This window comes from Miniopterus natalensis, chromosome 7 (assembly GCF_054644295.1).
Source record: "Miniopterus natalensis isolate mMinNat1 chromosome 7, mMinNat1.hap1, whole genome shotgun sequence".
Lineage (NCBI taxonomy): Eukaryota > Metazoa > Chordata > Mammalia > Chiroptera > Miniopteridae > Miniopterus > Miniopterus natalensis.
In genome coordinates this window covers 84,629,924-84,702,012 of record NC_142087.1, presented here as the reverse complement: position 1 = coordinate 84,702,012, position 72,089 = coordinate 84,629,924, and positions in this window count along the sequence as shown.

Below are 72,089 nucleotides of genomic sequence, written 5' to 3'. Positions count from 1 at the left end.
AATCATAACCCTAACCGGATCTGTATCCCTAGCCCTAAACCTAACCCTAACCCTAGGTCCAATCGTAATACTAACCTGATCTCTAACCCTAGCCCTCAACATAACCCTAACCCTAGGTCCAATCTAACCCTAACCAGATCTCAAACCCTGGGCCTCAACATAACCCTAACCCTAGGTCCAATCGTAACCCTAACCGGATCTCTAACCCTAGCCCTCAACATAACCCTAACCCTAGGTCCAATTGTAACCCTAACCATATCTCTAACCCTAGCCCTCAACATAACCCTAACCCTAGGTCCAAAAGTAACCCTAACCTTCTCTCTAACCCTAGCCCTCAACATAACCCTAACCCTATGTCCAATCGTAATACTAACATAATCTCTAATCCTAGCCCTCAACATAACCCTAACCCTAGGTCCAATCGTAACCCTAAACGGATCTCTAACCCTAGCCCTCAACATAACCCTAACCCTATGTCCAATCGTAATACTAACATGATCTCTAATCCTAGCCCGCAACATAACCCTAACCCTAGGTCCAATCGTAACCCTAACCGGATCTCTAAGCCTAGCCCTCAACATAACCCTAACCCTAGGTTCAAGTGTAACCCTAACCGGAACTCTAACCCTAGCCCTCAACATAACCCTAACCCTAGGTCCAATCGTAACCCTAACCGGATCTCTAACCCTAGCCCTCAACATAACCCTAACCCTAGGTCCAAAAGTAACCCTAACCTTCCCTCTAACACTAGCCCTCAACATAACCCTAACCCTATGTCCAATCGTAATACTAACATGATCTTTAATCCTAGCCCTCAACATCACTATAACCCTAGGTCCAATCTTAACCCTAACCTGATCTCTAACCCTAGCCCTCAACATAACCCTAACCCTAGGTCCAACCGTAACCCTAACCGGATCTCTAACCCTAGCCCGAAACATAACCCTAACCCTAGGTCAAATCGTAACCCCAACCGGATCTGTAACTCTAGCCCTCAACATAACCCTAACCCTAGGTCCAATCATAATACTAACCGGATCTCTAACCCTAGCCCTCAACATAACCCTAACCCTAGGTCCAATCGTAACCCTAACCGAATCTAAACCCTAGCCCTCAACATAACGTTAACCTTAGGTCCAATCGTAATACTAACCTGATCACTAACCCTAGCCCTCAACATAACCCTAACCCTAGGTCAATCGTAAGCCTAAAAGGATCTGTATCCCTAGCCCTAAACCTAACCCTATCCCTAGGTCCTATCGTAATATTAACCTGATCTCTAACCCTAGCCCTCAACATAACCCTAACCCTAGGTCCAATCTAACCCTAACCAGATCTCAAACCCTGGGCCTCAACATAACCCTAACCCTAGGTCCAATCGTAACCCTAACCGGATGCCTAACCCTAGCCCTCAACATAACCCTAACCCTAGGTCCAATCGTAACCCTAACCGGATCTCTAACCCTAGCCCTCAACATAACCGTAACCCTAGGTCCAATCGTAACCCTAACCATATCTCTAACCCTAGCCCTCAACATAACCCTAACCCTAGGTCCAAAAGTAACCCTAACCTTCTCTCTAACCCTAGCCCTCAACATAACCCTAACCCTATGTCCAATCGTAATACTAACATGATCTCTAATCCTAGCCCTCAACATAACCCTAACCCTAGGTCCAATCGTAACCCTAACCGGATCTCTAACCCAAGCCCTCAACATAACCCTAACCCTAGGTCCAATTGTAACCCTAACCTTCTCTCTAAGCCTAGCCATCAACATAACCCTAACCCTAGGTCCAATCGTAACCCTAACCGGATCTCTAACCCTAGCCCTCAACATAACCCTAACCCTAGGTCCAATCGTAATTCTAACCATATCTCTAACCCTAGCCCTCAACATAACCCTAACCCTAGGTCCAAAAGTAACCCTAACCTTCTCTCTAACCCTAGCCCTCAACATAACCCTAACCCTAGGTCCAATCGTAACCCTAACCGTCTCTCTAACCCTAGCCCTCAACATAACCCTACCCTAGGTCCAATCGTAACACTAACCGTCTCTACAGAAGGATGAAATACGTGTGTTTCTCTCTGAAAGAACTCTCAGCCACTATTCTTTTGCTTCCTCCTTCCAAGTCTTTGTAGAAACGTGTGTTTTCACTGCAGGCATAAGTTTTAGGATGCATTTTTTCAATCTCTTGCAAGCCTCATGTTGTTTCTTAGACAATGTGGAAAAACAAGGAGTATGTATCCCGAATCACTTGAAATCCAGGAAAACGCACACTGCATCAGTCTTCTTCAAACACGTTCTATTTCCTAAAGTGTTTTGAACTTTCAACAAACCAGAAAAGAAGGGCATTTTGCAGTGAAATTCAGAATGGCATGTACAAAAAGCCATTTCTTTTGGTTGCAGAGTTCAAAAGCATGATTGTCTTCATGTTTTCGATGAAACCCTTACATTTCCAATTTACCTGAGTTAGGACTTTCCCAAAATGACGTGTTTGCGTGTCTGTGTTGAAAGGAGCTCTAAGTTGTGTATTCAGTGCTGTAGAGTGACACACTCTACCCAGGATACACAGCGTTTTGAGAGCACCAACATGCTTCAAACTGAAACTGCTACAAGCTGTGTGTAGCATGCTGAATGAAGACTTGTCATTTCAAAGAAAGAAGAGGAAACCAAAATCCAGGTAGTGAAACGAGCACACCAGTATGGGAGATGTGCATGTGGACACTTTCAAGCAGCAGCTCTTTGTGGACACTTGGAAACAGGGCTGTGAAAAACTTTCGTACAAAGCGGATTTGGCCAAAGTTGAAAGACCTTCCAAAACCAACCCTAAATAACTTAGCCAAACAATGAAAGTTCCAATAAGCTCCTACAGGAAAGGTGCATCTATGACACAACCCCCGAGCAGGTAGCTACATTCTGCACAGTACAAAATGCATATGAATTCCAGCAAGAAAACTCACTCCAGAAGGATGAAATGCATGTGTTTCTCTCTGAAAGGACACTCAGCCACTATTCTTTTGCTTGCTCCTTCCAAGTCTTTGTAGAACCGTGTGTTTTCACTGCTGGAATAAGTTTTAGGATGCATTGTTTCAATCTCTTGCAAGCCTCATGTTGTTTCTTAGACAATGTGGAAAATCACGGATTATGTTTCCCAAATCACAAGAAATAAAGGAAAACGCACACTGCATCAGTCTTCTTCAAACACGCTCTATCTCCTAATGTGTTGTGAACTTTCAACAAACCAGAAAAGAAGGGCATTTTGCACTGAAATTCAGACGGGTATGTACAAGAGTTCATTCCTATTGGTTGCAGAGTGCAAAAGCATGATTGACTTCAAGTTCTCGATGAAACCCTTACATTTCCAAGAGTAAAGAAGTAGGACTTTTACAAAAAGATGTGTTTGCGTGTCTGTGGTGAAAGGAGCTCTAAGTTGTGTATTCAGTGCTGGAGATTGACACACTCTACACAGGTTACTCAGCGTTTTAAGAGCACCAATATGCTGCAAACTGAAACTGCTACAAGGTGTGTGTAGCATGCAGAAAGAGGGCTTGTAATTTCAAAGAAAGAAGAGGAAACCAAAATCCAGGTAGTGAAACGAGCACACCAGTATGGGAGATGTGCATGTGGAGAGTTTTAAGCAGCAGTTCTTTGTGGGCTCTTGGAAACAGGGCTGTGAAAAAATTTCGTAAGAAAGCGGATTTGGCTAAAGTTGAAAGACCTTCCAAAACCAACCCAAAGAAGTTAGCCAAACAATGAATGTTCCAATAAGCTCCTGCAGGAAAGTTGCTTCTATGACACAACCCCCGAGCAGGTACTTACATTCTGCACGGTACAAATGCATATGAATTCCAGGCTGAAAATTCACTCCAGAAGGATGAAATGTGTATGTTTCTCTCTGAAAGAACACTCAGCCATTGGCTTTTGCTTGCTCCTTCCAAGTCTTTGAAGAAACGTGTGCTTTCACCGCTGGAGTACGTTTTGGGATGCATTTTTTCAATCTCTTGCAAGCCTCATGTTTCTTTCACAATGTGGAAAAATAAGGATTATATTTCCCAAATCACTTGAAATCTAGGGAAACGCACACTGCATCGATCTTGCTCAAACACGCTCTTTCTCCTAATGTGTTGAGAACATTCAAGAAACCAGAAAACAAGGGCATTTTGCAGTGAAACTCAGTCAGGCATGTACAAGAGGTCATTTCTATTGGTAGTAGAGTGCAAAAGCATGATTGACGTCATGTTCTCCATGAAACCCTTACATTTCCAAGGGACCTGAAGTAGGACTTTCACAAAAAGATGTGTTTGCGTGTCTGTGGTGAAAGGAGCTCTAAGTTGTGTATTCAGTGCTGGAGAGTAACACACTCTACATAGGTTACACAGCGTTTTGAGAGCACCAACATGCTTCAAACTGAAGCTGGTACAAGGTGTGTGTAGAATGCTGAATGAAGACTTGTCATTTCAAAGAAAGAAGAGGAAACCAAAATCCAGGTAGTGAAACGAGCACCCAGTATACGAGATGTGCATGTGGACAGTTTCAAGCAGCAGCTGTTTCTGGACACTTGGAAACAGCGGTATTAAAAACTTGCGTACGAAGCGGGATTTGGCCAAGGTTGAAAGACCTTCCAAAACCAACCCTAAATAACTTAGCCAAACAAAGAATGTTCCAATAAGCTCCTGCAGAAAAGGTGCTTCTATGACACAACCCCCAGCAGGTAGCTACATTCTGCACAGTATAAAATGCATATGAACTCCAGCATGAAAATTCACTCCAGAAGGATGAAATGCATGTTTCTCTATGAAAGAACACTCACCCACAAGGCTTCAGCTTGCTGCTTCAAAGTCCTTATAGAAATGTGTGTTTTCACTGCTGGAATACCCTAGCCCTCAACATCAGTATAACCCTAGGTCCAATCTTAACCCTAACCTGATCTCTAACCCTAGCCCTCAACATAACCCTAACCCTAGGTCCAATCGTAACCCTAACCATCTCTCTAACCCTAGCCCTCAACGTTACGCTAACCCTAGGTCCAATCGTAACCCTAACCGGATCTGAACCCTAGCCCTCAACATAACCTTAACCTTAGGTCCAATCGTAATACTAACCTGATCACTAACCCTAGCACTCAACATAACCCTAACCCTAGGTCCAATCGTAACCCTAACCGGATCTGTATCCCTAGCCCTAAACCTAACCCTAACCCTAGGTCCAATCGGAATACTAACCTGATCTCTAACCCTAGCCCTCAACATAACCCTAACCCTAGGTCCAATCTAACCCTAACCAGAGCTCAAACCCTGGGCCTAAACATAACCCTAACCCTAGGTCCAATCGTAACCCTAACCATATCTCTAACCCTAGCCCTCAACATAACCCTAACCCTAGGTCCAAAAGTAACCCTAACCTTCTCTCTAACCTTAGCCCTCAACATAACCCTAACCCTATGTCCAATTGTAATACTAACATGATCTCTAATCCTAGCCCTCAACATAACCCTAACCTTAGGTCCAATCGTAACCCTAACCGGATCTCTAACCCTAGCCCTCAACATAACCCTAACCCTAGGTCCAATTGTAACCCTAACTTTCTCTCTAAGCCTAGCCCTCAACATAACCCTAACCCTAGGTTCAAGTGTAACCCTAACCGGAACTCTAACCCTAGCCCTCAACATAACCCTAACCCTAGGTCCAATCGTAACCCTAACCATATCTCTAACCCTAGCCCTCAACATAACCCTAACCCTAGGTCCAAAAGTAACCCTAACCTTCTCTCTAACCCTAGCCCTCAACATAACCCTAACCCTAGGTCCAATCGTAACCCTAACCGTCTCTCTAACCCTAGCCCTCAACATAACCCTACCCTAGGTCCAATCGTAACCCTAACCGTCTCTCTAACCCTAGCCCTCAACATAACCCTACCCTAGGTCCAATCGTAACCCTAACTGTCTCTACAGAAGGATGAAATACGTGTGTTTCTCTCTGAAAGAACTCTCAGCCACTATTTTTTTGCTTGCTCCTTCCAAGTCTTTGTAGAAACGTGTGTTTTCACTGCAGGCATAAGTTTTAGGATGCATTTTTTCAATCTCTTGCAAGCCTCATGTTGTTCCCTAGACAATGTGGAAAAACAAGGAGTATGTATCCCGAATCACTTGAAATCCAGGAAAACGCACACTGCATCAGTCTTCTTCAAACACGTTCTATTTCCTAAAGTGTTTTGAACTTTCAACAAACCAGAAAAGAAGGGCATTTTGCAGTGAAATTCAGAATGGCATGTACAAAAAGCCATTTCTTTCGGTTGCAGAGTTCAAAAGCATGATTGTCTTCATGTTTTCGATGAAACCCTTACATTTCCAATTTACCTGAGTTAGGACTTTCCCAAAAAGACGTGTTTGCGTGTCTGTGTTGAAAGGAGCTCTAAGTTGTGTATTCAGTGCTGTAGAGTGACACACTCTACCCAGGATACACAGCGTTTTGAGAGCACCAACATGCTTCAAACTGAAACTGCTACAAGCTGTGTGTAGCATGCTGAATGAAGACTTGTCATTTCAAAGAAAGAAGAGGAAACCAAAATCCAGGTAGTGAAACGAGCACACCAGTATGGGAGATGTGCATGTGGACACTTTCAAGCAGCAGCTCTTTGTGGACACTTGGAAACAGGGCTGTGAAAAACTTTCGTACAAAGCGGATTTGGCCAAAGTTGAAAGACCTTCCAAAACCAACCCTAAATAACTTAGCCAAACAATGAAAGTTCCAATAAGCTCCTACAGGAAAGGTGCATCTATGACACAACCCCCGAGCAGGTAGCTACATTCTGCACAGTACAAAATGCATATGAATTCCAGCAAGAAAACTCACTCCAGAAGGATGAAATGCATGTGTTTCTCTCTGAAAGGACACTCAGCCACTATTCTTTTGCTTGCTCCTTCCAAGTCTTTGTAGAACCGTGTGTTTTCACTGCTGGAATAAGTTTTAGGATGCATTGTTTCAATCTCTTGCAAGCCTCATGTTGTTTCTTAGACAATGTGGAAAATCACGGATTATGTTTCCCAAATCACAAGAAATAAAGGAAAACGCACACTGCATCAGTCTTCTTCAAACACGCTCTATCTCCTAATGTGTTGTGAACTTTCAACAAACCAGAAAAGAAGGGCATTTTGCACTGAAATTCAGACGGGTATGTACAAGAGTTCATTCCTATTGGTTGCAGAGTGCAAAAGCATGATTGACTTCAAGTTCTCGATGAAACCCTTACATTTCCAAGAGTAAAGAAGTAGGACTTTTACAAAAAGATGTGTTTGCGTGTCTGTGGTGAAAGGAGCTCTAAGTTGTGTATTCAGTGCTGGAGATTGACACACTCTACACAGGTTACTCAGCGTTTTAAGAGCACCAATATGCTGCAAACTGAAACTGCTACAAGGTGTGTGTAGCATGCAGAAAGAGGGCTTGTAATTTCAAAGAAAGAAGAGGAAACCAAAATCCAGGTAGTGAAACGAGCACACCAGTATGGGAGATGTGCATGTGGAGAGTTTTAAGCAGCAGTTCTTTGTGGGCTCTTGGAAACAGGGCTGTGAAAAAATTTCGTAAGAAAGCGGATTTGGCTAAAGTTGAAAGACCTTCCAAAACCAACCCAAAGAAGTTAGCCAAACAATGAATATTCCAATAAGCTCCTGCAGGAAAGTTGCTTCTATGACACAACCCCCGAGCAGGTAGTTACATTCTGCACGGTACAAATGCACATGAATTCCAGGCTGAAAATTCACTCCAGAAGGATGAAATGTGTATGTTTCTCTCTGAAAGAACACTCAGCCATTGGCTTTTACTTGCTACTTCAAAGTCTTTGTAGAAACGTGTGCTTTCACCGCTGGAGTACGTGTTGGGATGCATTTTTTCAATCTCTTGCAAGCCTCATGTTTCTTTCACAATGTGGAAAAATAAGGATTATATTTCCCAAATCACTTGAAATCTAGGGAAACGCACACTGCATCGATCTTGCTCAAACACGCTCTTTCTCCTAATGTGTTGAGAACATTCAAGAAACCAGAAAACAAGGGCATTTTGCAGTGAAACTCAGTCAGGCATGTACAAGAGGTCATTTCTATTGGTAGTAGAGTGCAAAAGCATGATTGACGTCATGTTCTCCATGAAACCCTTACATTTCCAAGGGACCTGACGTAGGACTTTCACAAAAAGATGTGTTTGCGTGTCTGTGGTGAAAGGAGCTCTAAGTTGTGTATTCAGTGCTGGAGAGTAACACACTCTACATAGGTTACACAGCGTTTTGAGAGCACCAACATGCTTCAAACTGAAGCTGGTACAAGGTGTGTGTAGAATGCTGAATGAAGACTTGTCATTTCAAAGAAAGAAGAGGAAACCAAAATCCAGGTAGTGAAACGAGCACACCAGTATACGAGATGTGCATGTGGACAGTTTCAAGCAGCAGCTCTTTGTGGACACTTGGAAACAGCGGTATTAAAAACTTGCGTACGAAGCGGGATTTGGCCAAGGTTGAAAGACCTTCCAAAACCAACCCTAAATAACTTAGCCAAACAATGAATGTTCCAATAAGCTCCTGCAGAAAAGGTGCTTCTATGACACAACCCCCAGCAGGTAGCTACATTCTGCACAGTATAAAATGCATATGAACTCCAGCATGAAAATTCACTCCAGAAGGATGAAATGCATGTTTCTCTATGAAAGAACACTCACCCACAAGGCTTCAGCTTGCTGCTTCAAAGTCCTTATAGAAATGTGTGTTTTCACTGCTGGAATACCCTAGCCCTCAACATCACTATAACCCTAGGTCCAATCTTAACCCTAACCTGATCTCTAACCCTAGCCCTCAACATAACCCTAACCCTACGTCCAATAGTAACCCTAACCGGATCTCTAACCCTAGCCCTAAACATAACCCTAACCCTAGGTCAAATCGTAACCCTAACCGGATCTGTAACTCTAGCCCTCAACATAACCCTAACCCTAGGTCCAATCGTAATACTAACCGGATCTCTAACCCTAGCCCTCAACATAACCCTAACCCTACGTCCAATAGTAACCCTAACCGGATCTCTAACCCTAGCCCTAAACATAACCCTAACCCTAGGTCCAATCGTAACCCTAACCGGATCTGTACCCTAGCCCTCAACATAACCCTAACCCTAGGTCCAATTGAAACCCTAACCTTCTCTCTAACCCTAGCCCTCAACATAACCCTAACCCTAGGTCCAATCGTAACCCTAACCTGATCTCTAACCCTAGCCCTATACATAACCCTAACCCTAGGTCCAATCATAACCCTAACCATATCTCTAACCCTAGCCCTCAACATAACCCTAACCCTAGGTCCAATCGTAACCCTAACCGTCTCTTTAACCCTAGCCCTAAACGTTACGCTAATCCTAGGTCCAATCGTAACCCTAACCGGATCTGAACCCTAGCCCTCAACATAACCTTAACCTTAGGTCCAATCGTAATACTAACCTGATCACTAACCCTAGCCCTCAACATAACCCTAACCCTAGGTCCAATCGTAACCCTAACCGGATCTGTATCCCTAGCCCTAAACCTAACCCTAACCCTAGGTCCAATCGTAATACTAACCTGATCTCTAACCCTAGCCCTCAACATAACCCTAACCCTAGGTCCAATCTAACCCTAACCAGATCTCAAACCCTGGGCCTCAACATAACCCTAACCCTAGGTCCAATCGTAACCCTAACCGGATCTCTAACCCTAGCCCTCAACATAACCCTAACCCTAGGTCCAATTGTAACCCTAACCATATCTCTAACCCTAGCCCTCAACATAACCCTAACCCTAGGTCCAAAAGTAACCCTAACCTTCTCTCTAACCCTAGCCCTCAACATAACCCTAACCCTATGTCCAATCGTAATACTAACATGATCTCTAATCCTAGCCCTCAACATAACCCTAACCCTAGGTCCAATCGTAACCCTAAACGGATCTCTAACCCTAGCCCTCAACATAACCCTAACCCTAGGTCGAAAAGTAACCCTAACCTTCCCTCTAACACTAGCCCTCAACATAACCCTAACCCTATGTCCAATCGTAATACTAACATGATCTCTAATCCTAGCCCTCAACATCACTATAACCCTAGGTCCAATCTTAACCCTAACCTGATCTCTAACCCTAGCCCTCAACATAACCCTAACCCTAGGTCCAACCGTAACCCTAACCGGATCTCTAACCCTAGCCCGAAACATAACCCTAACCCTAGGTCAAATCGTAACCCCAACCGGATCTGTAACTCTAGCCCTCAACATAACCCTAACCCTAGGTCAATCGTAAGCCTAAAAGGATCTGTATCCCTAGCCCTAAACCTAACCCTATCCCTAGGTCCTATCGTAATACTAACCTGATCTCTAACCCTAGCCCTCAACATAACCCTAACCCTAGGTCCAATCTAACCCTAACCAGATCTCAAACCCTGGGCCTCAACATAACCCTAACCCTAGGTCCAATCGTAACCCTAAACGGATCTCTAACCCTAGCCCTCAACATAACCCTAACCCTATGTCCAATCGTAATACTAACATGATCTCCAATCCTAGCCCTCAACATAACCCTAACCCTAGGTCCAATCGTAACCCTAACCATATCTCTAACCCTAGCCCTCAACATAACCCTAACCCTAGGTCCAATCGTAACCCTAACCGGATCTCTAACCCTAGCCCTCAACATAAACCTAACCCTAGGTCCAATCGTAACCCTAACCATATCTCTAACCCTAGCCCTCAACATAACCCTAACCCTAGGTCCAAAAGTAACCCTAACCTTCTCTCTAACCCTAGCCCTCAACATAACCCTAACCCTATGTCCAATCGTAATACTAACATGATCTCTAATCCTAGCCCTCAACATAACCCTAACACTAGGTCCAATCGTAACCCTAACCGGATCTCTAACCCTAGCCCTCAACATAACCCTAACCCTAGGTCCAATTGTAACCCTAACCTTCTCTCTAAGCCTAGCCATCAACATAACCCTAACCCTAGGTCCAATCGTAACCCTAACCGGATCTCTAACCCTAGCCCTCAACATAACCCTAACCCTAGGTCCAATCGTAATTCTAACCATATCTCTAACCCTAGCCCTCAACATAACCCTAACCCTAGGTCCAAAAGTAACCCTAACCTTCTCTCTAACCCTAGCCCTCAACATAACCCTAACCCTAGGTCCAATCGTAACCCTAACCGTCTCTCTAACCCTAGCCCTCAACATAACCCTACCCTAGGTCCAATCGTAACACTAACCGTCTCTACAGAAGGATGAAATACGTGTGTTTCTCTCTGCAAGAACTCTCAGCCACTATTCTTTTGCTTGCTCCTTCCAAGTCTTTGTAGAAACGTGTGTTTTCACTGCAGGCATAAGTTTTAGGATGCATTTTTTCAATCTCTTGCAAGCCTCATGTTGTTTCTTAGACAATGTGGAAAAACAAGGAGTATGTATCCCGAATCACTTGAAATCCAGGAAAACGCACACTGCATCAGTCTTCTTCAAACACGTTCTATTTCCTAAAGTGTTTTGAACTTTCAACAAACCAGAAAAGAAGGGCATTTTGCAGTGAAATTCAGAATGGCATGTACAAAAAGCCATTTCTTTCGGTTGCAGAGTTCAAAAGCATGATTGTCTTCATGTTTTCGATGAAACCCTTACATTTCCAATTTACCTGAGTTAGGACTTTCCCAAAATGACGTGTTTGCGTGTCTGTGTTGAAAGGAGCTCTAAGTTGTGTATTCAGTGCTGTAGAGTGACACACTCTACCCAGGATACACAGCGTTTTGAGAGCACCAACATGCTTCAAACTGAAACTGCTACAAGCTGTGTGTAGCATGCTGAATGAAGACTTGTCATTTCAAAGAAAGAAGAGGAAACCAAAATCCAGGTAGTGAAACGAGCACACCAGTATGGGAGATGTGCATGTGGACACTTTCAAGCAGCAGCTCTTTGTGGACACTTGGAAACAGGGCTGTGAAAAACTTTCGTACAAAGCGGATTTGGCCAAAGTTGAAAGACCTTCCAAAACCAACCCTAAATAACTTAGCCAAACAATGAAAGTTCCAATAAGCTCCTACAGGAAAGGTGCATCTATGACACAACCCCCGAGCAGGTAGCTACATTCTGCACAGTACAAAATGCATATGAATTCCAGCAAGAAAACTCACTCCAGAAGGATGAAATGCATGTGTTTCTCTCTGAAAGGACACTCAGCCACTATTCTTTTGCTTGCTCCTTCCAAGTCTTTGTAGAACCGTGTGTTTTCACTGCTGGAATAAGTTTTAGGATGCATTGTTTCAATCTCTTGCAAGCCTCATGTTGTTTCTTAGACAATGTGGAAAATCACGGATTATGTTTCCCAAATCACAAGAAATAAAGGAAAACGCACACTGCATCAGTCTTCTTCAAACACGCTCTATCTCCTAATGTGTTGTGAACTTTCAACAAACCAGAAAAGAAGGACATTTTGCACTGAAATTCAGACGGGTATGTACAAGAGTTCATTCCTATTGGTTGCAGAGTGCAAAAGCATGATTGACTTCAAGTTCTCGATGAAACCCTTACATTTCCAAGAGTAAAGAAGTAGGACTTTTACAAAAAGATGTGTTTGCGTGTCTGTGGTGAAAGGAGCTCTAAGTTGTGTATTCAGTGCTGGAGATTGACACACTCTACACAGGTTACTCAGCGTTTTAAGAGCACCAATATGCTGCAAACTGAAACTGCTACAAGGTGTGTGTAGCATGCAGAAAGAGGGCTTGTAATTTCAAAGAAAGAAGAGGAAACCAAAATCCAGGTAGTGAAACGAGCACACCAGTATGGGAGATGTGCATGTGGAGAGTTTTAAGCAGCAGTTCTTTGTGGGCTCTTGGAAACAGGGCTGTGAAAAAATTTCGTAAGAAAGCGGATTTGGCTAAAGTTGAAAGACCTTCCAAAACCAACCCAAAGAAGTTAGCCAAACAATGAATATTCCAATAAGCTCCTGCAGGAAAGTTGCTTCTATGACACAACCCCCGAGCAGGTAGTTACATTCTGCACGGTACAAATGCACATGAATTCCAGGCTGAAAATTCACTCCAGAAGGATGAAATGTGTATGTTTCTCTCTGAAAGAACACTCAGCCATTGGCTTTTACTTGCTACTTCAAAGTCTTTGTAGAAACGTGTGCTTTCACCGCTGGAGTACGTGTTGGGATGCATTTTTTCAATCTCTTGCAAGCCTCATGTTTCTTTCACAATGTGGAAAAATAAGGATTATATTTCCCAAATCACTTGAAATCTAGGGAAACGCACACTGCATCGATCTTGCTCAAACACGCTCTTTCTCCTAATGTGTTGAGAACATTCAAGAAACCAGAAAACAAGGGCATTTTGCAGTGAAACTCAGTCAGGCATGTACAAGAGGTCATTTCTATTGGTAGTAGAGTGCAAAAGCATGATTGACGTCATGTTCTCCATGAAACCCTTACATTTCCAAGGGACCTGAAGTAGGACTTTCACAAAAAGATGTGTTTGCGTGTCTGTGGTGAAAGGAGCTCTAAGTTGTGTATTCAGTGCTGGAGAGTAACACACTCTACATAGGTTACACAGCGTTTTGAGAGCACCAACATGCTTCAAACTGAAGCTGGTACAAGGTGTGTGTAGAATGCTGAATGAAGACTTGTCATTTCAAAGAAAGAAGAGGAAACCAAAATCCAGGTAGTGAAACGAGCACACCAGTATACGAGATGTGCATGTGGACAGTTTCAAGCAGCAGCTCTTTGTGGACACTTGGAAACAGCGGTATTAAAAACTTGCGTACGAAGCGGGATTTGGCCAAGGTTGAAAGACCTTCCAAAACCAACCCTAAATAACTTAGCCAAACAATGAATGTTCCAATAAGCTCCTGCAGAAAAGGTGCTTCTATGACACAACCCCCAGCAGGTAGCTACATTCTGCACAGTATAAAATGCATATGAACTCCAGCATGAAAATTCACTCCAGAAGGATGAAATGCATGTTTCTCTATGAAAGAACACTCACCCACAAGGCTTCAGCTTGCTGCTTCAAAGTCCTTATAGAAATGTGTGTTTTCACTGCTGGAATACCCTAGCCCTCAACATCACTATAACCCTAGGTCCAATCTTAACCCTAACCTGATCTCTAACCCTAGCCCTCAACATAACCCTAACCCTACGTCCAATAGTAACCCTAACCGGATCTCTAACCCTAGCCCTAAACATAACCCTAACCCTAGGTCAAATCGTAACCCTAACCGGATCTGTAACTCTAGCCCTCAACATAACCCTAACCCTAGGTCCAATCGTAATACTAACCGGATCTCTAACCCTAGCCCTCAACATAACCCTAACCCTAGGTCCAATCGTAACCCTAACCGGATCTCTAACCCTAGCCCTCAACATAAACCTAACCCTAGGTCCAATCGTAACCCTAACCATATCTCTAACCCTAGCCCTCAACATAACCCTAACCCTAGGTCCAAAAGTAACCCTAACCTTCTCTCTAACCCTAGCCCTCAACATAACCCTAACCCTATGTCCAATCGTAATACTAACATGATCTCTAATCCTAGCCCTCAACATAACCCTAACACTAGGTCCAATCGTAACCCTAACCGGATCTCTAACCCTAGCCCTCAACATAACCCTAACCCTAGGTCCAATTGTAACCCTAACCTTCTCTCTAAGCCTAGCCATCAACATAACCCTAACCCTAGGTCCAATCGTAACCCTAACCGGATCTCTAACCCTAGCCCTCAACATAACCCTAACCCTAGGTCCAATCGTAATTCTAACCATATCTCTAACCCTAGCCCTCAACATAACCCTAACCCTAGGTCCAAAAGTAACCCTAACCTTCTCTCTAACCCTAGCCCTCAACATAACCCTAACCCTAGGTCCAATCGTAACCCTAACCGTCTCTCTAACCCTAGCCCTCAACATAACCCTACCCTAGGTCCAATCGTAACACTAACCGTCTCTACAGAAGGATGAAATACGTGTGTTTCTCTCTGCAAGAACTCTCAGCCACTATTCTTTTGCTTGCTCCTTCCAAGTCTTTGTAGAAACGTGTGTTTTCACTGCAGGCATAAGTTTTAGGATGCATTTTTTCAATCTCTTGCAAGCCTCATGTTGTTTCTTAGACAATGTGGAAAAACAAGGAGTATGTATCCCGAATCACTTGAAATCCAGGAAAACGCACACTGCATCAGTCTTCTTCAAACACGTTCTATTTCCTAAAGTGTTTTGAACTTTCAACAAACCAGAAAAGAAGGGCATTTTGCAGTGAAATTCAGAATGGCATGTACAAAAAGCCATTTCTTTCGGTTGCAGAGTTCAAAAGCATGATTGTCTTCATGTTTTCGATGAAACCCTTACATTTCCAATTTACCTGAGTTAGGACTTTCCCAAAATGACGTGTTTGCGTGTCTGTGTTGAAAGGAGCTCTAAGTTGTGTATTCAGTGCTGTAGAGTGACACACTCTACCCAGGATACACAGCGTTTTGAGAGCACCAACATGCTTCAAACTGAAACTGCTACAAGCTGTGTGTAGCATGCTGAATGAAGACTTGTCATTTCAAAGAAAGAAGAGGAAACCAAAATCCAGGTAGTGAAACGAGCACACCAGTATGGGAGATGTGCATGTGGACACTTTCAAGCAGCAGCTCTTTGTGGACACTTGGAAACAGGGCTGTGAAAAACTTTCGTACAAAGCGGATTTGGCCAAAGTTGAAAGACCTTCCAAAACCAACCCTAAATAACTTAGCCAAACAATGAAAGTTCCAATAAGCTCCTACAGGAAAGGTGCATCTATGACACAACCCCCGAGCAGGTAGCTACATTCTGCACAGTACAAAATGCATATGAATTCCAGCAAGAAAACTCACTCCAGAAGGATGAAATGCATGTGTTTCTCTCTGAAAGGACACTCAGCCACTATTCTTTTGCTTGCTCCTTCCAAGTCTTTGTAGAACCGTGTGTTTTCACTGCTGGAATAAGTTTTAGGATGCATTGTTTCAATCTCTTGCAAGCCTCATGTTGTTTCTTAGACAATGTGGAAAATCACGGATTATGTTTCCCAAATCACAAGAAATAAAGGAAAACGCACACTGCATCAGTCTTCTTCAAACACGCTCTATCTCCTAATGTGTTGTGAACTTTCAACAAACCAGAAAAGAAGGGCATTTTGCACTGAAATTCAGACGGGTATGTACAAGAGTTCATTCCTATTGGTTGCAGAGTGCAAAAGCATGATTGACTTCAAGTTCTCGATGAAACCCTTACATTTCCAAGAGTAAAGAAGTAGGACTTTTACAAAAAGATGTGTTTGCGTGTCTGTGGTGAAAGGAGCTCTAAGTTGTGTATTCAGTGCTGGAGATTGACACACTCTACACAGGTTACTCAGCGTTTTAAGAGCACCAATATGCTGCAAACTGAAACTGCTACAAGGTGTGTGTAGCATGCAGAAAGAGGGCTTGTAATTTCAAAGAAAGAAGAGGAAACCAAAATCCAGGTAGTGAAACGAGCACACCAGTATGGGAGATGTGCATGTGGAGAGTTTTAAGCAGCAGTTCTTTGTGGGCTCTTGGAAACAGGGCTGTGAAAAAATTTCGTAAGAAAGCGGATTTGGCTAAAGTTGAAAGACCTTCCAAAACCAACCCAAAGAAGTTAGCCAAACAATGAATATTCCAATAAGCTCCTGCAGGAAAGTTGCTTCTATGACACAACCCCCGAGCAGGTAGTTACATTCTGCACGGTACAAATGCACATGAATTCCAGGCTGAAAATTCACTCCAGAAGGATGAAATGTGTATGTTTCTCTCTGAAAGAACACTCAGCCATTGGCTTTTACTTGCTACTTCAAAGTCTTTGTAGAAACGTGTGCTTTCACCGCTGGAGTACGTGTTGGGATGCATTTTTTCAATCTCTTGCAAGCCTCATGTTTCTTTCACAATGTGGAAAAATAAGGATTATATTTCCCAAATCACTTGAAATCTAGGGAAACGCACACTGCATCGATCTTGCTCAAACACGCTCTTTCTCCTAATGTGTTGAGAACATTCAAGAAACCAGAAAACAAGGGCATTTTGCAGTGAAACTCAGTCAGGCATGTACAAGAGGTCATTTCTATTGGTAGTAGAGTGCAAAAGCATGATTGACGTCATGTTCTCCATGAAACCCTTACATTTCCAAGGGACCTGACGTAGGACTTTCACAAAAAGATGTGTTTGCGTGTCTGTGGTGAAAGGAGCTCTAAGTTGTGTATTCAGTGCTGGAGAGTAACACACTCTACATAGGTTACACAGCGTTTTGAGAGCACCAACATGCTTCAAACTGAAGCTGGTACAAGGTGTGTGTAGAATGCTGAATGAAGACTTGTCATTTCAAAGAAAGAAGAGGAAACCAAAATCCAGGTAGTGAAACGAGCACACCAGTATACGAGATGTGCATGTGGACAGTTTCAAGCAGCAGCTCTTTGTGGACACTTGGAAACAGCGGTATTAAAAACTTGCGTACGAAGCGGGATTTGGCCAAGGTTGAAAGACCTTCCAAAACCAACCCTAAATAACTTAGCCAAACAATGAATGTTCCAATAAGCTCCTGCAGAAAAGGTGCTTCTATGACACAACCCCCAGCAGGTAGCTACATTCTGCACAGTATAAAATGCATATGAACTCCAGCATGAAAATTCACTCCAGAAGGATGAAATGCATGTTTCTCTATGAAAGAACACTCACCCACAAGGCTTCAGCTTGCTGCTTCAAAGTCCTTATAGAAATGTGTGTTTTCACTGCTGGAATACCCTAGCCCTCAACATCACTATAACCCTAGGTCCAATCTTAACCCTAACCTGATCTCTAACCCTAGCCCTCAACATAACCCTAACCCTACGTCCAATAGTAACCCTAACCGGATCTCTAACCCTAGCCCTAAACATAACCCTAACCCTAGGTCAAATCGTAACCCTAACCGGATCTGTAACTCTAGCCCTCAACATAACCCTAACCCTAGGTCCAATCGTAATACTAACCGGATCTCTAACCCTAGCCCTCAACATAACCCTAACCCTACGTCCAATAGTAACCCTAACCGGATCTCTAACCCTAGCCCTAAACATAACCCTAACCCTAGGTCCAATCGTAACCCTAACCGGATCTGTACCCTAGCCCTCAACATAACCCTAACCCTAGGTCCAATTGAAACCCTAACCTTCTCTCTAACCCTAGCCCTCAACATAACCCTAACCCTAGGTCCAATCGTAACCCTAACCTGATCTCTAACCCTAGCCCTATACATAACCCTAACCCTAGGTCCAATCATAACCCTAACCATATCTCTAACCCTAGCCCTCAACATAACCCTAACCCTAGGTCCAATCGTAACCCTAACCGTCTCTTTAACCCTAGCCCTCAACGTTACGCTAATCCTAGGTCCAATCGTAACCCTAACCGGATCTGAACCCTAGCCCTCAACATAACCTTAACCTTAGGTCCAATCGTAATACTAACCTGATCACTAACCCTAGCCCTCAACATAACCCTAACCCTAGGTCCAATCGTAACCCTAACCGGATCTGTATCCCTAGCCCTAAACCTAACCCTAACCCTAGGTCCAATCGTAATACTAACCTGATCTCTAACCCTAGCCCTCAACATAACCCTAACCCTAGGTCCAATCTAACCCTAACCAGATCTCAAACCCTGGGCCTCAACATAACCCTAACCCTAGGTCCAATCGTAACCCTAACCGGATCTCTAACCCTAGCCCTCAACATAACCCTAACCCTAGGTCCAATTGTAACCCTAACCATATCTCTAACCCTAGCCCTCAACATAACCCTAACCCTAGGTCCAAAAGTAACCCTAACCTTCTCTCTAACCCTAGCCCTCAACATAACCCTAACCCTATGTCCAATCGTAATACTAACATGATCTCTAATCCTAGCCCTCAACATAACCCTAACCCTAGGTCCAATCGTAACCCTAAACGGATCTCTAACCCTAGCCCTCAACATAACCCTAACCCTAGGTCGAAAAGTAACCCTAACCTTCCCTCTAACACTAGCCCTCAACATAACCCTAACCCTATGTCCAATCGTAATACTAACATGATCTCTAATCCTAGCCCTCAACATCACTATAACCCTAGGTCCAATCTTAACCCTAACCTGATCTCTAACCCTAGCCCTCAACATAACCCTAACCCTAGGTCCAACCGTAACCCTAACCGGATCTCTAACCCTAGCCCGAAACATAACCCTAACCCTAGGTCAAATCGTAACCCCAACCGGATCTGTAACTCTAGCCCTCAACATAACCCTAACCCTAGGTCAATCGTAAGCCTAAAAGGATCTGTATCCCTTGCCCTAAACCTAACCCTATCCCTAGGTCCTATCGTAATACTAACCTGATCTCTAACCCTAGCCCTCAACATAACCCTAACCCTAGGTCCAATCTAACCCTAACCAGATCTCAAACCCTGGGCCTCAACATAACCCTAACCCTAGGTCCAATCGTAACCCTAAACGGATCTCTAACCCTAGCCCTCAACATAACCCTAACCCTATGTCCAATCGTAATACTAACATGATCTCCAATCCTAGCCCTCAACATAACCCTAACCCTAGGTCCAATCGTAACCCTAACCATATCTCTAACCCTAGCCCTCAACATAACCCTAACCCTAGGTCCAATCGTAACCCTAACCGGATCTCTAACCCTAGCCCTCAACATAAACCTAACCCTAGGTCCAATCGTAACCCTAACCATATCTCTAACCCTAGCCCTCAACATAACCCTAACCCTAGGTCCAAAAGTAACCCTAACCTTCTCTCTAACCCTAGCCCTCAACATAACCCTAACCCTATGTCCAATCGTAATACTAACATGATCTCTAATCCTAGCCCTCAACATAACCCTAACACTAGGTCCAATCGTAACCCTAACCGGATCTCTAACCCTAGCCCTCAACATAACCCTAACCCTAGGTCCAATTGTAACCCTAACCTTCTCTCTAAGCCTAGCCATCAACATAACCCTAACCCTAGGTCCAATCGTAACCCTAACCGGATCTCTAACCCTAGCCCTCAACATAACCCTAACCCTAGGTCCAATCGTAATTCTAACCATATCTCTAACCCTAGCCCTCAACATAACCCTAACCCTAGGTCCAAAAGTAACCCTAACCTTCTCTCTAACCCTAGCCCTCAACATAACCCTAACCCTAGGTCCAATCGTAACCCTAACCGTCTCTCTAACCCTAGCCCTCAACATAACCCTACCCTAGGTCCAATCGTAACACTAACCGTCTCTACAGAAGGATGAAATACGTGTGTTTCTCTCTGCAAGAACTCTCAGCCACTATTCTTTTGCTTGCTCCTTCCAAGTCTTTGTAGAAACGTGTGTTTTCACTGCAGGCATAAGTTTTAGGATGCATTTTTTCAATCTCTTGCAAGCCTCATGTTGTTTCTTAGACAATGTGGAAAAACAAGGAGTATGTATCCCGAATCACTTGAAATCCAGGAAAACGCACACTGCATCAGTCTTCTTCAAACACGTTCTATTTCCTAAAGTGTTTTGAACTTTCAACAAACCAGAAAAGAAGGGCATTTTGCAGTGAAATTCAGAATGGCATGTACAAAAAGCCATTTCTTTCGGTTGCAGAGTTCAAAAGCATGATTGTCTTCATGTTTTCGATGAAACCCTTACATTTCCAATTTACCTGAGTTAGGACTTTCCCAAAATGACGTGTTTGCGTGTCTGTGTTGAAAGGAGCTCTAAGTTGTGTATTCAGTGCTGTAGAGTGACACACTCTACCCAGGATACACAGCGTTTTGAGAGCACCAACATGCTTCAAACTGAAACTGCTACAAGCTGTGTGTAGCATGCTGAATGAAGACTTGTCATTTCAAAGAAAGAAGAGGAAACCAAAATCCAGGTAGTGAAACGAGCACACCAGTATGGGAGATGTGCATGTGGACACTTTCAAGCAGCAGCTCTTTGTGGACACTTGGAAACAGGGCTGTGAAAAACTTTCGTACAAAGCGGATTTGGCCAAAGTTGAAAGACCTTCCAAAACCAACCCTAAATAACTTAGCCAAACAATGAAAGTTCCAATAAGCTCCTACAGGAAAGGTGCATCTATGACACAACCCCCGAGCAGGTAGCTACATTCTGCACAGTACAAAATGCATATGAATTCCAGCAAGAAAACTCACTCCAGAAGGATGAAATGCATGTGTTTCTCTCTGAAAGGACACTCAGCCACTATTCTTTTGCTTGCTCCTTCCAAGTCTTTGTAGAACCGTGTGTTTTCACTGCTGGAATAAGTTTTAGGATGCATTGTTTCAATCTCTTGCAAGCCTCATGTTGTTTCTTAGACAATGTGGAAAATCACGGATTATGTTTCCCAAATCACAAGAAATAAAGGAAAACGCACACTGCATCAGTCTTCTTCAAACACGCTCTATCTCCTAATGTGTTGTGAACTTTCAACAAACCAGAAAAGAAGGGCATTTTGCACTGAAATTCAGACGGGTATGTACAAGAGTTCATTCCTATTGGTTGCAGAGTGCAAAAGCATGATTGACTTCAAGTTCTCGATGAAACCCTTACATTTCCAAGAGTAAAGAAGTAGGACTTTTACAAAAAGATGTGTTTGCGTGTCTGTGGTGAAAGGAGCTCTAAGTTGTGTATTCAGTGCTGGAGATTGACACACTCTACACAGGTTACTCAGCGTTTTAAGAGCACCAATATGCTGCAAACTGAAACTGCTACAAGGTGTGTGTAGCATGCAGAAAGAGGGCTTGTAATTTCAAAGAAAGAAGAGGAAACCAAAATCCAGGTAGTGAAACGAGCACACCAGTATGGGAGATGTGCATGTGGAGAGTTTTAAGCAGCAGTTCTTTGTGGGCTCTTGGAAACAGGGCTGTGAAAAAATTTCGTAAGAAAGCGGATTTGGCTAAAGTTGAAAGACCTTCCAAAACCAACCCAAAGAAGTTAGCCAAACAATGAATATTCCAATAAGCTCCTGCAGGAAAGTTGCTTCTATGACACAACCCCCGAGCAGGTAGTTACATTCTGCACGGTACAAATGCACATGAATTCCAGGCTGAAAATTCACTCCAGAAGGATGAAATGTGTATGTTTCTCTCTGAAAGAACACTCAGCCATTGGCTTTTACTTGCTACTTCAAAGTCTTTGTAGAAACGTGTGCTTTCACCGCTGGAGTACGTGTTGGGATGCATTTTTTCAATCTCTTGCAAGCCTCATGTTTCTTTCACAATGTGGAAAAATAAGGATTATATTTCCCAAATCACTTGAAATCTAGGGAAACGCACACTGCATCGATCTTGCTCAAACACGCTCTTTCTCCTAATGTGTTGAGAACATTCAAGAAACCAGAAAACAAGGGCATTTTGCAGTGAAACTCAGTCAGGCATGTACAAGAGGTCATTTCTATTGGTAGTAGAGTGCAAAAGCATGATTGACGTCATGTTCTCCATGAAACCCTTACATTTCCAAGGGACCTGAAGTAGGACTTTCACAAAAAGATGTGTTTGCGTGTCTGTGGTGAAAGGAGCTCTAAGTTGTGTATTCAGTGCTGGAGAGTAACACACTCTACATAGGTTACACAGCGTTTTGAGAGCACCAACATGCTTCAAACTGAAGCTGGTACAAGGTGTGTGTAGAATGCTGAATGAAGACTTGTCATTTCAAAGAAAGAAGAGGAAACCAAAATCCAGGTAGTGAAACGAGCACACCAGTATACGAGATGTGCATGTGGACAGTTTCAAGCAGCAGCTCTTTGTGGACACTTGGAAACAGCGGTATTAAAAACTTGCGTACGAAGCGGGATTTGGCCAAGGTTGAAAGACCTTCCAAAACCAACCCTAAATAACTTAGCCAAACAATGAATGTTCCAATAAGCTCCTGCAGAAAAGGTGCTTCTATGACACAACCCCCAGCAGGTAGCTACATTCTGCACAGTATAAAATGCATATGAACTCCAGCATGAAAATTCACTCCAGAAGGATGAAATGCATGTTTCTCTATGAAAGAACACTCACCCACAAGGCTTCAGCTTGCTGCTTCAAAGTCCTTATAGAAATGTGTGTTTTCACTGCTGGAATACCCTAGCCCTCAACATCACTATAACCCTAGGTCCAATCTTAACCCTAACCTGATCTCTAACCCTAGCCCTCAACATAACCCTAACCCTACGTCCAATAGTAACCCTAACCGGATCTCTAACCCTAGCCCTAAACATAACCCTAACCCTAGGTCAAATCGTAACCCTAACCGGATCTGTAACTCTAGCCCTCAACATAACCCTAACCCTAGGTCCAATCGTAATACTAACCGGATCTCTAACCCTAGCCCTCAACATAACCCTAACCCTACGTCCAATAGTAACCCTAACCGGATCTCTAACCCTAGCCCTAAACATAACAGTAACCCTAGGTCCAATCGTAACCCTAACCGGATCTGTACCCTAGCCCTCAACATAACCCTAACCCTAGGTCCAATTGAAACCCTAACCTTCTCTCTAACCCTAGCCCTCAACATAACCCTAACCCTAGGTCCAATCGTAACCCTAACCTGATCTCTAACCCTAGCCCTATACATAACCCTAACCCTAGGTCCAATCATAACCCTAACCATATCTCTAACCCTAGCCCTCAACATAACCCTAACCCTAGGTCCAATCGTAACCCTAACCGTCTCTTTAACCCTAGCCCTAAACGTTACGCTAATCCTAGGTCCAATCGTAACCCTAACCGGATCTGAACCCTAGCCCTCAACATAACCTTAACCTTAGGTCCAATCGTAATACTAACCTGATCACTAACCCTAGCCCTCAACATAACCCTAACCCTAGGTCCAATCGTAACCCTAACCGGATCTGTATCCCTAGCCCTAAACCTAACCCTAACCCTAGGTCCAATCGTAATACTAACCTGATCTCTAACCCTAGCCCTCAACATAACCCTAACCCTAGGTCCAATCTAACCCTAACCAGATCTCAAACCCTGGGCCTCAACATAACCCTAACCCTAGGTCCAATCGTAACCCTAACCGGATCTCTAACCCTAGCCCTCAACATAACCCTAACCCTAGGTCCAATTGTAACCCTAACCATATCTCTAACCCTAGCCCTCAACATAACCCTAACCCTAGGTCCAAAAGTAACCCTAACCTTCTCTCTAACCCTAGCCCTCAACATAACCCTAACCCTATGTCCAATCGTAATACTAACATGATCTCTAATCCTAGCCCTCAACATAACCCTAACCCTAGGTCCAATCGTAACCCTAAACGGATCTCTAACCCTAGCCCTCAACATAACCCTAACCCTAGGTCGAAAAGTAACCCTAACCTTCCCTCTAACACTAGCCCTCAACATAACCCTAACCCTATGTCCAATCGTAATACTAACATGATCTCTAATCCTAGCCCTCAACATCACTATAACCCTAGGTCCAATCTTAACCCTAACCTGATCTCTAACCCTAGCCCTCAACATAACCCTAACCCTAGGTCCAACCGTAACCCTAACCGGATCTCTAACCCTAGCCCGAAACATAACCCTAACCCTAGGTCAAATCGTAACCCCAACCGGATCTGTAACTCTAGCCCTCAACATAACCCTAACCCTAGGTCAATCGTAAGCCTAAAAGGATCTGTATCCCTAGCCCTAAACCTAACCCTATCCCTAGGTCCTATCGTAATACTAACCTGATCTCTAACCCTAGCCCTCAACATAACCCTAACCCTAGGTCCAATCTAACCCTAACCAGATCTCAAACCCTGGGCCTCAACATAACCCTAACCCTAGGTCCAATCGTAACCCTAAACGGATCTCTAACCCTAGCCCTCAACATAACCCTAACCCTATGTCCAATCGTAATACTAACATGATCTCCAATCCTAGCCCTCAACATAACCCTAACCCTAGGTCCAATCGTAACCCTAACCATATCTCTAACCCTAGCCCTCAACATAACCCTAACCCTAGGTCCAATCGTAACCCTAACCGGATCTCTAACCCTAGCCCTCAACATAAACCTAACCCTAGGTCCAATCGTAACCCTAACCATATCTCTAACCCTAGCCCTCAACATAACCCTAACCCTAGGTCCAAAAGTAACCCTAACCTTCTCTCTAACCCTAGCCCTCAACATAACCCTAACCCTATGTCCAATCGTAATACTAACATGATCTCTAATCCTAGCCCTCAACATAACCCTAACACTAGGTCCAATCGTAACCCTAACCGGATCTCTAACCCTAGCCCTCAACATAACCCTAACCCTAGGTCCAATTGTAACCCTAACCTTCTCTCTAAGCCTAGCCATCAACATAACCCTAACCCTAGGTCCAATCGTAACCCTAACCGGATCTCTAACCCTAGCCCTCAACATAACCCTAACCCTAGGTCCAATCGTAATTCTAACCATATCTCTAACCCTAGCCCTCAACATAACCCTAACCCTAGGTCCAAAAGTAACCCTAACCTTCTCTCTAACCCTAGCCCTCAACATAACCCTAACCCTAGGTCCAATCGTAACCCTAACCGTCTCTCTAACCCTAGCCCTCAACATAACCCTACCCTAGGTCCAATCGTAACACTAACCGTCTCTACAGAAGGATGAAATACGTGTGTTTCTCTCTGCAAGAACTCTCAGCCACTATTCTTTTGCTTGCTCCTTCCAAGTCTTTGTAGAAACGTGTGTTTTCACTGCAGGCATAAGTTTTAGGATGCATTTTTTCAATCTCTTGCAAGCCTCATGTTGTTTCTTAGACAATGTGGAAAAACAAGGAGTATGTATCCCGAATCACTTGAAATCCAGGAAAACGCACACTGCATCAGTCTTCTTCAAACACGTTCTATTTCCTAAAGTGTTTTGAACTTTCAACAAACCAGAAAAGAAGGGCATTTTGCAGTGAAATTCAGAATGGCATGTACAAAAAGCCATTTCTTTCGGTTGCAGAGTTCAAAAGCATGATTGTCTTCATGTTTTCGATGAAACCCTTACATTTCCAATTTACCTGAGTTAGGACTTTCCCAAAATGACGTGTTTGCGTGTCTGTGTTGAAAGGAGCTCTAAGTTGTGTATTCAGTGCTGTAGAGTGACACACTCTACCCAGGATACACAGCGTTTTGAGAGCACCAACATGCTTCAAACTGAAACTGCTACAAGCTGTGTGTAGCATGCTGAATGAAGACTTGTCATTTCAAAGAAAGAAGAGGAAACCAAAATCCAGGTAGTGAAACGAGCACACCAGTATGGGAGATGTGCATGTGGACACTTTCAAGCAGCAGCTCTTTGTGGACACTTGGAAACAGGGCTGTGAAAAACTTTCGTACAAAGCGGATTTGGCCAAAGTTGAAAGACCTTCCAAAACCAACCCTAAATAACTTAGCCAAACAATGAAAGTTCCAATAAGCTCCTACAGGAAAGGTGCATCTATGACACAACCCCCGAGCAGGTAGCTACATTCTGCACAGTACAAAATGCATATGAATTCCAGCAAGAAAACTCACTCCAGAAGGATGAAATGCATGTGTTTCTCTCTGAAAGGACACTCAGCCACTATTCTTTTGCTTGCTCCTTCCAAGTCTTTGTAGAACCGTGTGTTTTCACTGCTGGAATAAGTTTTAGGATGCATTGTTTCAATCTCTTGCAAGCCTCATGTTGTTTCTTAGACAATGTGGAAAATCACGGATTATGTTTCCCAAATCACAAGAAATAAAGGAAAACGCACACTGCATCAGTCTTCTTCAAACACGCTCTATCTCCTAATGTGTTGTGAACTTTCAACAAACCAGAAAAGAAGGACATTTTGCACTGAAATTCAGACGGGTATGTACAAGAGTTCATTCCTATTGGTTGCAGAGTGCAAAAGCATGATTGACTTCAAGTTCTCGATGAAACCCTTACATTTCCAAGAGTAAAGAAGTAGGACTTTTACAAAAAGATGTGTTTGCGTGTCTGTGGTGAAAGGAGCTCTAAGTTGTGTATTCAGTGCTGGAGATTGACACACTCTACACAGGTTACTCAGCGTTTTAAGAGCACCAATATGCTGCAAACTGAAACTGCTACAAGGTGTGTGTAGCATGCAGAAAGAGGGCTTGTAATTTCAAAGAAAGAAGAGGAAACCAAAATCCAGGTAGTGAAACGAGCACACCAGTATGGGAGATGTGCATGTGGAGAGTTTTAAGCAGCAGTTCTTTGTGGGCTCTTGGAAACAGGGCTGTGAAAAAATTTCGTAAGAAAGCGGATTTGGCTAAAGTTGAAAGACCTTCCAAAACCAACCCAAAGAAGTTAGCCAAACAATGAATATTCCAATAAGCTCCTGCAGGAAAGTTGCTTCTATGACACAACCCCCGAGCAGGTAGTTACATTCTGCACGGTACAAATGCATATGAATTCCAGGCTGAAAATTCACTCCAGAAGGATGAAATGTGTATGTTTCTCTCTGAAAGAACACTCAGCCATTGGCTTTTACTTGCTACTTCAAAGTCTTTGTAGAAACGTGTGCTTTCACCGCTGGAGTACGTTTTGGGATGCATTTTTTCAATCTCTTGCAAGCCTCATGTTTCTTTCACAATGTGGAAAAATAAGGATTATATTTCCCAAATCACTTGAAATCTAGGGAAACGCACACTGCATCGATCTTGCTCAAACACGCTCTTTCTCCTAATGTGTTGAGAACATTCAAGAAACCAGAAAACAAGGGCATTTTGCAGTGAAACTCAGTCAGGCATGTACAAGAGGTCATTTCTATTGGTAGTAGAGTGCAAAAGCATGATTGACGTCATGTTCTCCATGAAACCCTTACATTTCCAAGGGACCTGAAGTAGGACTTTCACAAAAAGATGTGTTTGCGTGTCTGTGGTGAACGGAGCTCTAAGTTGTGTATTCAGTGCTGGAGAGTAACACACTCTACATAGGTTACACAGCGTTTTGAGAGCACCAACATGCTTCAAACTGAAGCTGGTACAAGGTGTGTGTAGAATGCTGAATGAAGACTTGTCATTTCAAAGAAAGAAGAGGAAACCAAAATCCAGGTAGTGAAACGAGCACACCAGTATACGAGATGTGCATGTGGACAGTTTCAAGCAGCAGCTCTTTGTGGACACTTGGAAACAGCGCTATTAAAAACTTGCGTACGAAGCGGGATTTGGCCAAGGTTGAAAGACCTTCCAAAACCAACCCTAAATAACTTAGCCAAACAATGAATGTTCCAATAAGCTCCTGCAGAAAAGGTGCTTCTATGACACAACCCCCAGCAGGTAGCTACATTCTGCACAGTATAAAATGCATATGAACTCCAGCATGAAAATTCACTCCAGAAGGATGAAATGCATGTTTCTCTATGAAAGAACACTCACCCACAAGGCTTCAGCTTGCTGCTTCAAAGTCCTTATAGAAATGTGTGTTTTCACTGCTGGAATACCCTAGCCCTCAACATCACTATAACCCTAGGTCCAATCTTAACCCTAACCTGATCTCTAACCCTAGCCCTCAACATAACCCTAACCCTACGTCCAATAGTAACCCTAACCGGATCTCTAACCCTAGCCCTAAACATAACCCTAACCCTAGGTCAAATCGTAACCCTAACCGGATCTGTAACTCTAGCCCTCAACATAACCCTAACCCTAGGTCCAATCGTAATACTAACCGGATCTCTAACCCTAGCCCACAACATAACCCTAACCCTACGTCCAATAGTAACCCTAACCGGATCTCTAACCCTAGCCCTAAACATAACCCTAACCCTAGGTCCAATCGTAACCCTAACCGGATCTGTACCCTAGCCCTCAACATAACCCTAACCCTAGGTCCAATTGAAACCCTAACCTTCTCTCTAACCCTAGCCTTCAACATAACCCTAACCCTAGGTCCAATCGTAACCCTAACCTGATCTCTAACCCTAGCCTTATACATAACCCTAACCCTAGGTCCAATCATAACCCTAACCATATCTCTAACCCTAGCCCTCAACATTACCCTAACCCTAGGTCCAATCGTAACCCTAACCGGATCTGAACCCTAGCCCTCAACATAACCTTAACCTTAGGTCCAATCGTAATACTAACCTGATCACTAACCCTAGCCCTCAACATAACCCTAACCCTAGGTCCAATCGTAACCCTAACCGGATCTGTATCCCTAGCCCTAAACCTAACCCTAACCCTAGGTCCAATCGTAATACTAACCTGATCTCTAACCCTAGCCCTCAACATAACCCTAACCCTAGGTCCAATCTAACCCTAACCAGATCTCAAACCCTGGGCCTCAACATAACCCTAACCCTAGGTCCAATCGTAACCCTAACCGGATCTCTAACCCTAGCCCTCAACATAACCCTAACCCTAGGTCCAATTGTAACCCTAACCATATCTCTAACCCTAGCCCTCAACATAACCCTAACCCTAGGTCCAAAAGTAACCCTAACCTTCTCTCTAACCCTAGCCCTCAACATAACCCTAACCCTATGTCCAATCGTAATACTAACATGATCTCTAATCCTAGCCCTCAACATAACCCTAACCCTAGGTCCAATCGTAACCCTAAACGGATCTCTAACCCTAGCCCTCAACATAACCCTAACCCTATGTCCAATCGTAATACTAACATGATCTCTAATCCTAGCCCTCAACATAACCCTAACCCTAGGTCCAATCGTAACCCTAACCGGATCTCTAAGCCTAGCCCTCAACATAACCCTAACCCTAGGTTCAAGTGTAACCCTAACCGGAACTCTAACCCTAGCCCTCAACATAACCCTAACCCTAGGTCCAATCGTAACCCTAACCATATCTCTAACCCTAGCCCTCAACATAACCCTAACCCTAGGTCCAAAAGTAACCCTAACCTTCCCTCTAACACTAGCCCTTAACATAACCCTAACCCTATGTCCAATCGTAATACTAACATGATCTCTAATCCTAGCCCTCAACATAACCCTAACCCTAGGTCCAATCGTAACCCTAACCGGATCTCTAACCCTAGCCCTCAACATAACCCTAACCCTATGTCCAATCGTAATACTAACATGATCTCTAATCCTAGCCCTCAACATCACTATAACCCTAGGTCCAATCTTAACCCTAACCTGATCTCTAACCCTAGCCCTCAACATAACCCTAACCCTAGGTCCAACCGTAACCCTAACCGGATCTCTAACCCTAGCCCTCAACATAACCCTAACCCTAGGTCCAATCGTAACCCTAACAGAATCTAAACCCTAGCCCTCAACATAACCTTAACCTTAGGTCCAATCGTAATACTAACCTGATCACTAACCCTAGCCCTCAACATAACCCTAACCCTAGGTCAATCGTAAGCCTAAAAGGATCTGTATCCCTAGCCCTAAACCTAACCCTATCCCTAGGTCCTATCGTAATACTAACCTGATCTCTAACCCTAGCCCTCAACATAACCCTAACCCTAGGTCCAATCTAACCCTAACCAGATCTCAAACCCTGGGCCTCAACATAACCCTAACCCTAGGTCCAATCGTAACCCTAACCGGATGCCTAACCCTAGCGCTCAACATAACCCTAACCCTAGGTCCAATCGTAACCCTAACCGGATCTCTAACCCTAGCCCTCAACATAACCCTAACCCTAGGTCCAATCGTAACCCTAACCATATCTCTAACCCTAGCCCTCAACATAACCCTAACCCTAGGTCCAAAAGTAACCCTAACCTTCTCTCTAACCCTAGCCCTCAACATAACCCTAACCCTATGTCCAATCGTAATACTAACATGATCTCTAATCCTAGCCCTCAACATAACCCTAACCCTAGGTCCAATCGTAACCCTAACCGGATCTCTAACCCTAGCCCTCAACATAACCCTAACCCTAGGTCCAATTGTAACCCTAACCTTCTCTCTAAGCCTAGCCATCAACATAACCCTAACCCTAGGTCCAATCATAACCCTAACCGGATCTCTAACCCTAGCCCTCAACATAACCCTAACCCTAGGTCCAATCGTAATTCTAACCATATCTCTAACCCTAGCCCTCAACATAACCCTAACCCTAGGTCCAAAAGTAACCCTAACCTTCTCTCTAACCCTAGCCCTCAACATAACCCTAACCCTAGGTCCAATCGTAACCCTAACCGGATGCCTAACCCTAGCCCTCAACATAAACCTAACCCTACGTCCAATAGTAACCCTAACCGGATCTCTAACCCTAGCCCTAAACATAACCCTAACCCGAGTTCAAATCGTAACCCTAACCGGATCTGTAACTCTAGCCCTCAACATAACCCTAACCCTAGGTCCAATCGTAACCCTAACCCGATCTCAAACCCTGGGCCTCAACATAACCCTAACCCTAGGTCCAATTGTAACCCTAACCTTCTCTCTAAGCCTAGCCCTCAACGTTACGCTAACCCTAGGTTCAAGTGCAACCCTAACCGGAACTCTAACCCTAGCCCTCAACATAACCCTAACCCTAGGTCCAATCGTAACCCTAACCATATCTCTAACCCTAGCCCTCAACATAACCCTAACCCTAGGTCCAAAAGTAACCCTAACCTTCTCTCTAACCCTAGCCCTCAACATAACCCTAACCCTAGGTCCAATCGTAACCCTAACCATATCTCTAACCCTAGCCCTCAACATAACCCTAACCCTAGGTCCAAAAGTAACCCTAACCTTCTCTCTAACCCTAGCCCTCAACATAAACCTAACCCTAGGTCCAATCGTAACCCTAACCGTCTCTCTAACCCTAGCCCTCAACATAACCCTACCCTAGGTCCAATCGTAACCCTAACCGTCTCTACAGAAGGATGAAATACGTGTGTTTCTCTCTGAAAGAACTCTCAGCCACTATTCTTTTGCTTGCTCCTTCCAAGTCTTTGTAGAAACGTGTGTTTTCACTGCAGGCATAAGTTTTAGGATGCATTTTTTCAATCTCTTGCAAGCCTCATGTTGTTTCTTAGAGAATGTGGAAAAACAAGGAGTATGTATCCCGAATCACTTGAAATCCAGGAAAACGCACACTGCATCAGTCTTCTTCAAACACGTTCTATTTCCTAAAGTGTTTTGAACTTTCAACAAACCAGAAAAGAAGGGCATTTTGCAGTGAAATTCAGAATGGCATGTACAAAAAGCCATTTCTTTCGGTTGCAGAGTTCAAAAGCATGATTGTCTTCATGTTTTCGATGAAACCCTTACATTTCCAATTTACCTTAGTTAGGACTTTCCCAAAAAGACGTGTTTGCGTGTCTGTGTTGAAAGGAGCTCTAAGTTGTGTATTCAGTGCTGTAGAGTGACACACTCTACCCAGGATACACAGCGTTTTGAGAGCACCAACATGCTTCAAACTGAAACTGCTACAAGCTGTGTGTAGCATGCTGAATGAAGACTTGTCATTTCAAAGAAAGAAGAGGAAACCAAAATCCAGGTAGTGAAACGAGCACACCAGTATGGGAGATGTGCATGTGGACACTTTCAAGCAGCAGCTCTTTGTGGACACTTGGAAACAGGGCTGTGAAAAACTTTCGTACAAAGCGGATTTGGCCAAAGTTGAAACACCTTCCAAAACCAACCCTAAATAACTTAGCCAAACAATGAAAGTTCCAATAAGCTCCTACAGGAAAGGTGCATCTATGACACAATCCCCGAGCAGGTAGCTACATTCTGCACAGTACAAAATGCATATGAATTCCAGCAAGAAAACTCACTCCAGAAGGATGAAATGCATGTGTTTCTCTCTGAAAGGACACTCAGCCACTATTCTTTTGCTTGCTCCTTCCAAGTCTTTGTAGAACCGTGTGTTTTCACTGCTGGAATAAGTTTTAGGATGCATTGTTTCAATCTCTTGCAAGCCTCATGTTGTTTCTTAGACAATGTGGAAAATCACGGATTATGTTTCCCAAATCACAAGAAATAAAGGAAAACGCACACTGCATCAGTCTTCTTCAAACACGCTCTATCTCCTAATGTGTTGTGAACTTTCAACAAACCAGAAAAGAAGGGCATTTTGCACTGAAATTCAGACGGGTATGTACAAGAGTTCATTCCTATTGGTTGCAGAGTGCAAAAGCATGATTGACTTCAAGTTCTCGATGAAACCCTTACATTTCCAAGAGTAAAGAAGTAGGACTTTTACAAAAAGATGTGTTTGCGTGTCTGTGGTGAAAGGAGCTCTAAGTTGTGTATTCAGTGCTGGAGATTGACACACTCTACACAGGTTACTCAGCGTTTTAAGAGCACCAATATGCTGCAAACTGAAACTGCTACAAGGTGTGTGTAGCATGCAGAAAGAGGGCTTGTAATTTCAAAGAAAGAAGAGGAAACCAAAATCCAGGTAGTGAAACGAGCACACCAGTATGGGAGATGTGCATGTGGAGAGTTTTAAGCAGCAGTTCTTTGTGGGCTCTTGGAAACAGGGCTGTGAAAAAATTTCGTAAGAAAGCGGATTTGGCTAAAGTTGAAAGACCTTCCAAAACCAACCCAAAGAAGTTAGCCAAACAATGAATGTTCCAATAAGCTCCTGCAGGAAAGTTGCTTCTATGACACAACCCCCGAGCAGGTACTTACATTGTGCACGGTACAAATGCATATGAATTCCAGGCTGAAAATTCACTCCAGAAGGATGAAATGTGTATGTTTCTCTCTGAAAGAACACTCAGCCATTGGCTTTTACTTGCTACTTCAAAGTCTTTGTAGAAACGTGTGCTTTCACCGCTGGAGTACGTTTTGGGATGCATTTTTTCAATCTCTTGCAAGCCTCATGTTTCTTTCACAATGTGGAAAAATAAGGATTATATTTCCCAAATCACTTGAAATCTAGGGAAACGCACACTGCATCGATCTTGCTCAAACACGCTCTTTCTCCTAATGTGTTGAGAACATTCAAGAAACCAGAAAACAAGGGCATTTTGCAGTGAAACTCAGTCAGGCATGTACAAGAGGTCATTTCTATTGGTAGTAGAGTGCAAAAGCATGATTGACGTCATGATCTCCTTGAAACCCTTACATTTCCAAGGGACCTGAAGTAGGACTTTCACAAAAAGATGTGTTTGCCTGTCTGTGGTGAAAGGAGCTCTAAGTTGTGTATTCAGTGCTGGAGAGTAACACACTCTACATAGGTTACACAGCGTTTTGAGAGCACCAACATGCTTCAAACTGAAGCTGGTACAAGGTGTGTGTAGAATGCTGAATGAAGACTTGTCATTTCAAAGAAAGAAGAGGAAACCAAAATCCAGGTAGTGAAACGAGCACACCAGTATACGAGATGTGCATGTGGACAGTTTCAAGCAGCAGCTCTTTGTGGACACTTGGAAACAGCGCTATTAAAAACTTGCGTACGAAGCGGGATTTGACCAAGGTTGAAAGACCTTCCAAAACCAACCCTAAATAACTTAGCCAAACAATGAATGTTCCAATAAGCTCCTGCAGAAAAGGTGCTTCTATGACACAACCCCCAGCAGGTAGCTACATTCTGCACAGTATAAAATGCATATGAACTCCAGCATGAAAATTCACTCCAGAAGGATGAAATGCATGTTTCTCTATGAAAGAACACTCAGCCACAAGACTTTAGCTTGCTGCTTCAAAGTCTTTATAGAAATGTGTGTTTTCACTGCTGGAATACCCTAGCCCTCAACATCACTATAACCCTAGGTCCAATCTTAACCCTAACCTGATCTCTAAGCCTAGCCCTCAACATAACCCTAACCCTACGTCCAATAGTAACCCTAACCGGATCTCTAACCCTAGCCCTAAACATAACCCTAACCCGAGGTCAAATCGTAACCCTAACCGGATCTGTAACTCTAGCCCTCAACATAACCCTAACCCTAGGTCCAATCGTAACCCTAACCCGATCTCAAACCCTGGGCCTCAACATAACCCTAACCCTAGGTCCAATTGTAACCCTAACCTTCTCTCTAAGCCTAGCCCTCAACGTTACGCTAACCCTAGGTTCAAGTGCAACCCTAACCGGAACTCTAACCCTAGCCCTCAACATAACCCTAACCCTAGGTCCAATTGTAACCCTAACCATATCTCTAACCCTAGCCCTCAATATAACCCTCACCCTAGGTCCAAAAGTAACCCTAACCTTCTCTCTAACCCTAGCCCTCAACATAACCCTAACCCTAGGTCCAATCGTAACCCTAACCATATCTCTAACCCTAGCCCTCAACATAACCCTAACCCTAGGTCCAAAAGTAACCCTAACCTTCTCTCTAACCGTAGCCCTCAACATAAACCTAACCCTAGGTCCAATCGTAACCCTAACCGTCTCTCTAACCCTAGCCCTCAACATAACCCTACCCTAGGTCCAATCGTAACCCTAACCGTCTCTACAGAAGGATGAAATACGTGTGTTTCTCTCTGAAAGAACTCTCAGCCACTATTCTTTTGCTTGCTCCTTCCAAGTCTTTGTAGAAACGTGTGTTTTCACTGCAGGCATAAGTTTTAGGATGCATTTTTTCAATCTCTTGCAAGCCTCATGTTGTTTCTTAGAGAATGTGGAAAAACAAGAAGTATGTATCCCGAATCACTTGAAATCCAGGAAAACGCACACTGCATCAGTCTTCTTCAAACACGTTCTATTTCCTAAAGTGTTTTGAACTTTCAACAAACCAGAAAAGAAGGGCATTTTGCAGTGAAATTCAGAATGGCATGTACAAAAAGCCATTTCTTTCGGTTGCAGAGTTCAAAAGCATGATTGTCTTCATGTTTTCGATGAAACCCTTACATTTCCAATTTACCTTAGTTAGGACTTTCCCAAAAAGACGTGTTTGCGTATCTGTGTTGAAAGGAGCTCTAAGTTGTGTATTCAGTGCTGTAGAGTGACACACTCTACCCAGGATACACAGCGTTTTGAGAGCACCAACATGCTTCAAACTGAAACTGCTACAAGCTGTGTGTAGCATGCTGAATGAAGACTTGTCATTTCAAAGAAAGAAGAGGAAACCAAAATCCAGGTAGTGAAACGAGCACACCAGTATGGGAGATGTGCATGTGGACACTTTCAAGCAGCAGCTCTTTGTGGACACTTGGAAACAGGGCTGTGAAAAACTTTCGTACAAAGCGGATTTGGCCAAAGTTGAAAGACCTTCCAAAACCAACCCTAAATAACTTAGCCAAACAATGAAAGTTCCAATAAGCTCCTACAGGAAAGGTGCATCTATGACACAATCCCCGAGCAGGTAGCTACATTCTGCACAGTACAAAATGCATATGAATTCCAGCAAGAAAACTCACTCCAGAAGGATGAAATGCATGTGTTTCTCTCTGAAAGGACACTCAGCCACTATTCTTTTGCTTGCTCCTTCCAAGTCTTTGTAGAACCGTGTGTTTTCACTGCTGGAATAAGTTTTAGGATGCATTGTTTCAATCTCTTGCAAGCCTCATGTTGTTTCTTAGACAATGTGGAAAATCACGGATTATGTATCCCAAATCACAAGAAATAAAGGAAAACGCACACTGCATCAGTCTTCTTCAAACACGCTCTATCTCCTAATGTGTTGTGAACTTTCAACAAACCAGAAAAGAAGGGCATTTTGCACTGAAATTCAGACGGGTATGTACAAGAGTTCATTCCTATTGGTTGCAGAGTGCAAAAGCATGATTGACTTCAAGTTCTCGATGAAACCCTTACATTTCCAAGAGTAAAGAAGTAGGACTTTTACAAAAAGATGTGTTTGCGTGTCTGTGGTGAAAGGAGCTCTAAGTTGTGTATTCAGTGCTGGAGATTGACACACTCTACACAGGTTACTCAGCGTTTTAAGAGCACCAATATGCTGCAAACTGAAACTGCTACAAGGTGTGTGTAGCATGCAGAAAGAGGGCTTGTAATTTCAAAGAAAGAAGAGGAAACCAAAATCCAGGTAGTGAAACGAGCACACCAGTATGGGAGATGTGCATGTGGAGAGTTTTAAGCAGCAGTTCTTTGTGGGCTCTTGGAAACAGGGCTGTGAAAAAATTTCGTAAGAAAGCGGATTTGGCTAAAGTTGAAAGACCTTCCAAAACCAACCCAAAGAATTTAGCCAAACAATGAATGTTCCAATAAGCTCCTGCAGGAAAGTTGCTTCTATGACACAACCCCCGAGCAGGTACTTACATTCTGCATGGTACAAATGCATATGAATTCCAGGCTGAAAATTCACTCCAGAAGGATGAAATGTGTATGTTTCTCTCTGAAAGAACACTCAGCCATTGGCTTTTACTTGCTACTTCAAAGTCTTTGTAGAAACGTGTGCTTTCACCGCTGGAGTACGTTTTGGGATGCATTTTTTCAATCTCTTGCAAGCCTCATGTTTCTTTCACAATGTGGAAAAATAAGGATTATATTTCCCAAATCACTTGAAATCTAGGGAAACGCACACTGCATCGATCTTGCTCAAACACGCTCTTTCGCCTAATGTGTTGAGAACATTCAAGAAACCAGAAAACAAGGGCATTTTGCAGTGAAACTCAGTCAGGCATGTACAAGAGGTCATTTCTATTGGTAGTAGAGTGCAAAAGCATGATTGACGTCATGATCTCCTTGAAACCCTTACATTTCCAAGGGACCTGAAGTAGGACTTTCACAAAAAGATGTGTTTGCCTGTCTCTGGTGAAAGGAGCTCTAAGTTGTGTATTCAGTGCTGGAGAGTAACACACTCTACATAGGTTACACAGCGTTTTGAGAGCACCAACATGCTTCAAACTGAAGCTGGTACAAGGTGTGTGTAGAATGCTGAATGAAGACTTGTCATTTCAAAGAAAGAAGAGGAAACCAAAATCCAGGTAGTGAAACGAGCACACCAGTATACGAGATGTGCATGTGGACAGTTTCAAGCAGCAGCTCTTTGTGGACACTTGGAAACAGCGCTATTAAAAACTTGCGTACGAAGCGGGATTTGACCAAGGTTGAAAGACCTTCCAAAACCAACCCTAAATAACTTAGCCAAACAATGAATGTTCCAATAAGCTCCTGCATAAAAGGTGCTTCTATGACACAACCCCCAGCAGGTAGCTACATTCTGCACAGTATAAAATGCATATGAACTCCAGCATGAAAATTCACTCCAGAAGGATGAAATGCATGTTTCTCTATGAAAGAACACTCAGCCACAAGGCTTTAGCTTGCTGCTTCAAAGTCTTTATAGAAATGTGTGTTTTCACTGCTGGAATACCCTAGCCCTCAACATCACTATAACCCTAGGTCCAATCTTAACCCTAACCTGATCTCTAAGCCTAGCCCTCAACATAACCCTAAACCTACGTCCAATAGTAACCCTAACCGGATCTCTAACCCTAGCCCTAAACATAACCCTAACCCGAGGTCAAATCGTAACCCTAACCGGATCTGTAACTCTAGCCCTCAACATAACCCTAACCCTAGGTCCAATCGTAACCCTAACCCGATCTCAAACCCTGGGCCTCAACATAACCCTAACCCTAGGTCCAATTGTAACCCTAACCTTCTCTCTAAGCCTAGCCCTCAACGTTACGCTAACCCTAGGTTCAAGTGCAACCCTAACCGGAACTCTAACCCTAGCCCTCAACATAACCCTAACCCTAGGTCCAATCGTAACCCTAACCATATCTCTAACCCTAGCCCTCAACATAACCCTAACCCTAGGTCCAAAAGTAACCCTAACCTTCTCTCTAACCCTAGCCCTCAACATAACCCTAACCCTAGGTCCAATCGTAACCCTAACCATATCTCTAACCCTAGCCCGCAACATAACCCTAACCCTAGGTCCAAAAGTAACCCTAACCTTCTCTCTAACCCTAGCCCTCAACATAACCCTAACCCTAGGTCCAATCGTAACCCTAACCATATCTCTAACCCTAGCCCTCAACATAACCCTAACCCTAGGTCCAAAAGTAACCCTAACCTTCTCTCTACCCCTAGCCCTCAACATAACCCTAACCCTAGGTCCAATCGTACCCCTAACCATATCTCTAACCCTAGCCCTCAACATAACCCTAACCCTAGGTCCAAAAGTAACCCTAACCATATCTCTAACCCTAGCCCTCAACATAACCCTAACCCTAGGTCCAATAGTAACCCTAACCTTCTCTCTAACCCTAGCCCTCAACATAAGCCTAACCCTAGGTCCATTCGTAACCCTAACCGTCTCTCAAACCCTAGCCCTCAACATAACCCTACCCTAGGTCCAATCGTAACCCTAACCGTCTCTACAGAAGGATGAAATACGTGTGTTTCTCTCTGAAAGAACTCTCAGCCACTATTCTTTTGCTTGCTCCTTCCAAGTCTTTGTAGAAACGTTTGTTTTCACTGCAGGCATAAGTTTTAGGATGCATTTTTTCAATCTCTTGCAAGCCTCATGTTGTTTCTTAGACAATGTGGAAAAACAAGGAGTATGTATCCCGAATCACTTGAAATCCAGGAAAACGCACACTGCATCAGTCTTCTTCAAACACGTTCTATTTCCTAAAGTGTTTTGAACTTTCAACAAACCAGAAAAGAAGGGCATTTTGCAGTGAAATTCAGAATGGCATGTACAAAAAGCCATTTCTTTCGGTTGCAGAGTTCAAAAGCATGATTGTCTTCATGTTTTCGATGAAACCCTTACATTTCCAATTTACCTTAGTTAGGACTTTCCCAAAAAGACGTGTTTGCGTGTCTGTGTTGAAAGGAGCTCTAAGTTGTGTATTCAGTGCTGTAGAGTGACACACTCTACACAGGATACACAGCGTTTTGAGAGCACCAACATGCTTCAAACTGAAACTGCTACAAGCTGTGTGTAGCATGCTGAATGAAGACTTGTCATTTCAAAGAAAGAAGAGGAAACCAAAATCCAGGTAGTGAAACGAGCACACCAGTATGGGAGATGTGCATGTGGACACTTTCAAGCAGCAGCTCTTTGTGGACACTTGGAAACAGGGCTGTGAAAAACTTTCGTACAAAGCGGATTTGGCCAAAGTTGAAAGACCTTCCAAAACCATCCCTAAATAACTTAGCCAAACAATGAAAGTTCCAATAAGCTCCTACAGGAAAGGTGCATCTATGACACAACCCCCGAGCAGGTAGCTACATTCTGCACAGTACAAAATGCATATGAATTCCAGCAAGAAAACTCACTCCAGAAGGATGAAATGCATGTATTTCTCTCTGAAAGGACACTCAGCCACTATTCTTTTGCTTGCTCCTTCCAAGTCTTTGTAGAACCGTGTGTTTTCACTGCTGGAATAAGTTTTAGGATGCATTGTTTCAATCTCTTGCAAGCCTCATGTTGTTTCTTAGACAATGTGGAAAATCACGGATTATGTTTCCCAAATCACAAGAAATAAAGGAAAACGCACACTGCACCAGTCTTCTTCAAACACGCTCTATCTCCTAATGTGTTGTGAACTTTCAACAAACCAGAAAAGAAGGGCATTTTGCACTGAAATTCAGACGGGTATGTACAAGGGTTCATTCCTATTGGTTGCAGAGTGCAAAAGCATGATTGACTTCAAGTTCTCGATGAAACCCTTACATTTCCAAGAGTAAAGAAGTTGGACTTTTACAAAAAGATGTGTTTGCGTGTCTGTGGTGAAAGGAGCTCTAAGTTGTGTATTCAGTGCTGGAGATTGACACACTCTACACAGGTTACTCAGCGTTTTAAGAGCACCAATATGTTGCAAACTGAAACTGCTACAAGGTGTGTGTAGCATGCAGAAAGAGGGCTTGTAATTTCAAAGAAAGAAGAGGAAACCAAAATCCAGGTAGTGAAACGAGCACACCAGTATGGGAGATGTGCATGTGGAGAGTTTTAAGCAGCAGTTCTTTGTGGGCTCTTGGAAACAGGGTTGTGAAAAAATTTCGTAAGAAAGCGGATTTGGCTAAAGTTGAAAGACCTTCCAAAACCAACCCAAAGAAGTTAGCCAAACAATGAATGTTCCAATAAGCTCCTGCAGGAAAGTTGCTTCTATGACACAACCCCCGAGCAGGTAGTTACATTCTGCACGGTACAAATGCATATGAATTCCAGGCTGAAAATTCACTCCAGAAGGATGAAATGTGTATGTTTCTCTCTGAAAGAACACTCAGCCATTGGCTTTTACTTGCTACTTCAAAGTCTTTGTAGAAACGTGTGCTTTCACCGCTGAGGTACGTTTTGGGATGCATTTTTTCAATCTCTTGCAAGCCTCATGTTTCTTTCACAATGTGGAAAAATAAGGATTATATTTCCCAAATCACTTGAAATCTAGGGAAACGCACACTGCATCGATCTTGCTCAAACACGCTCTTTCTCCTAATGTGTTGAGAACATTCAAGAAACCAGAAAACAAGGGCATTTTGCAGTGAAACTCAGTCAGGCATGTACAAGAGGTCATTTCTATTGGTAGTAGAGTGCAAAAGCATGATTGACGTCATGATCTCCATGAAACCCTTACATTTCCAAGGGACCTGAAGTAGGACTTTCACAAAAAGATGTGTTTGCGTGTCTGTGGTGAAAGGAGCTCTAAGTTGTGTATTCAGTGCTGGAGAGTAACACACTCTACATAGGTTACACAGCGTTTTGAGAGCACCAACATGCTTCAAACTGAAGCTGGTACAAGGTGTGTGTAGAATGCTGAATGAAGACTTGTCATTTCAAAGAAAGAAGAGGAAACCAAAATCCAGGTAGTGAAACGAGCACACCAGTATACGAGATGTGCATGTGGACAGTTTCAAGCAGCAGCTCTTTGTGGACACTTGGAAACAGCGCTATTAAAAACTTGCGTACGAAGCGGGATTTGACCAAGGTTGAAAGACCTTCCAAAACCAACCCTAAATAACTTAGCCAAACAATGAATGTTCCAATAAGCTCCTGCAGAAAAGGTGCTTCTATGACACAACCCCCAGCAGGTAGCTACATTCTGCACAGTATAAAATGCATATGAACTCCAGCATGAAAATTCACTCCAGAAGGATGAAATGCATGTTTCCCTATGAAAGAACACTCATCCACAAGGCTTTAGCTTGCTGCTTCAAAGACTTTATAGAAATGTGTGTATTCACTGCTGGAATACCCTAGAACTCAACATCACTATAACCCTAGGTCCAATCTTAACCCTAACCTAATCTCTAAGCCTAGCCCTCAACATAACCCTAACTCTACGTCCAATAGTAACCCTAACCGGATCTCTAACCCTAGCCCTAAACATAACCCTAACCCGAGGTCAAATCGTAACCCTAACCGGATCTGTAACTCTAGCCCTCAACATAACCCTAACCCTAGGTCCAATCGTAACCCTAACCCGATCTCAAACCCTGGGCCTCAACATAACCCTAACCCTAGGTCCAATTGTAACCCTAACCTTCTCTCTAAGCCTAGCCCTCAACGTTACGCTAACCCTAGGTTCAAGTGCAACCCTAACCGGAACTCTAACCCTAGCCCTCAACATAACCCTAACACTAGGTCCAATCGTAACCCTAACCATATCTCTAACCCTAGCCCTCAACATAACCCTAACCCTAGGTCCAAAAGTAACCCTAACCTTCTCTCTAACCCTAGCCCTCAACATAACCCTAACCCTAGGTCCAATCGTAACCCTAACCATATCTCTAACCCTAACCCTCAACATAACCCTAACCCTAGGTCCAAAAGTAACCCTAACCTTCTCTCTAACCCTAGCCCTCAACATAAGCCTAACCCTAGGTCCATTCGTAACCCTAACCGTCTCTCAAACCCTAGCCCTCAACATAACCCTACCCTAGGTCCAATCGTAACCCTAACCGTCTCTACAGAAGGATGAAATACGTGTGTTACTCTCTGAAAGAACTCTCAGCCACTATTCTTTTGCTTGCTCCTTCCAAGTCTTTGTAGAAACGTGTGTTTTCACTGCAGGCATAAGTTTTAGGATCCATTTTTTCAATCTCTTGCAAGCCTCATGTTGTTTCTTAGAGAATGTGGAAAAACAAGGAGTATGTATCCCGAATCACTTGAAATCCAGGAAAACGCACACTGCATCAGTCTTCTTCAAACACGTTCTATTTCCTAAAGTGTTTTGAACTTTCAACAAACCAGAAAAGAAGGGCATTTTGCAGTGAAATTCAGAATGGCATGTACAAAAAGCCATTTCTTTCGGTTGCAGAGTTCAAAAGCATGATTGTCTTCATGTTTTCGATGAAACCCTTACATTTCCAATTTACCTGAGTTAGGACTTTCCCAAAAAGCCGTGTTTGCGTGTCTGTGTTGAAAGGAGCTCTAAGTTGTGTATTCAGTGCTGTAGAGTGACACACTCTACCCAGGATACGCAGCGTTTTGAGAGCACCAACATGCTTCAAACTGAAACTGCTACAAGCTGTGTGTAGCATGCTGAATGAAGACTTGTCATTTCAAAGAAAGAAGAGGAAACCAAAATCCAGGTAGTGAAACGAGCACACCAGTATGGGAGATGTGCATGTGGACACTTTCAAGCAGCAGCTCTTTGTGGACACTTGGAAACAGGGCTGTGAAAAACTTTCGTGCAAAGCGGATTTGGCCAAAGTTGAAACACCTTCCAAAACCAACCCTAAATAACTTAGCCAAACAATGAAAGTTCCAATAAGCTCCTACAGGAAAGGTGCATCTATGACACAACCCCCGAGCAGGTAGCTACATTCTGCACAGTACAAAATGCATATGAATTCCAGCAAGAAAACTCACTCCAGAAGGATGAAATGCATGTGTTTCTCTCTGAAAGGACACTCAGCCACTATTCTTTTGCTTGCTCCTTCCAAGTCTTTGTAGAACCGTGTGTTTTCACTGCTGGAATAAGTTTTAGGATGCATTGTTTCAATCTCTTGCAAGCCTCATGTTGTTTCTTAGACAATGTGGAAAATCACGGATTATGTATCCCAAATCACAAGAAATAAAGGAAAACGCACACTGCATCAGTCTTCTTCAAACACGCTCTATCTCCTAATGTGTTGTGAACTTTCAACAAACCAGAAAAGAAGGGCATTTTGCACTGAAATTCAGACGGGTATGTACAAGAGTTCATTCCTATTGGTTGCAGAGTGCAAAAGCATGATTGACTTCAAGTTCTCGATGAAACCCTTACATTTCCAAGAGTAAAGAAGTAGGACTTTTACAAAAAGATGTGTTTGCGTGTCTGTGGTGAAAGGAGCTCTAAGTTGTGTATTCAGTGCTGGAGATTGACACACTCTACACAGGTTACTCAGCGTTTTAAGAGCACCAATATGCTGCAAACTGAAACTGCTACAAGGTGTGTGTAGCATGCAGAAAGAGGGCTTGTAATTTCAAAGAAAGAAGAGGAAACCAAAATCCAGGTAGTGAAACGAGCACACCAGTATGGGAGATGTGCATGTGGAGAGTTTTAAGCAGCAGTTCTTTGTGGGCTCTTGGAAACAGGGCTGTGAAAAAATTTCGTAAGAAAGCGGATTTGGCTAAAGTTGAAAGACCTTCCAAAACCAACCCAAAGAATTTAGCCAAACAATGAATGTTCCAATAAGCTCCTGCAGGAAAGTTGCTTCTATGACACAACCCCCGAGCAGGTACTTACATTCTGCATGGTACAAATGCATATGAATTCCAGGCTGAAAATTCACTCCAGAAGGATGAAATGTGTATGTTTCTCTCTGAAAGAACACTCAGCCATTGGCTTTTACTTGCTACTTCAAAGTCTTTGTAGAAACGTGTGCTTTCACCGCTGGAGTACGTTTTGGGATGCATTTTTTCAATCTCTTGCAAGCCTCATGTTTCTTTCACAATGTGGAAAAATAAGGATTATATTTCCCAAATCACTTGAAATCTAGGGAAACGCACACTGCATCGATCTTGCTCAAACACGCTCTTTCGCCTAATGTGTTGAGAACATTCAAGAAACCAGAAAACAAGGGCATTTTGCAGTGAAACTCAGTCAGGCATGTACAAGAGGTCATTTCTATTGGTAGTAGAGTGCAAAAGCATGATTGACGTCATGATCTCCTTGAAACCCTTACATTTCCAAGGGACCTGAAGTAGGACTTTCACAAAAAGATGTGTTTGCCTGTCTCTGGTGAAAGGAGCTCTAAGTTGTGTATTCAGTGCTGGAGAGTAACACACTCTACATAGGTTACACAGCGTTTTGAGAGCACCAACATGCTTCAAACTGAAGCTGGTACAAGGTGTGTGTAGAATGCTGAATGAAGACTTGTCATTTCAAAGAAAGAAGAGGAAACCAAAATCCAGGTAGTGAAACGAGCACACCAGTATACGAGATGTGCATGTGGACAGTTTCAAGCAGCAGCTCTTTGTGGACACTTGGAAACAGCGCTATTAAAAACTTGCGTACGAAGCGGGATTTGACCAAGGTTGAAAGACCTTCCAAAACCAACCCTAAATAACTTAGCCAAACAATGAATGTTCCAATAAGCTCCTGCATAAAAGGTGCTTCTATGACACAACCCCCAGCAGGTAGCTACATTCTGCACAGTATAAAATGCATATGAACTCCAGCATGAAAATTCACTCCAGAAGGATGAAATGCATGTTTCTCTATGAAAGAACACTCAGCCACAAGGCTTTAGCTTGCTGCTTCAAAGTCTTTATAGAAATGTGTGTTTTCACTGCTGGAATACCCTAGCCCTCAACATCACTATAACCCTAGGTCCAATCTTAACCCTAACCTGATCTCTAAGCCTAGCCCTCAACATAACCCTAAACCTACGTCCAATAGTAACCCTAACCGGATCTCTAACCCTAGCCCTAAACATAACCCTAACCCGAGGTCAAATCGTAACCCTAACCGGATCTGTAACTCTAGCCCTCAACATAACCCTAACCCTAGGTCCAATCGTAACCCTAACCCGATCTCAAACCCTGGGCCTCAACATAACCCTAACCCTAGGTCCAATTGTAACCCTAACCTTCTCTCTAAGCCTAGCCCTCAACGTTACGCTAACCCTAGGTTCAAGTGCAACCCTAACCGGAACTCTAACCCTAGCCCTCAACATAACCCTAACCCTAGGTCCAATCGTAACCCTAACCATATCTCTAACCCTAGCCCTCAACATAACCCTAACCCTAGGTCCAAAAGTAACCCTAACCTTCTCTCTAACCCTAGCCCTCAACATAACCCTAACCCTAGGTCCAATCGTAACCCTAACCATATCTCTAACCCTAGCCCGCAACATAACCCTAACCCTAGGTCCAAAAGTAACCCTAACCTTCTCTCTAACCCTAGCCCTCAACATAACCCTAACCCTAGGTCCAATCGTAACCCTAACCATATCTCTAACCCTAGCCCTCAACATAACCCTAACCCTAGGTCCAAAAGTAACCCTAACCTTCTCTCTACCCCTAGCCCTCAACATAACCCTAACCCTAGGTCCAATCGTACCCCTAACCATATCTCTAACCCTAGCCCTCAACATAACCCTAACCCTAGGTCCAAAAGTAACCCTAACCATATCTCTAACCCTAGCCCTCAACATAACCCTAACCCTAGGTCCAATAGTAACCCTAACCTTCTCTCTAACCCTAGCCCTCAACATAAGCCTAACCCTAGGTCCATTCGTAACCCTAACCGTCTCTCAAACCCTAGCCCTCAACATAACCCTACCCTAGGTCCAATCGTAACCCTAACCGTCTCTACAGAAGGATGAAATACGTGTGTTTCTCTCTGAAAGAACTCTCAGCCACTATTCTTTTGCTTGCTCCTTCCAAGTCTTTGTAGAAACGTTTGTTTTCACTGCAGGCATAAGTTTTAGGATGCATTTTTTCAATCTCTTGCAAGCCTCATGTTGTTTCTTAGACAATGTGGAAAAACAAGGAGTATGTATCCCGAATCACTTGAAATCCAGGAAAACGCACACTGCATCAGTCTTCTTCAAACACGTTCTATTTCCTAAAGTGTTTTGAACTTTCAACAAACCAGAAAAGAAGGGCATTTTGCAGTGAAATTCAGAATGGCATGTACAAAAAGCCATTTCTTTCGGTTGCAGAGTTCAAAAGCATGATTGTCTTCATGTTTTCGATGAAACCCTTACATTTCCAATTTACCTTAGTTAGGACTTTCCCAAAAAGACGTGTTTGCGTGTCTGTGTTGAAAGGAGCTCTAAGTTGTGTATTCAGTGCTGTAGAGTGACACACTCTACACAGGATACACAGCGTTTTGAGAGCACCAACATGCTTCAAACTGAAACTGCTACAAGCTGTGTGTAGCATGCTGAATGAAGACTTGTCATTTCAAAGAAAGAAGAGGAAACCAAAATCCAGGTAGTGAAACGAGCACACCAGTATGGGAGATGTGCATGTGGACACTTTCAAGCAGCAGCTCTTTGTGGACACTTGGAAACAGGGCTGTGAAAAACTTTCGTACAAAGCGGATTTGGCCAAAGTTGAAAGACCTTCCAAAACCATCCCTAAATAACTTAGCCAAACAATGAAAGTTCCAATAAGCTCCTACAGGAAAGGTGCATCTATGACACAACCCCCGAGCAGGTAGCTACATTCTGCACAGTACAAAATGCATATGAATTCCAGCAAGAAAACTCACTCCAGAAGGATGAAATGCATGTATTTCTCTCTGAAAGGACACTCAGCCACTATTCTTTTGCTTGCTCCTTCCAAGTCTTTGTAGAACCGTGTGTTTTCACTGCTGGAATAAGTTTTAGGATGCATTGTTTCAATCTCTTGCAAGCCTCATGTTGTTTCTTAGACAATGTGGAAAATCACGGATTATGTTTCCCAAATCACAAGAAATAAAGGAAAACGCACACTGCACCAGTCTTCTTCAAACACGCTCTATCTCCTAATGTGTTGTGAACTTTCAACAAACCAGAAAAGAAGGGCATTTTGCACTGAAATTCAGAAGGGTATGTACAAGGGTTCATTCCTATTGGTTGCAGAGTGCAAAAGCATGATTGACTTCAAGTTCTCGATGAAACCCTTACATTTCCAAGAGTAAAGAAGTTGGACTTTTACAAAAAGATGTGTTTGCGTGTCTGTGGTGAAAGGAGCTCTAAGTTGTGTATTCAGTGCTGGAGATTGACACACTCTACACAGGTTACTCAGCGTTTTAAGAGCACCAATATGTTGCAAACTGAAACTGCTACAAGGTGTGTGTAGCATGCAGAAAGAGGGCTTGTAATTTCAAAGAAAGAAGAGGAAACCAAAATCCAGGTAGTGAAACGAGCACACCAGTATGGGAGATGTGCATGTGGAGAGTTTTAAGCAGCAGTTCTTTGTGGGCTCTTGGAAACAGGGTTGTGAAAAAATTTCGTAAGAAAGCGGATTTGGCTAAAGTTGAAAGACCTTCCAAAACCAACCCAAAGAAGTTAGCCAAACAATGAATGTTCCAATAAGCTCCTGCAGGAAAGTTGCTTCTATGACACAACCCCCGAGCAGGTAGTTACATTCTGCACGGTACAAATGCATATGAATTCCAGGCTGAAAATTCACTCCAGAAGGATGAAATGTGTATGTTTCTCTCTGAAAGAACACTCAGCCATTGGCTTTTACTTGCTACTTCAAAGTCTTTGTAGAAACGTGTGCTTTCACCGCTGAGGTACGTTTTGGGATGCATTTTTTCAATCTCTTGCAAGCCTCATGTTTCTTTCACAATGTGGAAAAATAAGGATTATATTTCCCAAATCACTTGAAATCTAGGGAAACGCACACTGCATCGATCTTGCTCAAACACGCTCTTTCTCCTAATGTGTTGAGAACATTCAAGAAACCAGAAAACAAGGGCATTTTGCAGTGAAACTCAGTCAGGCATGTACAAGAGGTCATTTCTATTGGTAGTAGAGTGCAAAAGCATGATTGACGTCATGATCTCCATGAAACCCTTACATTTCCAAGGGACCTGAAGTAGGACTTTCACAAAAAGATGTGTTTGCGTGTCTGTGGTGAAAGGAGCTCTAAGTTGTGTATTCAGTGCTGGAGAGTAACACACTCTACATAGGTTACACAGCGTTTTGAGAGCACCAACATGCTTCAAACTGAAGCTGGTACAAGGTGTGTGTAGAATGCTGAATGAAGACTTGTCATTTCAAAGAAAGAAGAGGAAACCAAAATCCAGGTAGTGAAACGAGCACACCAGTATACGAGATGTGCATGTGGACAGTTTCAAGCAGCAGCTCTTTGTGGACACTTGGAAACAGCGCTATTAAAAACTTGCGTACGAAGCGGGATTTGACCAAGGTTGAAAGACCTTCCAAAACCAACCCTAAATAACTTAGCCAAACAATGAATGTTCCAATAAGCTCCTGCAGAAAAGGTGCTTCTATGACACAACCCCCAGCAGGTAGCTACATTCTGCACAGTATAAAATGCATATGAACTCCAGCATGAAAATTCACTCCAGAAGGATGAAATGCATGTTTCCCTATGAAAGAACACTCATCCACAAGGCTTTAGCTTGCTGCTTCAAAGACTTTATAGAAATGTGTGTATTCACTGCTGGAATACCCTAGCCCTCAACATCACTATAACCCTAGGTCCAATCTTAACCCTAACCTAATCTCTAAGCCTAGCCCTCAACATAACCCTAACCCTACGTCCAATAGTAACCCTAACCGGATCTCTAACCCTAGCCCTAAACATAACCCTAACCCGAGGTCAAATCGTAACCCTAACCGGATCTGTAACTCTAGCCCTCAACATAACCCTAACCCTAGGTCCAATCGTAACCCTAACCCGATCTCAAACCCTGGGCCTCAACATAACCCTAACCCTAGGTCCAATTGTAACCCTAACCTTCTCTCTAAGCCTAGCCCTCAACGTTACGCTAACCCTAGGTTCAAGTGCAACCCTAACCGGAACTCTAACCCTAGCCCTCAACATAACCCTAACCCTAGGTCCAATCGTAACCCTAACCATATCTCTAACCCTAGCCCTCAACATAACCCTAACCCTAGGTCCAAAAGTAACCCTAACCTTCTCTCTAACCCTAGCCCTCAACATAACCCTAACCCTAGGTCCAATCGTAACCCTAACCATATCTCTAACCCTAACCCTCAACATAACCCTAACCCTAGGTCCAAAAGTAACCCTAACCTTCTCTCTAACCCTAGCCCTCAACATAAGCCTAACCCTAGGTCCATTCGTAACCCTAACCGTCTCTCAAACCCTAGCCCTCAACATAACCCTACCCTAGGTCCAACCGTAACCCTAACCGTCTCTACAGAAGGATGAAATACGTGTGTTACTCTCTGAAAGAACTCTCAGCCACTATTCTTTTGCTTGCTCCTTCCAAGTCTTTGTAGAAACGTGTGTTTTCACTGCAGGCATAAGTTTTAGGATCCATTTTTTCAATCTCTTGCAAGCCTCATGTTGTTTCTTAGAGAATGTGGAAAAACAAGGAGTATGTATCCCGAATCACTTGAAATCCAGGAAAACGCACACTGCATCAGTCTTCTTCAAACACGTTCTATTTCCTAAAGTGTTTTGAACTTTCAACAAACCAGAAAAGAAGGGCATTTTGCAGTGAAATTCAGAATGGCATGTACAAAAAGCCATTTCTTTCGGTTGCAGAGTTCAAAAGCATGATTGTCTTCATGTTTTCGATGAAACCCTTACATTTCCAATTTACCTGAGTTAGGACTTTCCCAAAAAGCCGTGTTTGCGTGTCTGTGTTGAAAGGAGCTCTAAGTTGTGTATTCAGTGCTGTAGAGTGACACACTCTACCCAGGATATGCAGCGTTTTGAGAGCACCAACATGCTTCAAACTGAAACTGCTACAAGCTGTGTGTAGCATGCTGAATGAAGACTTGTCATTTCAAAGAAAGAAGAGGAAACCAAAATCCAGGTAGTGAAACGAGCACACCAGTATGGGAGATGTGCATGTGGACACTTTCAAGCAGCAGCTCTTTGTGGACACTTGGAAACAGGGCTGTGAAAAACTTTCGTGCAAAGCGGATTTGGCCAAAGTTGAAACACCTTCCAAAACCAACCCTAAATAACTTAGCCAAACAATGAAAGTTCCAATAAGCTCCTACAGGAAAGGTGCATCTATGACACAACCCCCGAGCAGGTAGCTACATTCTGCACAGTACAAAATGCATATGAATTCCAGCAAGAAAACTCACTCCAGAAGGATGAAATGCATGTATTTCTCTCTGAAAGGACACTCAGCCACTATTCTTTTGCTTGCTCCTTCCAAGTCTTTGTAGAACCGTGTGTTTTCACTGCTGGAATAAGTTTTAGGATGCATTGTTTCAATCTCTTGCAAGCCTCATGTTGTTTCTTAGACAATGTGGAAAATCACGGATTATGTTTCCCAAATCACAAGAAATAAAGGAAAACGCACACTGCACCAGTCTTCTTCAAACACGCTCTATCTCCTAATGTGTTGTGAACTTTCAACAAACCAGAAAAGAAGGGCATTTTGCACTGAAATTCAGACGGGTATGTACAAGGGTTCATTCCTATTGGTTGCAGAGTGCAAAAGCATGATTGACTTCAAGTTCTCGATGAAACCCTTACATTTCCAAGAGTAAAGAAGTTGGACTTTTACAAAAAGATGTGTTTGCGTGTCTGTGGTGAAAGGAGCTCTAAGTTGTGTATTCAGTGCTGGAGATTGACACACTCTACACAGGTTACTCAGCGTTTTAAGAGCACCAATATGCTGCAAACTGAAACTGCTACAAGGTGTGTGTAGCATGCAGAAAGAGGGCTTGTAATTTCAAAGAAAGAAGAGGAAACCAAAATCCAGGTAGTGAAACGAGCACACCAGTATGGGAGATGTGCATGTGGAGAGTTTTAAGCAGCAGTTCTTTGTGGGCTCTTGGAAACAGGGCTGTGAAAAAATTTCGTAAGAAAGCGGATTTGGCTAAAGTTGAAAGACCTTCCAAAACCAACCCAAAGAAGTTAGCCAAACAATGAATGTTCCAATAAGCTCCTGCAGGAAAGTTGCTTCTATGACACAACCCCCGAGCAGGTAGTTACATTCTGCACGGTACAAATGCATATGAATTCCAGGCTGAAAATTCACTCCAGAAGGATGAAATGTGTATGTTTCTCTCTGAAAGAACACTCAGCCATTGGCTTTTACTTGCTACTTCAAAGTCTTTGTAGAAACGTGTGCTTTCACCGCTGAGGTACGTTTTGGGATGCATTTTTTCAATCTCTTGCAAGCCTCATGTTTCTTTCACAATGTGGAAAAATAAGGATTATATTTCCCAAATCACTTGAAATCTAGGGAAACGCACACTGCATCGATCTTGCTCAAACACGCTCTTTCTCCTAATGTGTTGAGAACATTCAAGAAACCAGAAAACAAGGGCATTTTGCAGTGAAACTCAGTCAGGCATGTACAAGAGGTCATTTCTATTGGTAGTAGAGTGCAAAAGCATGATTGACGTCATGATCTCCATGAAACCCTTACATTTCCAAGGGACCTGAAGTAGGACTTTCACAAAAAGATGTGTTTGCGTGTCTGTGGTGAAAGGAGCTCTAAGTTGTGTATTCAGTGCTGGAGAGTAACACACTCTACATAGGTTACACAGCGTTTTGAGAGCACCAACATGCTTCAAACTGAAGCTGGTACAAGGTGTGTGTAGAATGCTGAATGAAGACTTGTCATTTCAAAGAAAGAAGAGGAAACCAAAATCCAGGTAGTGAAACGAGCACACCAGTATACGAGATGTGCATGTGGACAGTTTCAAGCAGCAGCTCTTTGTGGACACTTGGAAACAGCGCTATTAAAAACTTGCGTACGAAGCGGGATTTGACCAAGGTTGAAAGACCTTCCAAAACCAACCCTAAATAACTTAGCCAAACAATGAGTGTTCCAATAAGCTCCTGCAGAAAAGGTGCTTCTATGACACAACCTCCAGCAGGTAGCTACATTCTGCACAGTATAAAATGCATATGAACTCCAGCATGAAAATTCACTCCAGAAGGATGAAATGCATGTTTCCCTATGAAAGAACACTCAGCCACAAGGCTTTAGCTTGCTGCTTCAAAGTCTTTATAGAAATGTGTGTATTCACTGCTGGAATACCCTAGCCCTCAACATCACTATAACCCTAGGTCCAATCTTAACCCTAACCTGATCTCTAAGCCTAGCCCTCAACATAACCCTAACCCTACGTCCAATAGTAACCCTAACCGGATCTCTAACCCTAGCCCTAAACATAACCCTAACCCGAGGTCAAATGGTAACCCTAACCGGATCTGTAACTCTAGCCCTCAACATAACCCTAACCCAAGGTCCAATCGTAACCCTAACCCGATCTCAAACCCTGGGCCTCAACATAACCCTAACCCTAGGTCCAATTGTAACCCTAACCTTCTCTCTAAGCCTAGCCCTCAACGTTACGCTAACCCTAGGTTCAAGTGCAACCCTAACCGGAACTCTAACCCTAGCCCTCAACATAACCCTAACCCTAGGTCCAATCGTAACCCTAACCATGTCTCTAACCCTAGGCCTCAACATAACCCTAACCCTAGGTCCAAAAGTAACCCTAACCTTCTCTCTAACCCTAGCCCTCAACATAACCCTAACCCTAGGTCCAATCGTAACCCTAACCATATCTCTAACCCTAACCCTCAACATAACCCTAACCCTAGGTCCAAAAGTAACCCTAACCTTCTCTCTAACCCTAGCCCTCAACATAAGCCTAACCCTAGGTCCATTCGTAACCCTAACCGTCTCTCAAACCCTAGCCCTCAACATAACCCTACCCTAGGTCCAATCGTAACCCTAACCGTCTCTACAGAAGGATGAAATACGTGTGTTACTCTCTGAAAGAACTCTCAGCCACTATTCTTTTGCTTGCTCCTTCCAAGTCTTTGTAGAAACGTGTGTTTTCACTGCAGGCATAAGTTTTAGGATCCATTTTTTCAATCTCTTGCAAGCCTCATGTTGTTTCTTAGAGAATGTGGAAAAACAAGGAGTATGTATCCCGAATCACTTGAAATCCAGGAAAACGCACACTGCATCAGTCTTCTTCAAACACGTTCTATTTCCTAAAGTGTTTTGAACTTTCAACAAACCAGAAAAGAAGGGCATTTTGCAGTGAAATTCAGAATGGCATGTACAAAAAGCCATTTCTTTCGGTTGCAGAGTTCAAAAGCATGATTGTCTTCATGTTTTCGATGAAACCCTTACATTTCCAATTTACCTGAGTTAGGACTTTCCCAAAAAGCCGTGTTTGCGTGTCTGTGTTGAAAGGAGCTCTAAGTTGTGTATTCAGTGCTGTAGAGTGACACACTCTACCCAGGATACGCAGCGTTTTGAGAGCACCAACATGCTTCAAACTGAAACTGCTACAAGCTGTGTGTAGCATGCTGAATGAAGACTTGTCATTTCAAAGAAAGAAGAGGAAACCAAAATCCAGGTAGTGAAACGAGCACACCAGTATGGGAGATGTGCATGTGGACACTTTCAAGCAGCAGCTCTTTGTGGACACTTGGAAACAGGGCTGTGAAAAACTTTCGTGCAAAGCGGATTTGGCCAAAGTTGAAACACCTTCCAAAACCAACCCTAAATAACTTAGCCAAACAATGAAAGTTCCAATAAGCTCCTACAGGAAAGGTGCATCTATGACACAACCCCCGAGCAGGTAGCTACATTCTGCACAGTACAAAATGCATATGAATTCCAGCAAGAAAACTCACTCCAGAAGGATGAAATGCATGTATTTCTCTCTGAAAGGACACTCAGCCACTATTCTTTTGCTTGCTCCTTCCAAGTCTTTGTAGAACCGTGTGTTTTCACTGCTGGAATAAGTTTTAGGATGCATTGTTTCAATCTCTTGCAAGCCTCATGTTGTTTCTTAGACAATGTGGAAAATCACGGATTATGTTTCCCAAATCACAAGAAATAAAGGAAAACGCACACTGCACCAGTCTTCTTCAAACACGCTCTATCTCCTAATGTGTTGTGAACTTTCAACAAACCAGAAAAGAAGGGCATTTTGCACTGAAATTCAGACGGGTATGTACAAGGGTTCATTCCTATTGGTTGCAGAGTGCAAAAGCATGATTGACTTCAAGTTCTCGATGAAACCCTTACATTTCCAAGAGTAAAGAAGTTGGACTTTTACAAAAAGATGTGTTTGCGTGTCTGTGGTGAAAGGAGCTCTAAGTTGTGTATTCAGTGCTGGAGATTGACACACTCTACACAGGTTACTCAGCGTTTTAAGAGCACCAATATGCTGCAAACTGAAACTGCTACAAGGTGTGTGTAGCATGCAGAAAGAGGGCTTGTAATTTCAAAGAAAGAAGAGGAAACCAAAATCCAGGTAGTGAAACGAGCACACCAGTATGGGAGATGTGCATGTGGAGAGTTTTAAGCAGCAGTTCTTTGTGGGCTCTTGGAAACAGGGCTGTGAAAAAATTTCGTAAGAAAGCGGATTTGGCTAAAGTTGAAAGACCTTCCAAAACCAACCCAAAGAAGTTAGCCAAACAATGAATGTTCCAATAAGCTCCTGCAGGAAAGTTGCTTCTATGACACAACCCCCGAGCAGGTAGTTACATTCTGCACGGTACAAATGCATATGAATTCCAGGCTGAAAATTCACTCCAGAAGGATGAAATGTGTATGTTTCTCTCTGAAAGAACACTCAGCCATTGGCTTTTACTTGCTACTTCAAAGTCTTTGTAGAAACGTGTGCTTTCACCGCTGAGGTACGTTTTGGGATGCATTTTTTCAATCTCTTGCAAGCCTCATGTTTCTTTCACAATGTGGAAAAATAAGGATTATATTTCCCAAATCACTTGAAATCTAGGGAAACGCACACTGCATCGATCTTGCTCAAACACGCTCTTTCTCCTAATGTGTTGAGAACATTCAAGAAACCAGAAAACAAGGGCATTTTGCAGTGAAACTCAGTCAGGCATGTACAAGAGGTCATTTCTATTGGTAGTAGAGTGCAAAAGCATGATTGACGTCATGATCTCCATGAAACCCTTACATTTCCAAGGGACCTGAAGTAGGACTTTCACAAAAAGATGTGTTTGCGTGTCTGTGGTGAAAGGAGCTCTAAGTTGTGTATTCAGTGCTGGAGAGTAACACACTCTACATAGGTTACACAGCGTTTTGAGAGCACCAACATGCTTCAAACTGAAGCTGGTACAAGGTGTGTGTAGAATGCTGAATGAAGACTTGTCATTTCAAAGAAAGAAGAGGAAACCAAAATCCAGGTAGTGAAACGAGCACACCAGTATACGAGATGTGCATGTGGACAGTTTCAAGCAGCAGCTCTTTGTGGACACTTGGAAACAGCGCTATTAAAAACTTGCGTACGAAGCGGGATTTGACCAAGGTTGAAAGACCTTCCAAAACCAACCCTAAATAACTTAGCCAAACAATGAGTGTTCCAATAAGCTCCTGCAGAAAAGGTGCTTCTATGACACAACCTCCAGCAGGTAGCTACATTCTGCACAGTATAAAATGCATATGAACTCCAGCATGAAAATTCACTCCAGAAGGATGAAATGCATGTTTCCCTATGAAAGAACACTCAGCCACAAGGCTTTAGCTTGCTGCTTCAAAGTCTTTATAGAAATGTGTGTATTCACTGCTGGAATACCCTAGCCCTCAACATCACTATAACCCTAGGTCCAATCTTAACCCTAACCTGATCTCTAAGCCTAGCCCTCAACATAACCCTAACCCTACGTCCAATAGTAACCCTAACCGGATCTCTAACCCTAGCCCTAAACATAACCCTAACCCGAGGTCAAATGGTAACCCTAACCGGATCTGTAACTCTAGCCCTCAACATAACCCTAACCCTAGGTCCAATCGTAACCCTAACCCGATCTCAAACCCTGGGCCTCAACATAACCCTAACCCTAGGTCCAATTGTAACCCTAACCTTCTCTCTAAGCCTAGCCCTCAACGTTACGCTAACCCTAGGTTCAAGTGCAACCCTAACCGGAACTCTAACCCTAGCCCTCAACATAACCCTAACCCTAGGTCCAATCGTAACCCTAACCATGTCTCTAACCCTAGCCCTCAACATAACCCTAACCCTAGGTCCAAAAGTAACCCTAACCTTCTCTCTAACCCTAGCCCTCAACATAACCCTAACCCTAGGTCCAATCGTAACCCTAACCATATCTCTAACCCTAGCCCTCAACATAACCCTAACCCTAGGTCCAAAAGTAACCCTAACCTTCTCTCTAACCCTAGCCCTCAACATAAGCCTAACCCTAGGTCCATTCGTAACCCTAACCGTCTCTCAAACCCTAGCCCTCAACATAACCCTACCCTAGGTCCAATCGTAACCCTAACCGTCTCTACAGAAGGATGAAATACGTGTGTTTCTCTCTGAAAGAACTCTCAGCCACTATTCTTTTGCTTGCTCCTTCCAAGTCTTTGTAGAAACGTGTGTTTTCACTGCAGGCATAAGTTTTAGGATGCATTTTTTCAATCTCTTGCAAGCCTCATGTTGTTTCTTAGACAATGTGGAAAAACAAGGAGTATGTATCCCGAATCACTTGAAATCCAGGAAAACGCACACTGCATCAGTCTTCTTCAAACACGTTCTATTTCCTAAAGTGTTTTGAACTTTCAACAAACCAGAAAAGAAGGGCATTTTGCAGTGAAATTCAGAATGGCATGTACAAAAAGCCATTTCTTTCGGTTGCAGAGTTCAAAAGCATGATTGTCTTCATGTTTTCGATGAAACCCTTACATTTCCAATTTACCTGAGTTAGGACTTTCCCAAAAAGACGTGTTTGCGTGTCTGTGTTGAAAGGAGCTCTAAGTTGTGTATTCAGTGCTGTAGAGTGACACACTCTACACAGGATACACAGCGTTTTGAGAGCACCAACATGCTTCAAACTGAAACTGCTACAAGCTGTGTGTAGCATGCTGAATGAAGACTTGTCATTTCAAAGAAAGAAGAGGAAACCAAAATCCAGGTAGTGAAACGAGCACACCAGTATGGGAGATGTGCATGTGGACACTTTCAAGCAGCAGCTCTTTGTGGACACTTGGAAACAGGGCTGTGAAAAACTTTCGTACAAAGCGGATTTGGCCAAAGTTGAAAGACCTTCCAAAACCATCCCTAAATAACTTAGCCAAACAATGAAAGTTCCAATAAGCTCCTACAGGAAAGGTGCATCTATGACACAACCCCCGAGCAGGTAGCTACATTCTGCACAGTACAAAATGCATATGAATTCCAGCAAGAAAACTCACTCCAGAAGGATGAAATGCATGTATTTCTCTCTGAAAGGACACTCAGCCACTATTCTTTTGCTTGCTCCTTCCAAGTCTTTGTAGAACCGTGTGTTTTCACTGCTGGAATAAGTTTTAGGATGCATTGTTTCAATCTCTTGCAAGCCTCATGTTGTTTCTTAGACAATGTGGAAAATCACGGATTATGTTTCCCAAATCACAAGAAATAAAGGAAAACGCACACTGCATCAGTCTTCTTCAAACACGCTCTATCTCCTAATGTGTTGTGAACTTTCAACAAACCAGAAAAGAAGGGCATTTTGCACTGAAATTCAGACGGGTATGTACAAGGGTTCATTCCTATTGGTTGCAGAGTGCAAAAGCATGATTGACTTCAAGTTCTCGATGAAACCCTTACATTTCCAAGAGTAAAGAAGTTGGACTTTTACAAAAAGATGTGTTTGCGTGTCTGTGGTGAAAGGAGCTCTAAGTTGTGTATTCAGTGCTGGAGATTGACACACTCTACACAGGTTACTCAGCGTTTTAAGAGCACCAATATGCTGCAAACTGAAACTGCTACAAGGTGTGTGTAGCATGCAGAAAGAGGGCTTGTAATTTCAAAGAAAGAAGAGGAAACCAAAATCCAGGTAGTGAAACGAGCACACCAGTATGGGAGATGTGCATGTGGAGAGTTTTAAGCAGCAGTTCTTTGTGGGCTCTTGGAAACAGGGCTGTGAAAAAATTTCGTAAGAAAGCGGATTTGGCTAAAGTTGAAAGACCTTCCAAAACCAACCCAAAGAAGTTAGCCAAACAATGAATGTTCCAATAAGCTCCTGCAGGAAAGTTGCTTCTATGACACAACCCCCGAGCAGGTAGTTACATTCTGCACGGTACAAATGCATATGAATTCCAGGCTGAAAATTCACTCCAGAAGGATGAAATGTGTATGTTTCTCTCTGAAAGAACACTCAGCCATTGGCTTTTACTTGCTACTTCAAAGTCTTTGTAGAAACGTGTGCTTTCACCGCTGAGGTACGTTTTGGGATGCATTTTTTCAATCTCTTGCAAGCCTCATGTTTCTTTCACAATGTGGAAAAATAAGGATTATATTTCCCAAATCACTTGAAATCTAGGGAAACGCACACTGCATCGATCTTGCTCAAACACGCTCTTTCTCCTAATGTGTTGAGAACATTCAAGAAACCAGAAAACAAGGGCATTTTGCAGTGAAACTCAGTCAGGCATGTACAAGAGGTCATTTCTATTGGTAGTAGAGTGCAAAAGCATGATTGACGTCATGATCTCCATGAAACCCTTACATTTCCAAGGGACCTGAAGTGGGACTTTCACAAAAAGATGTGTTTGCGTGTCTGTGGTGAAAGGAGCTCTAAGTTGTGTATTCAGTGCTGGAGAGTAACACACTCTACATAGGTTACACAGCGTTTTGAGAGCACCAACATGCTTCAAACTGAAGCTGGTACAAGGTGTGTGTAGAATGCTGAATGAAGACTTGTCATTTCAAAGAAAGAAGAGGAAACCAAAATCCAGGTAGTGAAACGAGCACACCAGTATACGAGATGTGCATGTGGACAGTTTCAAGCAGCAGCTCTTTGTGGACACTTGGAAACAGCGCTATTAAAAACTTGCGTACGAAGCGGGATTTGACCAAGGTTGAAAGACCTTCCAAAACCAACCCTAAATAACTTAGCCAAACAATGAATGTTCCAATAAGCTCCTGCAGAAAAGGTGCTTCTATGACACAACCCCCAGCAGGTAGCTACATTCTGCACAGTATAAAATGCATATGAACTCCAGCATGAAAATTCACTCCAGAAGGATGAAATGCATGTTTCCCTATGAAAGAACACTCAGCCGCAAGGCTTTAGCTTGCTGCTTCAAAGTCTTTATAGAAATGTGTGTATTCACTGCTGGAATACCCTAGCCCTCAACATCACTATAACCCTAGGTCCAATCTTAACCCTAACCTGATCTCTAAGCCTAGCCCTCAACATAACCCTAACCCTACGTCCAATAGTAACCCTAACCGGATCTCTAACCCTAGCCCTAAACATAACCCTAACCCGAGGTCAAATCGTAACCCTAACCGGATCTGTAACTTTAGCCCTCAACATAACCCTAACCCTAGGTCCAATCGTAACCCTAACCCGATCTCAAACCCTGGGCCTCAACATAACCCTAACCCTAGGTCCAATTGTAACCCTAACCTTCTCTCTAAGCCTAGCCCTCAACGTTACGCTAACCCTAGGTTCAAGTGCAACCCTAACCGGAACTCTAACCCTAGCCCTCAACATAACCCTAACCCTAGGTCCAAAAGTAACCCTAACCTTCTCTCTAACCCTAGCCCTCAACATAACCCTAACCCTAGGTCCAATCGTAACCCTAACCATATCTCTAACCCTAGCCCTCAACATAACCCTAACCCTAGGTCCAAAAGTAACCCTAACCTTCTCTCAAACCCTAGCCCTCAACATAACCCTACCCTAGGTCCAATCGTAACCCTAACCGTCTCTACAGAAGGATGAAATACGTGTGTTTCTCTCTGAAAGAACTCTCAGCCACTATTCTTTTGCTTGCTCCTTCCAAGTCTTTGTAGAAACGTGTGTTTTCACTGCAGGCATAAGTTTTAGGATCCATTTTTTCAATCTCTTGCAAGCCTCATGTTGTTTCTTAGAGAATGTGGAAAAACAAGGAGTATGTATCCCGAATCACTTGAAATCCAGGAAAACGCACACTGCATCAGTCTTCTTCAAACACGTTCTATTTCCTAAAGTGTTTTGAACTTTCAACAAACCAGAAAAGAAGGGCATTTTGCAGTGAAATTCAGAATGGCATGTACAAAAAGCCATTTCTTTCGGTTGCAGAGTTCAAAAGCATGATTGTCTTCATGTTTTCGATGAAACCCTTACATTTCCAATTTACCTTAGTTAGGACTTTCCCAAAAAGACGTGTTTGCGTGTCTGTGTTGAAAGGAGCTCTAAGTTGTGTATTCAGTGCTGTAGAGTGACACACTCTACACAGGATACACAGCGTTTTGAGAGCACCAACATGCTTCAAACTGAAACTGCTACAAGCTGTGTGTAGCATGCTGAATGAAGACTTGTCATTTCAAAGAAAGAAGAGGAAACCAAAATCCAGGTAGTGAAACGAGCACACCAGTATGGGAGATGTGCATGTGGACACTTTCAAGCAGCAGCTCTTTGTGGACACTTGGAAACAGGGCTGTGAAAAACTTTCGTACAAAGCGGATTTGGCCAAAGTTGAAAGACCTTCCAAAACCATCCCTAAATAACTTAGCCAAACAATGAAAGTTCCAATAAGCTCCTAGAGGAAAGGTGCATCTATGACACAACCCCCGAGCAGGTAGCTACATTCTGCACAGTACAAAATGCATATGAATTCCAGCAAGAAAACTCACTCCAGAAGGATGAAATGCATGTATTTCTCTCTGAAAGGACACTCAGCCACTATTCTTTTGCTTGCTCCTTCCAAGTCTTTGTAGAACCGTGTGTTTTCACTGCTGGAATAAGTTTTAGGATGCATTGTTTCAATCTCTTGCAAGCCTCATGTTGTTTCTTAGACAATGTGGAAAATCACGGATTATGTTTCCCAAATCACAAGAAATAAAGGAAAACGCACACTGCACCAGTCTTCTTCAAACACGCTCTATCTCCTAATGTGTTGTGAACTTTCAACAAACCAGAAAAGAAGGGCATTTTGCACTGAAATTCAGACGGGTATGTACAAGGGTTCATTCCTATTGGTTGCAGAGTGCAAAAGCATGATTGACTTCAAGTTCTCGATGAAACCCTTACATTTCCAAGAGTAAAGAAGTAGGACTTTTACAAAAAGATGTGTTTGCGTGTCTGTGGTGAAAGGAGCTCTAAGTTGTGTATTCAGTGCTGGAGATTGACACACTCTACACAGGTTACTCAGCGTTTTAAGAGCACCAATATGCTGCAAACTGAAACTGCTACAAGGTGTGTGTAGCATGCAGAAAGAGGGCTTGTAATTTCAAAGAAAGAAGAGGAAACCAAAATCCAGGTAGTGAAACGAGCACACCAGTATGGGAGATGTGCATGTGGAGAGTTTTAAGCAGCAGTTCTTTGTGGGCTCTTGGAAACAGGGCTGTGAAAAAATTTCGTAAGAAAGCGGATTTGGCTAAAGTTGAAAGACCTTCCAAAACCAACCCAAAGAAGTTAGCCAAACAATGAATGTTCCAATAAGCTCCTGCAGGAAAGTTGCTTCTATGACACAACCCCCGAGCAGGTAGTTACATTCTGCACGGTACAAATGCATATGAATTCCAGGCTGAAAATTCACTCCAGAAGGATGAAATGTGTATGTTTCTCTCTGAAAGAACACTCAGCCATTGGCTTTTACTTCCTACTTCAAAGTCTTTGTAGAAACGTGTGCTTTCACAGCTGAGGTACGTGTTGGGATGCATTTTTTCAATCTCTTGCAAGCCTCATGTTTCTTTCACAATGTGGAAAAATAAGGATTATATTTCCCAAATCACTTGAAATCTAGGGAAACGCACACTGCATCGATCTTGCTCAAACACGCTCTTTCTCCTAATGTGTTGAGAACATTCAAGAAACCAGAAAACAAGGGCATTTTGCAGTGAAACTCAGTCAGGCATGTACAAGAGGTCATTTCTATTGGTAGTAGAGTGCAAAAGCATGATTGACGTCATGATCTCCATGAAACCCTTACATTTCCAAGGGACCTGAAGTAGGACTTTCACAAAAAGATGTGTTTGCGTGTCTGTGGTGAAAGGAGCTCTAAGTTGTGTATTCAGTGCTGGAGAGTAACACACTCTACATAGGTTACACAGCGTTTTGAGAGCACCAACATGCTTCAAACTGAAGCTGGTACAAGGTGTGTGTAGAATGCTGAATGAAGACTTGTCATTTCAAAGAAAGAAGAGGAAACCAAAATCCAGGTAGTGAAACGAGCACACCAGTATACGAGATGTGCATGTGGACAGTTTCAAGCAGCAGCTCTTTGTGGACACTTGGAAACAGCGCTATTAAAAACTTGCGTACGAAGCGGGATTTGACCAAGGTTGAAAGACCTTCCAAAACCAACCCTAAATAACTTAGCCAAACAATGAGTGTTCCAATAAGCTCCTGCAGAAAAGGTGCTTCTATGACACAACCCCCAGCAGGTAGCTACATTCTGCACAGTATAAAATGCATATGAACTCCAGCATGAAAATTCACTCCAGAAGGATGAAATGCATGTTTCCCTATGAAAGAACACTCAGCCACAAGGCTTTAGCTTGCTGCTTCAAAGTCTTTATAGAAATGTGTGTATTCACTGCTGGAATACCCTAGCCCTCAACATCACTATAACCCTAGGTCCAATCTTAACCCTAACCTGATCTCTAAGCCTAGCCCTCAACATAACCCTAACCCTACGTCCAATAGTAACCCTAACCGGATCTCTAACCCTAGCCCTAAACATAACCCTAACCCGAGGTCAAATCTTAACCCTAACCGGATCTGTAACTCTAGCCCTCAACATAACCCTAACCCTAGGTCCAATCGTAACCCTAACCCGATCTCAAACCCTGGGCCTCAACATAACCCTAACCCTAGGTCCAATTGTAACCCTAACCTTCTCTCTAAGCCTAGCCCTCAACGTTACGCTAACCCTAGGTTCAAGTGCAACCCTAACCGGAACTCTAACCCTAGCCCTCAACATCACCCTAACCCTAGGTCCAATCGTAACCCTAACCATATCTCTAACCCTAGCCCTCAACATAACCCTAACCCTAGGTCCAAAAGTAACCCTAACCTTCTCTCTAACCCTAGCCCTCAACATAACCCTAACCCTAGGTCCAATCGTAACCCTAACCATATCTCTAACCCTAGCCCTCAACATAACCCTAACCCTAGGTCCAAAAGTAACCCTAACCTTCTCTCTAACCCTAGCCCTCAACATAAGCCTAACCCTAGGTCCATTCGTAACCCTAACCGTCTCTCAAACCCTAGCCCTCAACATAACCCTACCCTAGGTCCAATCGTAACCCTAACCGTCTCTACAGAAGGATGAAATACGTGTGTTTCTCTCTGAAAGAACTCTCAGCCACTATTCTTTTGCTTGCTCCTTCCAAGTCTTTGTAGAAACGTGTGTTTTCACTGCAGGCATAAGTTTTAGGATGCATTTTTTCAATCTCTTGCAAGCCTCATGTTGTTTCTTAGAGAATGTGGAAAAACAAGGAGTATGTATCCCGAATCACTTGAAATCCAGGAAAACGCACACTGCATCAGTCTTCTTCAAACACGTTCTATTTCCTAAAGTGTTTTGAACTTTCAACAAACCAGAAAAGAAGGGCATTTTGCAGTGAAATTCAGAATGGCATGTACAAAAAGCCATTTCTTTCGGTTGCAGAGTTCAAAAGCATGATTGTCTTCATGTTTTCGATGAAACCCTTACATTTCCAATTTACCTTAGTTAGGACTTTCCCAAAAAGACGTGTTTGCGTGTCTGTGTTGAAAGGAGCTCTAAGTTGTGTATTCAGTGCTGTAGAGTGACACACTCTACACAGGATACACAGCGTTTTGAGAGCACCAACATGCTTCAAACTGAAACTGCTACAAGCTGTGTGTAGCATGCTGAATGAAGACTTGTCATTTCAAAGAAAGAAGAGGAAACCAAAATCCAGGTCGTGAAACGAGCACACCAGTATGGGAGATGTGCATGTGGACACTTTCAAGCAGCAGCTCTTTGTGGACACTTGGAAACAGGGCTGTGAAAAACTTTCGTACAAAGCGGATTTGGCCAAAGTTGAAAGACCTTCCAAAACCATCCCTAAATAACTTAGCCAAACAATGAAAGTTCCAATAAGCTCCTACAGGAAAGGTGCATCTATGACACAACCCCCGAGCAGGTAGCTACATTCTGCACAGTACAAAATGCATATGAATTCCAGCAAGAAAACTCACTCCAGAAGGATGAAATGCATGTATTTCTCTCTGAAAGGACACTCAGCCACTATTCTTTTGCTTGCTCCTTCCAAGTCTTTGTAGAACCGTGTGTTTTCACTGCTGGAATAAGTTTTAGGATGCATTGTTTCAATCTCTTGCAAGCCTCATGTTGTTTCTTAGACAATGTGGAAAATCACGGATTATGTTTCCCAAATCACAAGAAATAAAGGAAAACGCACACTGCACCAGTCTTCTTCAAACACTCTCTATCTCCTAATGTGTTGTGAACTTTCAACAAACCAGAAAAGAAGGGCATTTTGCACTGAAATTCAGACGGGTATGTACAAGGGTTCATTCCTATTGGTTGCAGAGTGCAAAAGCATGATTGACTTCAAGTTCTCGATGAAACCCTTACATTTCCAAGAGTAAAGAAGTAGGACTTTTACAAAAAGATGTGTTTGCGTGTCTGTGGTGAAAGGAGCTCTAAGTTGTGTATTCAGTGCTGGAGATTGACACACTCTACACAGGTTACTCAGCGTTTTAAGAGCACCAATATGCTGCAAACTGAAACTGCTACAAGGTGTGTGTAGCATGCAGAAAGAGGGCTTGTAATTTCAAAGAAAGAAGAGGAAACCAAAATCCAGGTAGTGAAACGAGCACACCAGTATGGGAGATGTGCATGTGGAGAGTTTTAAGCAGCAGTTCTTTGTGGGCTCTTGGAAACAGGGCTGTGAAAAAATTTCGTAAGAAAGCGGATTTGGCTAAAGTTGAAAGACCTTCCAAAACCAACCCAAAGAAGTTAGCCAAACAATGAATGTTCCAATAAGCTCCTGCAGGAAAGTTGCTTCTATGACACAACCCCCGAGCAGGTAGTTACATTCTGCACGGTACAAATGCATATGAATTCCAGGCTGAAAATTCACTCCAGAAGGATGAAATGTGTATGTTTCTCTCTGAAAGAACACTCAGCCATTGGCTTTTACTTCCTACTTCAAAGTCTTTGTAGAAACGTGTGCTTTCACAGCTGAGGTACGTGTTGGGATGCATTTTTTCAATCTCTTGCAAGCCTCATGTTTCTTTCACAATGTGGAAAAATAAGGATTATATTTCCCAAATCACTTGAAATCTAGGGAAACGCACACTGCATCGATCTTGCTCAAACACGCTCTTTCTCCTAATGTGTTGAGAACATTCAAGAAACCAGAAAACAAGGGCATTTTGCAGTGAAACTCAGTCAGGCATGTACAAGAGGTCATTTCTATTGGTAGTAGAGTGCAAAAGCATGATTGACGTCATGATCTCCATGAAACCCTTACATTTCCAAGGGACCTGAAGTAGGACTTTCACAAAAAGATGTGTTTGCGTGTCTGTGGTGAAAGGAGCTCTAAGTTGTGTATTCAGTGCTGGAGAGTAACACACTCTACATAGGTTACACAGCGTTTTGAGAGCACCAACATGCTTCAAACTGAAGCTGGTACAAGGTGTGTGTAGAATGCTGAATGAAGACTTGTCATTTCAAAGAAAGAAGAGGAAACCAAAATCCAGGTAGTGAAACGAGCACACCAGTATACGAGATGTGCATGTGGACAGTTTCAAGCAGCAGCTCTTTGTGGACACTTGGAAACAGCGCTATTAAAAACTTGCGTACGAAGCGGGATTTGGCCAAGGTTGAAAGACCTTCCAAAACCAACCCTAAATAACTTAGCCAAACAATGAGTGTTCCAATAAGCTCCTGCAGAAAAGGTGCTTCTATGACACAACCCCCAGCAGGTAGCTACATTCTGCACAGTATAAAATGCATATGAACTCCAGCATGAAAATTCACTCCAGAAGGATGAAATGCATGTTTCCCTATGAAAGAACACTCAGCCACAAGGCTTTAGCTTGCTGCTTCAAAGTCTTTATAGAAATGTGTGTATTCACTGCTGGAATACCCTAGCCCTCAACATCACTATAACCCTAGGTCCAATCTTAACCCTAACCTGATCTCTAAGCCTAGCCCTCAACATAACCCTAACCCTACGTCCAATAGTAACCCTAACCGGATCTCTAACCCTAGCCCTAAACATAACCCTAACCCGAGGTCAAATCGTAACCCTAACCGGATCTGTAACTCTAGCCCTCAACATAACCCTAACCCTAGGTCCAATCGTAACCCTAACCCGATCTCAGACCCTGGGCCTCAACATAACCCTAACCCTAGGTCCAATTGTAACCCTAAACTTCTCTCTAAGCCTAGCCCTCAACGTTACGCTAACCCTAGGTTCAAGTGCAACCCTAACCGGAACTCTAACCCTAGCCCTCAACATCACCCTAACCCTAGGTCCAATCGTAACCCTAACCATATCTCTAACCCTAGCCCTCAACATAACCCTAACCCTAGGTCCAAAAGTAACCCTAACCTTCTCTCTAACCCTAGCCCTCAACATAACCCTAACCCTAGGTCCAATCGTAACCCTAACCATATCTCTAACCCTAGCCCTCAACATAACCCTAACCCTAGGTCCAAAAGTAACCCTAACCTTCTCTCTAACCCTAGACCTCAACATAAGCCTAACCCTAGGTCCATTCGTAACCCTAACCGTCTCTCAAACCCTAGCCCTCAACATAACCCTACCCTAGGTCCAATCGTAACCCTAACCGTCTCTACAGAAGGATGAAATACGTGTGTTTCTCTCTGAAAGAACTCTCAGCCACTATTCTTTTGCTTGCTCCTTCCAAGTCTTTGTAGAAACGTGTGTTTTCACTGCAGGCATAAGTTTTAGGATGCATTTTTTCAATCTCTTGCAAGCCTCATGTTGTTTCTTAGAGAATGTGGAAAAACAAGGAGTATGTATCCCGAATCACTTGAAATCCAGGAAAACGCACACTGCATCAGTCTTCTTCAAACACGTTCTATTTCCTAAAGTGTTTTGAACTTTCAACAAACCAGAAAAGAAGGGCATTTTGCAGTGAAATTCAGAATGGCATGTACAAAAAGCCATTTCTTTCGGTTGCAGAGTTCAAAAGCATGATTGTCTTCATGTTTTCGATGAAACCCTTACATTTCCAATTTACCTTAGTTAGGACTTTCCCAAAAAGACGTGTTTGCGTGTCTGTGTTGAAAGGAGCTCTAAGTTGTGTATTCAGTGCTGTAGAGTGACACACTCTACACAGGATACACAGCGTTTTGAGAGCACCAACATGCTTCAAACTGAAACTGCTACAAGCTGTGTGTAGCATGCTGAATGAAGACTTGTCATTTCAAAGAAAGAAGAGGAAACCAAAATCCAGGTAGTGAAACGAGCACACCAGTATGGGAGATGTGCATGTGGACACTTTCAAGCAGCAGCTCTTTGTGGACACTTGGAAACAGGGCTGTGAAAAACTTTCGTACAAAGCGGATTTGGCCAAAGTTGAAAGACCTTCCAAAACCATCCCTAAATAACTTAGCCAAACAATGAAAGTTCCAATAAGCTCCTACAGGAAAGGTGCATCTATGACACAACCCCCGAGCAGGTAGCTACATTCTGCACAGTACAAAATGCATATGAATTCCAGCAAGAAAACTCACTCCAGAAGGATGAAATGCATGTATTTCTCTCTGAAAGGACACTCAGCCACTATTCTTTTGCTTGCTCCTTCCAAGTCTTTGTAGAACCGTGTGTTTTCACTGCTGGAATAAGTTTTAGGATGCATTGTTTCAATCTCTTGCAAGCCTCATGTTGTTTCTTAGACAATGTGGAAAATCACGGATTATGTTTCCCAAATCACAAGAAATAATGGAAAACGCACACTGCACCAGTCTTCTTCAAACACGCTCTATCTCCTAATGTGTTGTGAACTTTCAACAAACCAGAAAAGAAGGGCATTTTGCACTGAAATTCAGACGGGTATGTACAAGGGTTCATTCCTATTGGTTGCAGAGTGCAAAAGCATGATTGACTTCAAGTTCTCGATGAAACCCTTACATTTCCAAGAGTAAAGAAGTAGGACTTTTACAAAAAGATGTGTTTGCGTGTCTGTGGTGAAAGGAGCTCTAAGTTGTGTATTCAGTGCTGGAGATTGACACACTACACAGGTTACTCAGCGTTTTAAGAGCACCAATATGCTGCAAACTGAAGCTGCTACAAGGTGTGTGTAGCATGCAGAAAGAGGGCTTGTAATTTCAAAGAAAGAAGAGGAAACCAAAATCCAGGTAGTGAAACGAGCACACCAGTATGGGAGATGTGCATGTGGAGAGTTTTAAGCAGCAGTTCTTTGTGGGCTCTTGGAAACAGGGCTGTGAAAAAATTTCGTAAGAAAGCGGATTTGGCTAAAGTTGAAAGACCTTCCAAAACCAACCCAAAGAAGTTAGCCAAACAATGAATGTTCCAATAAGCTCCTGCAGGAAAGTTGCTTCTATGACACAACCCCCGAGCAGGTAGTTACATTCTGCACGGTACAAATGCATATGATTTCCAGGCTGAAAATTCACTCCAGAAGGATGAAATGTGTATGTTTCTCTCTGAAAGAACACTCAGCCATTGGCTTTTACTTGCTACTTCAAAGTCTTTGTAGAAACGTGTGCTTTCACCGCTGAGGTACGTTTTGGGATGCATTTTTTCAATCTCTTGCAAGCCTCATGTTTCTTTCACAATGTGGAAAAATAAGGATTATATTTCCCAAATCACTTGAAATCTAAGGAAACGCACACTGCATCGATCTTGCTCAAACACGCTCTTTCTCCTAATGTGTTGAGAACATTCAAGAAACCAGAAAACAAGGGCATTTTGCAGTGAAACTCAGTCAGGCATGTACAAGAGGTCATTTCTATTGGTAGTAGAGTGCAAAAGCATGATTGACGTCATGATCTCCATGAAACCCTTACATTTCCAAGGGACCTGAAGTAGGACTTTCACAAAAAGATGTGTTTGCGTGCCTGTGGTGAAAGGAGCTCTAAGTTGTGTATTCAGTGCTGGAGAGTAACACACTCTACATAGGTTACACAGCGTTTTGAGAGCACCAACATGCTTCAAACTGAAGCTGGTACAAGGTGTGTGTAGAATGCTGAATGAAGACTTGTCATTTCAAAGAAAGAAGAGGAAACCAAAATCCAGGTAGTGAAACGAGCACACCAGTATACGAGATGTGCATGTGGACAGTTTCAAGCAGCAGCTCTTTGTGGACACTTGGAAACAGCGCTATTAAAAACTTGCGTACGAAGCGGGATTTGACCAAGGTTGAAAGACCTTCCAAAACCAACCCTAAATAACTTAGCCAAACAATGAGTGTTCCAATAAGCTCCTGCAGAAAAGGTGCTTCTATGACACAACCCCCAGCAGGTAGCTACATTCTGCACAGTATAAAATGCATATGAACTCCAGCATGAAAATTCACTCCAGAAGGATGAAATGCATGTTTCCCTATGAAAGAACACTCAGCCACAAGGCTTTAGCTTGCTGCTTCAAAGTCTTTATAGAAATGTGTGTATTCACTGCTGGAATACCCTAGAACTCAACATCACTATAACCCTAGGTCCAATCTTAACCCTAACCTGATCTCTAAGCCTAGCCCTCAACATAACCCTAACCCTACGTCCAATAGTAACCCTAACCGGATCTCTAACCCTAGCCCTAAACATAACCCTAACCCGAGGTCAAATCGTAACCCTAACCGGATCTGTAACTCTAGCCCTCAACATAACCCTAACCCTAGGTCCAATCGTAACCCTAACCCGATCTCAAACCCTGGGCCTCAACATAACCCTAACCCTAGGTCCAATTGTAACCCTAACCTTCTCTCTAAGCCTAGCCCTCAACGTTACGCTAACCCTAGGTTCAAGTGCAACCCTAACCGGAACTCTAACCCTAGCCCTCAACATAACCCTAACCCTAGGTCCAATCGTAACCCTAACCATATCTCTAACCCTAGCCCTCAACATAACCCTAACCCTAGGTCCAAAAGTAACCCTAACCTTCTCTCTAACCCTAGCCCTCAACATAACCCTAACCCTAGGTCCAATCGTAACCCTAACCATATCTCTAACCCTAGCCCTCAACATAACCCTAACCCTAGGTCCAAAAGTAACCCTAACCTTCTCTCTAACCCTAGCCCTCAACATAAGCCTAACCCTAGGTCCATTCGTAACCCTAACCGTCTCTCAAACCCTAGCCCTCAACATAACCCTACCCTAGGTCCAATCGTAACCCTAAACGTCTCTACAGAAGGATGAAATACGTGTGTTTCTCTCTGAAAGAACTCTCAGCCACTATTCTTTTGCTTGCTCCTTCCAAGTCTTTGTAGAAACGTGTGTTTTCACTGCAGGCATAAGTTTTAGGATCCATTTTTTCAATCTCTTGCAAGCCTCATGTTGTTTCTTAGAGAATGTGGAAAAACAAGGAGTATGTATCCCGAATCACTTGAAATCCAGGAAAACGCACACTGCATCAGTCTTCTTCAAACACGTTCTATTTCCTAAAGTGTTTTGAACTTTCAACAAACCAGAAAAGAAGGGCATTTTGCAGTGAAATTCAGAATGGCATGTACAAAAAGCCATTTCTTTCGGTTGCAGAGTTCAAAAGCATGATTGTCTTCATGTTTTTGATGAAACCCTTACATTTCCAATTTACCTTAGTTAGGACTGTCCCAAAAAGACGTGTTTGCGTGTCTGTGTTGAAAGGAGCTCTAAGTTGTGTATTCAGTGCTGTAGAGTGACACACTCTACACAGGATACACAGCGTTTTGAGAGCACCAACATGCTTCAAACTGAAACTGCTACAAGCTGTGTGTAGCATGCTGAATGAAGACTTGTCATTTCAAAGAAAGAAGAGGAAACCAAAATCCAGGTAGTGAAACGAGCACACCAGTATGGGAGATGTGCATGTGGACACTTTCAAGCAGCAGCTCTTTGTGGACACTTGGAAACAGGGCTGTGAAAAACTTTCGTACAAAGCGGATTTGGCCAAAGTTGAAAGACCTTCCAAAACCATCCCTAAATAACTTAGCCAAACAATGAAAGTTCCAATAAGCTCCTACAGGAAAGGTGCATCTATGACACAACCCCCGAGCAGGTAGCTACATTCTGCACAGTACAAAATGCATATGAATTCCAGCAAGAAAACTCA